The sequence below is a fragment of the Theobroma cacao genome, chromosome 6 (genome assembly GCF_000208745.1).
Source record: "Theobroma cacao cultivar B97-61/B2 chromosome 6, Criollo_cocoa_genome_V2, whole genome shotgun sequence".
NCBI classification, from domain to species: domain Eukaryota; kingdom Viridiplantae; phylum Streptophyta; class Magnoliopsida; order Malvales; family Malvaceae; genus Theobroma; species Theobroma cacao.
This window is the reverse complement of record NC_030855.1, coordinates 1966094-2038182: the sequence shown is the minus strand read 5'-3', so window position 1 is coordinate 2038182 and position 72089 is coordinate 1966094. Positions and strand designations below refer to the sequence as shown.

Here is a 72089-nt window from a genome sequence, read left to right as displayed (position 1 = left end):
ATATAAAAAATTAGTTTTATTTTTTGGATGGATTGGTTTAAAAATTTTAAAACCGAATCCAATCAAAAAATCATTTGAACTAAATATTTTGGATCAATTAACCCAATGGACCAATTAAATCGAACCGTTTTACGAAAATCCCATTTAATTTGAATAAGTAATCCCATTTAAAAAATATTAAAAATTGATGGACGGTGGTCGACCACTACCTTCTCTCCACCACTAGTTGAATTCTACCATAATAATGTCATAAAATTTGACCTTCAACATTAGATATTTAATAATAAATTTTAATTAATGATTTAAATTTAAATTTGTGACTTACAAACATAAATAGTAGGTAAGATCAGTCTTATTGTAGCCGTTCCCATAACTAAATGATTTATATAGTGAAATTTCACATACTTTTGACTTGCCAATGATGTTAATTAACGAGTTGCAGTTGTATCACACTAAGATAAAGATATAACAGTTAAATAGACGGACATAAATACAACAGTTAAGAAACGTTTAACTAGTAAGTTTTGTACATAATTAACTTATTTAAGTACGATCAATTTGTTTATAAGTGACATGAATAATCTATTTAAATTTAAATAATAAATTATTTTATATATTTTAAATGCTATAATAATTAAAGTTAAATGAGTCTGATATGTTGAATTATACGAATTAATCTATTAATAAGATTAATTAAATATTTAGTACTCATTGAAAAGAAAAAGGGTTTGGTTTGAAAGGTCCTTGGGTAGTTGTAACCAACAATCAAGTCAAGACAAAATGATTACCTCAACACCTTAAAGCCCAGAAATACCAACGCCCAAGTTTAAAAGGGCCCAACCCCAAGCCAAGCCTCTCCATGTGTAACTCCAAAGTTTCATCTTCTCCCTCGTCTGGCTGCCAAAACTCAAAATTGCAAGGCGGGGCAGACCAAAGGTGGTGGTGGTAGAAGGTAGTGGCCACCATCTCTCAGTGATTAATATTTACTATGAATCGAATTATTAACTTAATTTATGATTTTATATAATTACTTGTTTATTACCTTTTATACAAAATTTTAAATCCGCGTTTAACTATTTGTTTTACTGAAAACTTATGCTCAACATTAGGCTAGATTCCCCATAGCATCAGATTCTAGCTTTTAATGAAGGATTGTATGAGTGATTGGTAAATTCCAATCTTCATGCTTATCCTTTCTTTTTCTTCTTAATTTATAATATTTTTTCGTCATTAACGAGATAATACCATCGACAACTATTTCGTGACCGTTACATTTTTTTACCAAAATCCAACCAAAGAAATTCAAATTGTCAAGAAATGTACATCGAAATTCTAACAAAAAGAAACCATTCTTTTCCTCTTGCGTATTGATTTTGTGTATATCTATATATATATATATATATATATTATATTTGCTTGTGCTTGTACGTTCGCCTCAATTCCGTACCACTAGTACTACAACATCAGGAGTGTTCATCGTAATAAGTCACATTTTGGGTGCTGAGATCAATGATTTTAAGCCCCAAACATCCGAATCCATCACTATCATATTTAGATATTTCAAAACCAAAGACTTTAATGGTTAGCGCAAGTCTGAGTAAGTCGCAGCTCATAACCACCCTGCTTGAGCCTTCTGGAGGTATTTAGACTCAGTCAAGTTTAAGTTTAAGTTCGATCTACTCTCTCTCTAACAAACGTCCAGATCTTTTTCATCATCTTGATGTAAACCTTACCTCCTTTATTTAAAGTGTTTGTCGTAACGTTTATCTTTTGATAAACGACGTCACTTAATTACGAGAATCGTAATTAATATGTTTCCTTTGTTTATCCTCAAATACGAATGCTTGAAATTAAAATAAAATTCCTTTTTTGTTTTTTTTCATCTAAACGTCATGCTGACGGCATGACTTCATTCGTACACAAATGGTTTCAATCAATCCTCTCCAAGATTAATCTCACACAACATATAAATTATAGCTTAAAGCTTAAACAAATGGTCTAAACATGTGTTTTTGCATTGCTTTTGGATAAAAACACTTTAATCATGAAATTATATTTAAGAGAAACACAGTGGGGGTTCACATTTATGTTTCGTGGTCATTAAGGTGGAAACGTAGATTTATGGTTTAAATGTGCTCACACTCCTTTAATATCTTAGTCATGTTTTCACTTGTCTGGGAAGAAAGTTTGGGAGTTGAATCGTCTCACAAAAGGACATTCCTACACCTTTCTTGGACCCTTCTCTAATAGCTACAGGTGGGAGGAGCAATTTACATATATATAAAAAAAAGAAATTTGAATTTTTTCTTTTTAAAAGAGATTATATACTATTTAATTAACCAAACATTCGAGTACAAGTGAAAGGAGTAGTTGTTTATGGAGCATAAACTCACCATTTAATTTTTTGTTTGTAAGATTATTTTTTTTAAGACCTTTCTAGAGCTTGAAGGTAACCATTTTTTGTCGTAATCAACGTGCTTTCATAAGGAAATTTTCTCCACCTGATAACTACTTAACAATAACATGATGAATCTCTTTGAAAGTTGATGGCTATACAAGTGCCATGGGAATAATTAAATTTTTAAAAATGGAGATGATGGATTTGATTCCTGGTAGATAGATTTTGCTTTCCTTTGTAAGGTGAATGGGGAATTAAAAAAAAAGAAAATAATGATTGCTTGATGAGGTTAATGGAGTGATGTTTATCGATTCTTTAATTAAGTGATAGTATATAAATATTATGTCGATGCATTTAATATATAATATAAATGAGTCGTTATATAATTTAGTTTAATGGAATGAAGAAAGGGCAATAGCCGCCTCTAGTGACAGGTCACTAACAAAAGCTCAGATTGGTTGTTAGCTCTTGACTTTATGTAACTGGATTTTGAGTTCAGACTACTTTTTCCTGTAGAAAATATGTCCCAACAAAGCATATTGTTTCTCAAATCCAAGAAGAACCCCCGAAGCAAGGTTGGTGGCTGTGTCTTGCAGTGGCATGTTGGGATGGGTTGTTTTCAATTTTTACGTTTACACCCAAAGATCTTTGTGAACTTCAATGATCAAAGGATCAGATCAGCTAGTTCAGGAAATAAATAATAAGGATATGGCAGAGCTAGAAATGTTTCTAAATTTCACTGGTCCAAAAGCAAAAATTTTGATTAATAGGGGGTTATGGAGGAACGGGGATTGACTCTGATGACCAACCTGCCAATGGGTGATGTAACACTTTCACCTAACAAAAGGATGCAGATGCTAAGAAGCCCCATCTTCTGATCTTCCCTTCTTCTCCACTCTCAGAGTTCACAACCACATGCCAAATGAAAGAATTTTTCTATTTATTAAAAAATAATTGAGGCAAAAAGACATCCCAATAAGAATATAATAAGTTGACAGTCAATAAAGGAAGAGATTTTACTACCGGCTCTGTCCCCCCCTGCCATCTCACTCTTCTCATCTCTACCCCCCAATTTCATACGGGAAACAGAAAATATGCTTGTATAGTTTCCATGTTGGGTTTTGCTTTCCAACTTCAAATCTTCTATCTTTTTAAGTCTACAAGAAGAAACCCAAGCACCCAACTTTGCCATACCAGCTGTTCTCGGACTGATCCAAAAAAATGAGGTTGGTCGTCTGTTGTTCCTGTCCTGGCTCATCTTTCCTTTCCTCTTCATCAGGCATCAAAGACTATTTGAAAGCTTTTATGGATTTCTAACCCTGCTGGTAAGTTGTTAGTACAGTGAAAACCCATCATTGGATCACTTACTATGCTATTTCATCTCTTTTTATTCTCAGAATGCTAATATAGTTTTGCTTTTGCTATTTGCTTTGCTTACATCGTTAGAGTGTTTGAATATCCGTACGTTTGTTCTTCCTTTAGCTAGTGTTGTCTACTGAATCGAAAGTGTCACACATCAAGCTCTTTAGCTTTTTTTCTCTTAAAATTTGTTATCCGTTTTCAGAATTGTAGATGTAAAGGGTTCCTGCTTTAACTAGGCAGCAAGCCCATTTTCCCACTATTACACTTCCATCTTGTAGGATATATACCCAATCCCAGAAAATCTTTCTTTTTTCTTTTTTTTTTCTGTGTGTAGAGATCTTTTTAAGTTTTAACAATCTTCTGGTAGCTTGAGCAAAGTCTTCAAATATTTGTATTTACAGGAATTATGGGGTTGTTCAAAGCCAGAATCTTGTGCTTTTGTCTACTCCTTGCCTTCAAAGTCTGTATTGCTGTCGATCAACGTGTTGGCAAGATATATCCAGGATTCCGAGCATCTCAGATGCAATGGGTAGAACATGATGGCAGGTTCCTCTTATCCAAAAATAAAATATTTGGTTTTGGCTTCTATACCGGCCTGGATCCTCAAAGTTTTGTCCTGGTTATCATTCATCTTCAAACCTCCCAAGTTGTTTGGACTGCTAATAGAGGGGGCTTGTTGGTTGACAAATCTGATAAGTTTGTGTTTGATGATAATGGGAATGTTTATTTGGAAAGAAAAGATAAGGTTGCTTGGGCGACAAACACAACTGGGAAAAGGGCTACAGCGATGGAATTGCTGGACTCAGGTAACTTGGTACTTCATGGGGACAATGGAAGAACTCTTTGGCAGAGTTTTAGCTATCCCACCGATACCCTTTTATCTAACCAGGAGTTTGTGGAAGGAATGAGCCTTAAAAGTTTTCCCAGAAATTGTAAGAGTGACTATCTTGAATTTAAGTCTGGGGATTTGGTCTTGTACACGGGGTTTCAGACTCCACAAACCTATTGGTCCTTGTTAGACGAAATCCAGAAATTGAGTAAAAATTTCACTGGCAAGGTTCATTCTGCACGTTTAGTATTCAACTCATGGAATTTTTATGATCAAAATAAAGTCTTGCTATGGCAGTTTAACTTCTCTCAAAATTCTGATGTGAACGTGACATGGGCTGCCAAATTAGGAGCAGATGGAGCAATTGTGTTCTATAATCTTCGTCGGAGTAGAGTGATTGCTGAGGCAACAAAGATACCACAAAATCCCTGCGACATTCCTGATTATTGTCCCCCGTTGATGGTGTGCTATTTTGAAACTGTGTGTCAATGTCCTAAACATCTTCGTGTCCAAAACGACTGCAGACAACCAGTTGTCTCACACTGTGGTTCAGTAGATCTACTCTATGTTGGTCAGAGGCTCGATTATTCTGTGCTTCAGTTTGTCAAACCCTATTTGAATTCCGATATAGATGCTTGCAAGAAAGCTTGCCTTGGAAACTGCTCTTGTGCTGCACTGTTCTTTGAAAACAGTACTGGGAAGTGCTTTTTGTTTGACCACATAGCAGGTCTGAAGCGTGCTGAGCTGGGTTCTAGTGGTTTTGTTTCATATGTGAAGGTCTCAAAGAATGAAAATGGTGCCAATAATAGGCATGTTATAATTATTGTGATAATAGTAGTAGCAACAATCCTGGTTATTGCTGGTCTACTTTATGTGGGATTCTGTTATTACCGCAAACAGAAGCAATTGCTGGAATGTGCTCAAGAAAACTTGGAGGAGGATAATTTCCTGGACAGTTTTTCAGGGATGCCTGTTCGTTATTCTTATGGTGAACTTTGTAAGGCAACTAAAGACTTCTCTACAAAGGTTGGCCAAGGAGGATTTGGCTCAGTCTACCGAGGTGTCATGCCAGATGGCACTCCATTGGCTGTTAAAAAATTGGAGGGAATAGGACAAGGAAAAAAGGAGTTCAGAGCTGAAGTCAGAATCATTGGAAGTATCCATCATGTGCACCTGGTCAAGCTCAAAGGCTTCTGCTCTGAGGGTGTTCACCGGCTTCTTGTTTATGAGTTCATGGGCAAAGGATCTCTAGATAAATGGATATTCAAGAACAGTGAAGAAAGTAATATTTTGGATTGGGATACAAGATTCAATATTGCACTGGGTACAGCAAAGGGATTGGCTTATCTCCATGAGGAATGTGAATTGAAGATCGTGCACTGTGACATAAAACCTGAAAATGTTCTTCTTGATGATCATTTCAATGCCAAAGTTTCAGATTTTGGCTTGGCTAAGCTTATGAGCCGTGAAGAAAGCCTGGTATATACAACACTAAGAGGTACAAGGGGATACCTTGCACCAGAGTGGATCACCAACAACCCTATATCAGAGAAGAGTGATGTATACAGCTATGGTATGGTCTTGCTTGAGATCATCGGGGGTAGGAAGAGTTATGATCCTGGGGAAATTTCTGAGAAAGCTTATTTACCTGCTTTTGCCTTCAAGACGTTGGAAGAAGGAAATCTGAAAGAAATCCTTGATCCTAAGCTAGATGTTAATGGAAATGATGAAAGGTTTGTCACTGCGATAAAAGTTGCATTATGGTGTATACAAGAAGAAATGCGTTTAAGACCACCAATGACTAAAGTAGTTCAGATGCTTGAAGGTCTCTGTGATGTACCACAGCCCCCACTCTCCTCGCTTCCAGGTGTTCGGGCTTACTCAGGTTGTCTTAAGTGGAGCAGTGACGGGTGTTCTTCGTCAGGACAAACAGAGTACAATAGTGATGCATATTTGTCTGACGTTCGACTATCAGGTCCACGGTGAATGAAGCCATTATTGTAGTTGGAGATGTATCTACAAAGTACAACTCTTTAAAGTGTAAAAGATTCCAGTTTTGGCTCCAATTCATTGATTATTAGGCTTGAAATGCCCAGGTTCTTATGACTTTATAATTGTACATGTTCTCTTCAGTATGCATGTTAAGTCCAAGAGTTGCTCTGCTTTCTAAATAGTTTTCCTTCTTGTAAAGCTTTATACTTAAATGTCATGGCAATTTTTGTTTGGATTCTTCAAGATCCTGTGCATAATGGAACTAGAATTCATTGGATTGAATATATATATGAAGCTGGAGCATAGATCTGAGTTAAAATCTTTCAAGTTTTTGCATAGTGCTTATTCTGGACTTATATTTCCTTCTCTCCCAGCCCAGCATCAAGTTTAAATCATGTGATTTTCAAAAGTCTATACTTTACACTAAAGTTACTAGTAATGACTGACTTGATTTCTTAAATGTGTTTAATAAATCAAAGCGCATTCTCATCCAATCGAGACTTGCTTGGCCTTTAAGTAACGATCCTGACAAGGGCCTCGAACATTTAGCTTAGTGATTGATGCATAATCCTCTTGTTTAAAAAACAGAGATCAAACTTCCTTTCCTCTAAACAAAAAAAACAAGAGTATTGATCCTGGCAACTGATGGGATATTCTAAACAATGAGCTAATGTAATGTTAAACAATAATTCTCTGGGAAATCAGAGATTGGGGTTGTGAAAAGACTATAATTCTCTTCTGCTGTTAATGTTAAACAATGAATTCTATTGAAGATTGCAGGCAGAAATTGTGTACAAGCATGTTAAGGTGATGAAGGTGAAATGCAAGAATGAACTCCTTACTCTTTTGTGGAGTTAATAACAGCATGAGGTTTGGAGAACTCCTCATCCAATGCCAAAACTGATACTGCATCCTCAGCGAGGGTGACGAGTCATTGATCTTGAATTCATGTTCTTTATCAAGATTCTTTCTCCGATGTCCATTGTAGTTTTTCACCTATCTCTTGTATCAGACCTGATTATATAGGGTTTGGGTTTGGATATTTTTTTATTTGGATTTAGGATGAGTCCGGGTAAGAATTTTAGTACTTGTCACAAGTTCGGGTAAAGTACAAATATCAACCTTTGGATACAAAACACCTGAACTTGATTATATAAATATTTAGACAATATTAGGTACTCGATATCCTAAACCCTGATTTTATATATATTAATTTGTTAATTACTTTCAATAGTAATTAAATTATTAATAAATTGAATATTTTAGATATGAAATTTAATTTCTTTCTTCTTTGGGTTTGAGTTTGGATTACTTAATTGGATTTCTATGAACAAATTAAAAAAAAATTGACTTGTTTATTTAAGTAATTAACCAATGTGAGATTTAAGTGGTCGTATGAGTTGCATTTTCAAATTTTGTCTGAATAATTATAAAATTTGTATACACTATCATTTAATGGAGTTCGAGATTGTAGATGTCCAATTTTGGTTAATTATTATTTACAGTATTCTTGACAAGAAAATTATGTTTAAGGGTGTTTCAAGCGCAGAAACACCAAGAGCGTTCCAAGTGCAGAAGCGCCCAAAGGTGTTCCAAGCGCTGAAGCACGTGTTCCAAGCGTGGAAACGCCCAAGGAGAAGTGCCTAAGGAGTTCCAAGCGCGGAAGCACCTAGGGAGTTTTAAGCGTGGAAGCGCTCAAAGTTGTTTAAAACGTGGAAGCGCCCAAGGGCGTTTCAAGCCCAGAAAAGCCCAAAGGTGTTCCAAGCGTTGAAGCGCGTTTCAAGCGCAGAAGTGCCCAAAGAGCGCTACAAGCACAGAAGCACACAGGAAAAAGCATAAAATAGCTATTTGTACGGAGAAGTGAAAGTAACTCAGAATAAGTGACAGGGTTCATGAGTTACCTTAACGTTTGGGATGTTTTAGAAAATTTGGCTTGGTGACTCAGATATGAAGATAGTTAAGAGGATTTCCTCTTAACCTTTCCTTGAAGTACATGTGCTTTACCCTTTTCTCTTTCCTTACTCCTTAAAAATACATGTGACGCACTTTCAAATGTTACTGCTCCATTTACCCAAAACTTACGCCCACTACTTAATTACGTGATCATTCTTTTAATATCCTGTAAACTGTTCTTTAACTGTTTTTCCATGACAAACACGTCCTTGCATGATTGAACGTGCTCTCCTAAACAACTCTTAAGAGAGCGTTCCTACTCAATATAAATATAAGAACTTAAAAGGTAAATGGGATCTTTTGGGGGAGACCCAGCAGAGATTACTCTAAAAAGCTCTCTCCAGATTCCTTCAAGCATTCTTTCTTTTCAGCTTTTCTCATTCGCCATTATCCGCCACCTCTTCCATCTTTTCTCATCTTTCACCACCTGTCACCCAAAGCACTTCAAGGACTGCTCCAGTCTTCCTCTCTACTGCCTTTAGCGCATCCCTATTCACTCATTGCAGTACGTCCTCTTTCCCTAACCAAAAGAACCCTCTACAGAAACAAAGTATCTCAAAGTTGCTCACAATTATTTAAGCCAGTTACTTCATTCGGGTCCTGGCATTGTTAGAATAGGTAATAATTGCAATGTTTTCTGTCTCTTTTGATTAAGAGAGAGGCAATATTACATGAGAGATTCCTTTCAAGATGGAAATAAAAATGTTCTGTGTGACTATGATATCCAACCAACTCTTGTACTAATAATCCACTCAAAGACCTGTTCTTCCCTTGACAATTTTAGCCAATCGACCCTTCTTTTTTCCTGTTCAAGGTAAAAGTTTCTGGCCCTCCTGTTGGAAACCCTCTACAAACTTGGACTCACTCTGTACAAAGAAGAACAAATTGAACAATAAATGTTGGATAAGTTTCCAATGGGAAAGACTGTTGCTATGGTCATTTTGATACCCTAGGCCAGTTTAGTCCTGGTGGAGAGGTTTTATTTTCCCAATTTGACAGCAATATTTCACATTCAAGTGGGAGAGAAAATGGTTAATATACATAGTTGACAAGTTGGACTCTAGCTATACTTTTCTCCTGGCATGCAAGAGCAATAGTTCTTTCTTTTGGCCTGATCTGAAGCCAATAGCATATTAGATACATCTAAAAGAGCTGATAAACATCTGTAATACTGCAATATTAGATGGATCTTATTTAACATTTTTCTTGTTCTGGCCAATTCCCCTGGTACAATTCAATTGTTTCTTTGTTACAGAGAAGAAACCAATTTAACTTTCCCATGTGGAGATAAGGCATGATGATGGTCAGTCCCACCAATGGAGCCAATCTTGTAATCTGGAAAAACCAATTGCACAACAGATAAAAGGTAGTGTGATAAGATGGGTCCAAACTTTTAGATGATTCCAAGCATTGCAACAACCACTGTGAGGCACTGTTGAATCATGACATATTTGCCTCTGTTGCTCCATACTGAATAATAACTACAGACTGTGCCAAGGGACTAAAAGAAATATGATATATTAATGTATGTTATCAGCTTATCACTGCAATCTATGAAAGAGCTGGTCATCCATGTAAAGAGCAAAAGATAGAAAATAGATACCAGACATACAAGCCCCAAGCTAGGCAAGAATATCTCTCAAAAGGAGTTTTGATAGGAGCCCACTTACCTGACCTCCCCTGTTTTTTTCCTTTCTTCTTCTAGATATCATGCAGGATGATGTTAATCAAGATGCTAGGCATGTGCTATGTTATAATTTGGCTGAATGACTTGACATCTTGTGTATCCTAAGGTAGGTGGTACTGCCCAATCAATGGTCTTTGGGTCTCTTCCTCTAGTTTGAAAGTAATGAATTTCCCGGTATCCAGATTGAACCAGGAAACATGAGACGAGGAATCAAGGGTCTGAGAAGAACAACCCCAAATTGTGTAATTCATGTGGTAAGCTGAAACTTTTAGTATCAAACTAAAATACAGAAGGCAGAAACAAGTATATCATTCAAGATAAGCACTGTTTTTTGTGCTAAAGATGGCTGAAAAAAACTCTCTTAACCAAGTAAATCTTTGAGGTTACTACATAATGCTGAAAAGATTATTCATGAAAACACTTTAAGTGACATTCTTCTCTGGGCTGCAATTTAGCAATCGATGACTAAGAGTATGATCTATTCATAGTGAAATAAAAATTGACAACAAGCTAGTAGAGATACTTGTGCATAAAATATTTGTCATTCAGATCAACCATTACCCCTTTCCCCTATAGTTGGTTTGGAGGAAATCACCGTCTAATTTACACAAATTCTTCTTGTTTTGCATCCTTCTTGGTTTGAAATTAAATACCCAATCTGACCTTAAACTCAAACAGGAGTTACTCTGATCCATCATTTTCCCTTTCTCAACTAAACATATCCTTTTCAACTTTTTCTAAGTACAACATATGGGAAAGTAACACAAAAGACATCAAAAAGATCATTTCTTGTGCCTTGAGGAATACAGATACTCAACAAGCTCATAGCCTCATATTTCCAGAAAATATCCTCTTTTCACTAATACAAAAGTATACTTTTATTGTTTTTTTAGGCAGAACTATTCTTGCAAGATACAGTCGGGAAAAGAACAAAGATATCCGCATCTACTTCATTCTCTAGCTAACCTACTAAGTCAAAGCTTTTGTACATACATAAGTTAGGAAGCTGCAGTTATGGGAGGGTTGTGAGGAGGTCGAAGGAAGAAATCTGGATGAGATATACTGCTGTGCTCAGTTTCTTGTCTGCTCTGGTCATGCTCTTCTTCTTCCTCTTCTAGTTCTTCAGCATCCCAAAGAAATTTTGCATATGAAGCCAGGACAAAACTGCAGACAAAATTGAGGATCACACATTAAGTTTCAGCTGTATATAAGTGATTCTGAGTTCTAACAAATGAAATTAGAGCTGGTACAGATTAACTATAAAGACTTCTTTGTTGCGAAACATGGTTGATTTTACAAAATCCAGGAAAATTTATGACTAAGTTATAGATTCAAGGAATCCATCAAGGTAAACTTAGTAAAATTTCAGGCAACACATCAGTTTGATAAAAACAATTGGTTGTTTGATACAGAACAAAACTAGATACAACAAATGTAGCCATAAAAGTTAAACCTTTATTTGAACGCAAAGAATGTTGATAAGTTAGCACTTGGTATTTTACCAGTCATCCGGGGCAGTTTTAACAGCTCGATCAAAGTAACTTTTGGCTCTATGAGCATCCTTTTGGTTTTGCCAAATTAGATCAGCATAGAGAGACAAAACATTCCCATCATCTGGATTCATCAGAATTGCTCTTCCGCAGTACTCCTCTGCTTTCGCAAAATCTCCTCTAATCTGTGAACAAACAAAAGATCAATCAGTTATGTTCTAACTAAATCAAAAGAGAAAATAAATTGATCAGATTAGTCCTCTTCAGAGTAGTTTTCCATGCCTACCAGGAACTAGAAAAATCGATGCAAAAATATAATGTAACAGGTGAAATTTTACCAGATAAAGGAAAGGTCAAAAGGTTTCCTTATGTAAGGAAGCAATATAAAATAGTTACATTAGGTTAAATTGAGTGGCAAACATTAAACGTTGTGAAACATTAGACTTTTCACTGCCTCAGCAATGACAGAATTATCATCTCTTTCCCTTCCTCCAGTACTTCTACACCAATAGAGAATTGCAAAAAGTAGCTAACAGTTCTAAAAATAGCAAGCTAACTATCTTGTCTTAAGAGTTTATTACTCACCTCTTTTAAAAACTTGGCATAATTCCCAAGCAAAAGCGGATTGCCAGGATTTGCTTCAATCATCTTCTGATAGTAGACATCAGTGCTATCACTCCCATGATTATTGCTCTCAAAGCACCCTGAGACACCGCCATCATCTCCAGCGTCTGACCCTCCTCCTCTTCCACCACCACCACAGATTTTACCACCATCATTTCCTGCTCCACCACCCATCACTGGTGTCTGCATCACAATACTGTCTTCGCCATCTTCATCCACTATTTTTTCTCCCAACCCAGAACTTGAAAACAGTCTTCGGATTGAGCAAGAGTTGGGTTTTGACTCTTTGACTTGATCACTTTCTTGCTTTGCATGTTTGTCAACAGAGTGAGATGTTGGTATTATGGCTTTGTCCTTCTTTTTTCTTGGTTTCGGTGTACCATTTTGGATACTGATATCAGCCAAGGTTTGTGTTAGTTTTTGCTTGTGGTCATCTAAGGGAGAAGGAGAGTAGACTGATCTGTTTCTTTGGAGATTTGGAAAGTCTGGCTCTGGTGATGAACAGTCTTTCGAGTGAGGTAACCACGAGTTTAAGATTGGTGTTGATGAGCTTCTCAGCAGCATTTTCATATGTTTTTTAGAATCACAAGTCCAACTAACCAAAAGAACAGAACAGAAGTAAAGAAAATCTGTGCAGAAAGTAAAGAAGGTAAGAGTTTTGTAGCAGATTGAAAAATTATACTTGTAGAAGTATCGGTTTCAAAAAGAGAACCTTTTGACAGGGAGGTCAGAGGACGAAGAAACTCCCCCACTAGAAGCAGTAATGAGCTAAATGGGGATTTAAAGAAGAGCAAAGAAAACTTCCAATGAATGAATCTGGCCCGTCGGATAAGCTTAATTCATAAACGACAAAGATCCCAACAAGGGCATACATAGTTTTGGGTGTGTTGGATTCACCACAAAAGTCCACGGATGCAATTGGCATCGGCACTTGTAAGCTTAAAGGCCTCTAAGGCAGAGACACATGGACGGTCCTGGATCCATTGTGGCACCGATAGCAATGGCATCAGCAGCAGCAGCAGACGCATTGTCATCTTAGCCTTTGCCTACGTTTTCCACCAAACCAACATTGACGCGTGCTTTGCTTTGGAGAGAGAACGAGACACAGAGAGAGTGGTGACACCATTTTTTTAACTTGTTTCGAGGGGACTGTCACTCACCGCTGAACATTAATGCAGCCAAAATGCCAAGATTAAGAAGGGAAATGAAATAAAGGAGATGTGCATTGATGCAACCTTCCAATCAATGGCATCGTTATTATTATTATAATTAATACAAAGTGATATCCTCACCGTCTACCTTCATTCTTTTGTTGAGTTCACTTTCTCACGATAGACAGGTGAAGGCAAGTGTACCCTCCTCTTTCGTCTTCTGATCCAACTTAAATCAATTCATCACGGAAAAGACGTAGTTATATTATAAGATCAAGATACCCATTTAATAAATTAGAGATATTTTTAATAATTAAATATTTTTTTAGATCCTACAATAATATTATGTTGGATATTAAAACAATTATCCAATATCAAACCAAATTGATTATAAACAAAGGGAGACTCTGATTCAATTATTCGTGCAGATACCTAAGACGTTAAAAATTTTTTTATCACCATTGTAATATCAACCATTCATTAATAGATAGACTGAAAAAAAAAATCAAAGTCTTAAAACTTTATAATATGGCATTTGATCAAGTTGTAGCGTTAATCAAAATGGTTTTTATATTAGTATACTTAACTTTCTAAGTGTTCAAATATACACCACTTTCTTGATTGCATTTTGATCTTCTAATCTATTCAACAAAATTTCGATCCTTGTCTGTTTCCTCATATTCTTAAAGGGTGGATGTCAATGGAAGAGTCGAAATTTACCATGTCAACCACTGTTTTTAACCAAACCTTATAGTTTTGGTACTGAAAGCCATTTTCCCCACAATACTTGTTATATTTTGTCACTAAAGCTATTTCACCATAACTTCAATGCTAAACTACCCAAATCTACAGCATTCTCTTTATCTTTTACCTTTTTTTTCTGGGTGCTATTACAAGCAAAACACAAACCGACAATAGATATTTTTGCTGGTTCTCTTCAAGGGTTTTCTGCAAACTTCAATAAGGCCAAAAATGTCCCAGATTAAATTTTAATTAAGTCAATTCAATGTCTTGTTCAGTAGAACAGGGTTGAAGCCTTACTGCCTATACCTTCAAGGCAAATTGAAGCCACAAATTAATTTTGGACATCATACTGGCTCTTCACTGTCATTTTCTTCACAATATTATTTTTGGACATCAGGCTGTTTTGACAACAAAAGAAAAATCTAAACATCTCATGGTCTCCACACTCCTTGCTCTTCCAAAAGCAAGGAGAAAAGGAAGTGAAATTCAAGCCTGTTTTTCGATATAGCTATAGTCTACTACAGAAAGTCGTTTATAAGCTTTCTATGGAAAAGTTCAGTTTTCAGATTCTTAAGTCAGTCCAAAGTCCAAACACCATTGATCTATAGACCAGATTCTTTGGTCAGCTAAAGTATCTGAATTGGCGACGTAACTTTGCAGAACCTAGTTTCACGCCTCTAGTTTTGAGGAAATGAAACAAATTCAAGTGATCTTACCTCTTTGAACCAAAAGGTGGAGATGAGAAAGAAGTCTCAGCCAAAGTTGATTTTTTTTCTCAATATCTGACTGGAGCAAAAGATTTGCTTTTTTTTTTTTTTCAAACCAAAGCTGAAAATCGTCTATTACTCCAGGACCACCTAATAATCACAATTCAACGAACTGACACCACCCCAACAATTCTCTGATTGAACATGAAACAAACATCAATTCTCTGAAATTGACGACGGCCCACCTCCTACCAATAATTGAATCTAATTAATTGTATGAGTATCTCGTCCGATGTACAAAAATGTTGCATAAATAAAATTTTCTTATCCAAAAGTACAAAACTTATTTGGCCCGATTAAAACTACACTAAATGCACATTTGGTACAGGGAATAGTTGTCTATTCCCATGTGTTTGCTTTACCTCTGTTTGGTAAGCAATGTCACAGGGAATAGTTATTATCTAGTAATAAATATTCTTTATGACAAGAGAAAAACTCAGGCTTAACTACATCCAAGCTTCTTCATGGATTTTGCTATTCCATGACTGAAAGGATATTCTTAAAATATGATAAAACTAAAATGCTCCTCATAACTTAAAAATATTACAATCCTAGACTTATAAATATTTTTTTTTTCATTTTCCCTTATTCTTTCTCTCTTCTCACGTTCTTTCCTCTCTCATTCTCTCCCTAACTTGCATTCATCACCGGAGATAATGTTGGCGGCAGCGACGACGATGGTTTCACGATCGCATATGGTTGAAAAGCGTCAATCTAGTCCTTTTCGACAAGATTCAACCGAGATCTAGCCAGATCTGACCACGAAAAGCACCTGATCTAGTGCTTCTCGACCAGATCCCGTGACTGGATCTGGCACTCCACGACCAAATCCAGTCGCGGGAAGCATCGATCTGGCACTCTAGTGGCTAGATCCGATCATATGGTGTACCAGATCGACGTTTCATTAGACCAATCACCTTTCCGGTGGCTGGCCCATGGAGAAAAAGAAAGGAAAAAATAAAAAAAATTATTTATAAATTTTAAAATATTAATATTTATATATTTTTTAAATATTATTAATATTAATATGATTAAAATATTATAATATAAATATTTTAAAATATTAATGTTTTACTTATTAAATTATTAATATATTAAAATTTTAATGATATTAAATAAAAAATAAAAAATTATTAATATTTTAATTAAATTATAAATTATTAATATTTAAAAATAAAATAAAAATAAATAATTATATATATAATAAAAAATATTTTTATCTTTTTATTTCTTTTTTATTTCAAAGTTATTGTTACCAACCAAACACTGCAATAAGTCATAATAATTATTTATACTCTATTCCATTCGTCATACCAAATTATATAATATATATTCTATTCTATTCTCATCTCATTCTATTTTTACGTAATAATTATTCTATTCTATTCTTATTTATTCCGTGAATCAAACATGCTATAAAAATATGTTGAAATACAGATTTTTGAAAAGTATTGTTAGAATTAATACTATTTGCAAAATGAAGAAATTTTTTTGTTCATTTAAAATTTTATTACAGAAGCCTATCAACTTCTTGTCGTCGTTCTTTTCAACTTTAATTTGGAGTTCCAAATATTAGCCTCCAGAAACTTTCTCCATCTTCACAGAAACTAAAATGGAAAAACTATTCTTCCAAACTCGAGGTAGCCCATACCTAGTTTTCTAGAATAGAGAAGCTACTCAAGAAGTTGGGCCATAAGAACTTATTAGCAACCATACTCCAATATTATGCAAGAAAGACAACAAAGTATATCAATTCAAAAACTGGGTTAGATATATACTACATTTTCCTATTATACTAATGGGCATTAATCAATACTAGATATTGTCGTAACATGCGGATCCGAGAACCCAATCACTAGATGTGAAAAAAATTAAGAGTTGCCACAATCTTTTTCTAAGTGTGATTGGTCACCTATTGACTTAATTATAATAAACGAGATCTTAAATTAATTTTAAGTTTGTCGAGAGAACATTAAACTGGTTTATGATTTTTAGGATTAGGTTCGAGAGTACAGTTACGTCCGGAGAAGAATTAGCACCCCATGACATCCATTCCACGAATGATATCATTTAATTATAGATTATCCTATCGAAGCCCTAATTCTTAAATTTATTATGTTTCTTTAGTTATTATTCATTTGTTTTATTTTTTATTTTATTAAAATATTTTATTTGACCTTACGAGTGTGAGGTGTACATGATGCATTCGTGAAATGTATGGCATAAAATTCAAATAATGTCAGACGAAAAACTTTTTATTGAGGATATTTCCTAGATTCGCCCATCATACTAGTGAGATCCGAAATATTCTCTCACCTAGAGAATTATCCAGGAAACTTATCTTTGCAAATTTGATGAATAAATCCCATCCTCGGAGTTATCGTATGTGTTTTAGCAAAAATAATATTTTCGTGAATGCAGACCTATTACGAGCAAAAGCCTTTTTATTAAAGATATTCTCTGAGTCTTCCCGTCGTACTGGTGGGACTTAGAGATATCTTTTCACCTAGGAAACTTTTCGAAGAAAACTCGCCTTGGCAAGATCCTTCGGAAACTCCCATCATCGGGACTTATACTCGTTTATATAAATATCTACATGCCATGACATTTACAATGCAATAGTGATGTGTGATATGCTCATGAAATTTTTTTTTTTTCTAAGTCCTCTTATATCTTCTTTGTTATTTCTTTAAAATTTTCCTTTTTTATCGTTTCTTGTTATAAATATGTATATTATGAATTATATATTTTTCTATGTTATTTAGATGTATATCTATTTTACTATATAAATTTTCTTTTTACTCAAACTCTATAGTCTTTAAGCAAGATATCCTATTTCATAATTGTATATATTTTGATTCGACTTTTTCCTCTTTTTACTATCTATCCTATTCTGTTTTTATAACACTTATAAATTTATTATTATATATATTTTATATAACTAAATATTTAACTTTTATACTTTAAATGTATTAATCATTATGAATTTCCCATCATTGAGTATTTATTTATTTATATATTGTCATGAGTATTATATTTTTTTCAAAAGTTTATATTTATATTTTGACACCTTAAATGAATATATGACATTTGTTCTTTTATATTTATTATATTTATATTTATATATTGACTAATTTATTATATAATAATTTTTATTTATTAAAAATTAAGAATATCGAAATTTTAAAATTAAAACCCTCTTACCGTACTGGTGGAGTTTTAAAGTTCTAAGTCATGTCGAAGTACCAGTCATAGATTTCTTTGACCAAGTGACACGGAATATCAACCCAGCTCCCTTTATCTTAGTCGAGACCTTCAAATCGTTAAATTATTGTCGACGCAAAGGTGAAAGACGTCCTATCGAGTGTGCTCAGCTTCTCATTATATAGATCAAAAGTCACTTTGAGTGTAAAGTGAGTAAATTTTGAAAGCCTTTTTTATCTACAAGTTGTCCAACCTTTGAATTCTATGAGAGTGAATGGTCAGTTTGCAAGAGAAAGGAAGAGTGGATTGTCAAGCTTAGAAACTTGATTAAGTGTCGAGGTGACTTAGAGAGTCCCTTGGATGCCCAAAATGCAAGTAATGTATAAATACGGAGATAAGCCATGGGTACCACTAATGGGATCTTGGGGGTAATTAGTTACGTCCCGATAATGATACGAAGGCAATTTGGGTCCGAGCAATTTGTGCCCATGACTCACTGACTCAATCAATTAGAATTCGCATACGGGGAGCCAAGAACTTTGAAGAAAATCTAAGAAATTGTACAAGATTGGAAAAAGACAAGTAGAGTAGATCAAAGAAGATTGACCGATGAGATTACCACGAGATATCTAGCATGGCATGCTCAGAGGGTGAAGGATGTTATATATCCTCTAGAAAATGCATAGAAACTCCCAGTAAATCTAGAACTCAAAAATGTCCTCTTAGAGAGTGAATTGGTTAGGAAGAAACTCGAGAAAGAAATGGCAAAAATGAAACGAAAATATGAAGATGAGTTAGAGGAGGTGAAGAAAGAAACAAGAAGAAAATTACGAAGGACCATGGAAGAGCGAGATGAATGGAAAAACAAGTTCGAGGGATCCAATGCAACAAATTCTTCCTTGATGGCCAAAATTCAAGAGATTCAAAACATTAATGGTACTCTGCAAAACCAAATACAAAGGCAAAAGCAAACTATACAAAGGCTGAAGAATGACTATAATTTAATGGAGACCGCCATGGAAGGTTATAAAGGACAATATGAAGCTGTTAGGCGGGAATATTTTCAAATAAGAGAAAAAAGTAACTTGTGTGAACAAAATCTTCAAAGAAAGAAAGCTGAAATGAAAGGTATAATAAGGCAAATGAGAGAAACAACTTTCAAGGCAAGAGAAATGACGAACAAGACAGAAAAGCTTTGCCAAGAGATCTTTCCGAATGACGAGTTGAGTGAGCTACTGATCAATCATCTTAAGATGGTGCGAGATCAGTATGATAACGTTGGTTTTTCCTTTTGAAACGCAATGATGTCAATGTTTTGAACATGGATGTAATCAGATATTCAGTTTTATAGATACGGATTTCTTATGGTAATTGTTGTTGGATGGCCAATATTTTTCTTATTTTTCTTTTCAATACTTTTCACTTGTAGTACAATCACATGATTCATTTAATAAAGGCATATAATAATAATAATAATAATATGTATTTGTCAATATTTATTTAATCAAATAAAATTCTAACTTATGTAAATGAATGATTATAAAGAACAAAATTTTAAAAAATCAAATCCTTCACTGATACAACACGAGAGCCCACTCAAAGGTCATGGGAAACGAATACTCAGAAAGGATGGACAAAATTGAAAAGAAGTAAGAGGAAATCATGGGTCAATTAGCTAAGATTTTGAAATTAATATCAACTGATAAAGAAAAAAGAGTGATGGGGAGTTTCAGTACGCCAAAAGAGGTACAACCTTCAGAGGCCAATGCAAAGCCTACACATCCGTCAAGGTTTACTCCACCACCAGCAAGAAATGCTTCAGTCCCTATGTCACAAGTGAGTCCATATCCATTCTTCGGAATATCTTTACCTACGAGACCACCTCCGACCTATGTTCAACCAAGGTCGATTAGAGGGACGAGTCCTTCAGATCCTATCTTTGTGCCTGATTTGGATGATCCAAAAGAAGAAGAAAAACTTAAATTTGGTTTCGTTGAATCAAAAGATAACCCTGATACCCATCAGAAGTTCGACCTGTTGGAAGAAAGGTTACGTATGGTAGAAGGGATGAGTACGTACTGTTCCATGGACGCAATAGAACTTTGTCTTGTACTAGATGTGGTCATCCCTCCCAAATTCAAAATTCTAGATTTTGAAAAATATGATGATACCAAATGTCCGATCACGCATATCACTGTGTCGTAACGTGCAGGTCCGAGAACCCGACCACTAGACGCAAGTGAAAACTCTAAAAATTAGGAGTCACCACCAATTTTTTTTACTAGGTGCGATTGGCCACCTATTGACTCGATTCTAATCGATGAAGCTTTAAATTAATTTTAAGCCCACCGAAAAGAATCCTAAACTGGTCTACGTTTATCTAAATCTAAGTTCGGGAGTACAGTTACGCTCGGGAAAGGATTAGCACCCTTGAGACGCCCGTTCCATGAATGGTACCATTTTTAAATTATCCTATTAGGCTTTAATTTTTAATTTCACTATATTTTCTTAATTATTATTCTCTTATTTTACCTTCTATTTAACCTAAAATGGAATGCAAATGTGAGGCAAGATGAAATGCATGGCGTGAGATGAAAATATGTCGAACGAATAACCTTTTATCGAGGACATTCTCCCAAATTCGCCCATCATACTGGTGAGATCTGGGGTGTTCTCTCACCTAAGGAATTATTCGAGAAATTCGCCTTAGCAAATTCGACGAATATATCCCGTCATCGGGGTCACCGTACGTTTTTCTTTAAAAATAACGTTTTCGTGCATAATGAACCTAATTCGGGTAAAAGCTTTTTATTAAAGATATTTCTCGAGCCCTCCCATCATACTGGTGGGACCCGATGACATCTTTTCAACTAGAAAACTTTTCAAGGAATACCCGCCTTCTCAAGACCCTCGGAAGATCCCATCATTAAGGCTTAAACTCGAAAACAGAAATATTTATATGCAATGATATGCATGATGCAACATATATATATGTTATGCTAATGCAATTATCTATTTTTTCTCATTTATTATTATTTAATTATTATTTTTTATTATCATATTTTCTATTCTTATTCCTTATTATTATTTTTTCATACTTTACATTTTTTATTCTAAGTTCTTATATTTTCCTTTTATAATTAGATAAATTGTTTATAATTCCATGTTATTTTAGTGAACAAAATTTTATTTTTCTTTTACATAACATTTTATTAATCTATAGTTTATACCATTAGATATTTAATACTCAATTTTAAATTACTTATTGTTTTGGATTTTTTATTTATTTGTCTATTTATTTAATGTCATGTATATTGTATTTTTACAAATTTATTATTTTATTATATATTTGAATTATTTTTATTTATTATTTTTATCCCTTTTTTATCTATTGTTNGAATCATTTTTTTATTTTTTTATATTTATTTTTTTATTTATTTAAAATTAAAATCTCGAAACTCCAAAATCGAGGCCCTCCCATCATATTGGTGGAGCCTTGATTAGAATTCCGAACCTAGGGAATATGGCTCGGGATTGTGACTTCTCGCATCTCAACCAATCATCCCATCATCGGTATTAAATTAATCAATTATTTTATTAATAATTATTTATCTTATCATATTTTCATTCCCTCTCTCTTTGTGCCCATTCTCATTCTTTTTCATTTATGAAGCTATCTTTTTAAATACTTTGACAATTGCACATTTTATTCTACTATATTTTCTATTTTTATCATTTTATTATTTTTTTCAAGTTCTTTTCCATTCATGATTTCCCCATATAGACTCTCTTAGTTAAGTGTATTATTATTATGTCTCACATTTCAACTCTTCCTACATTTTATATTTTCTCTTACCCATATTCTTAATCTAGTCATATATTTCCTTTTTTATGTGTATATTAAATAAATCCATTCATATCACTAAATGCTTACTTTTCCATGTACAATGTCCCGCTAAACCTATTTACTATATTATTAATTTTTAATTAAATGTTCATTTATTTTCCTACATATTTTTATTCTTGGATCTATTTTTATAACTAAATAATCTTTCTACCTAATTATGCTATTATTTATTTTCATATAATTGCACATATATTTTATATATTTTCTTATCTATTCCAATCTCTCTCTTTTTCTTCACATTTTTACATTTTTAAACATCTCTATTATTATTATTTTTTATTTACATATTTTTGTATTTTTTTATTTTTTATTATATTTTTTCCTAATATGTTTTAAAATTCATTCTACAACATTAATATACTTTATTTATATTATTTTACTACCCTTAACATAAAGCTACATAAAAAAAATTCTAACTTAAACAATCAACACAAATACTACAATCATAACCCAATAAATCAACGATCCAAAACTTACCCCAAAGCTTTAGCGTAACCCGGCTCAAGGTGAATCGGGCTGACCCGAAAAGCTTGTAAGCCTGCTTCAAGAATTCAGCTCCCTGGTGTCCAAAACGGTACCATTTCACATGCCCCAACTCTTAGCTATTTAAACTTAATTTTCTTCCTTTTTTCCCATTTTCTCCTTTTTGTCTCTCTCTCTCTCTCTCTAGGACCCAAATCCTCTCCCTTTTCTCTACCAAACTGCCAGCCAACCCCAAATCGGGCTCTCCCTCTACCGATCTCTTCCCACCTCCAGCCAATAGCCCACGCCGGACCTCCCTCTGCCGATCGCCTAGATCTGCTCTCCCTTTGCCCAAATCGAGCTCTCCCTCCACCGATCTCTTCCTTTGCCCAAATCGGGCTCTCCCTCTACCGATCTCTTCCTATCGCCGGCCACTAGCCCACGCCAGACCTCCCTCTGCCGACTGCTTAGATTTGCTCTCCCTTTGCCCAAATCGGGCTCTCCCTCCACCGATCTCTTCCTTTGCCCAAATCGAGCTCTCCCTCTACCGATCTCTTTCTATCGCTGACCTCTAGCCCACGTCAGACCTCCCTCTGTCAATTGCCTATTTTTTTATTTTTGGTATTTTTTGGTATTGTGGATAATTGTGGTTGCTAGAAAACTAGGAATCCTTTGATTTTGGTTGCTTAGGGATTTTTCTAGGGTTTTTTGGTTTGCAGGTTGTGGCCCCCTTGATTTTCTTGGCTCCGACTCTTTTATACTGGGTTGAAGGGAGCACGCTCCCACTACCCTGCCAGACGCGAATTTCTCGCGTCTAGTAAGGTGAGAGAGGTGCCTGGCAGGGTGCGTCCGCACCCTGCCAATCGTTCCCCACTCCCATTTTTCCTCTTTTTTTTTTCCTTTTTTTGTTTATTTTTCATTTATTTTTAATTAATATAATTTTATTATGATTTTTTTCTTTTTTTATAGTGTCTACACTATGTATTGCATGAGAATGGCTCCGTACGCACATGATGATAAGCCTTTGATACATTGCTTCCGAGACAGGCTCACGGATGCTATAGTAAAATGGTATGTCCGATTGGACCGAAACCGAATTCACACATGGAAAGACCTTGCACAGGCATTTGTAGCCTAATATAACCGAATTTGCCCCCTCCCAAAGTACCAAAGGAAGTTAGAGGTTTTTTGGGAAGATTAAATTACATAGCTCAGTTCATATCACAACTCACTTTCAAATGCGACCTAATTTTCAAGCTTCTTCGCAAGCATGATCCAAGAGAATGGAATGAGGAATGCCATATTGTTTTTGACAAGGTTAAGGAATATCTTCTAAATCCACCAATACTGATACCACTAGCAATTGGAAGACCTCTCATTCTATATCTGACAGTAAATGAAATATCCATGAGATATGTGTTGGGACAACACTATAAAACGGGCAAGAAAGAAATGGTTGTTTATTACTTGAGCAAAAAGTTCACCGATTATGAGTCCAAATATTCCCCGTTCAAAAAGATGTGTTGTCTATTAGCTTGGACAGCGCATCAACTCTAACAATACATGTTGTATCATACCACTTAGCTCATAGCAAAATTGGATCCTATTAAATACATTTTTGAAAAACCATCCTTATCAAGGAAAGTGGCAAGATGGCAAGTTTTGTTATCTGAATATGATATTGTATATGTGTCTCAAAAAGCTATCAAAAGAACTGCGATTGTTAATTTTTTAGCAGAAAGGGTAAAAGATGATTATGAGCCAATGAGGTTTGAGTTTCCGGATGAGGACCTGATGTCAATATGCCAAACAAGTGAAGAGGAATCTATGGAGAATGACAATTGGAAGATGTTTCTCGATGGGGCTTCAAATGGTTTAGGATATGGCATAAGGGCAGTATTGGTATCAGTAGAAGGAGATCATTATCCGATCATAGCCAAACTCAACTTTCACTGCACTAATAATGTGGCTGAATATGAAGCTTGTATCATGGCTCTTCAAGCAGCAATTGAGAGGAAGATTCGCAACTTAGGAGTGTACGAGGATTCTGCCTTGGTCATATACCAATAGCGAGGAGAATGGAAAACACGATATTCAAAGTTATTTCGGTACCAAAAATTTGTTACAAAGCTGATTGAAAATTTTGATGAGATCTACTTCACCCACTTACCTCGAGAAGAAAACCAAATAGCTAATGCACTAGCCACGTTGGCAGCAATGTTCAAAGTAGGTACTTATGTCAAGATTCAGCCCATCATGATAAACGGTGCCGTTTATTTAAGGAAGATGTTTTGGTTGGGTTAAGAAGGGTTTAAACGATGTCGTTTCAGATATCTGTCATTATGACAGTTAGTTAACCTGATACATTGGCATCTCTAAAGAGCTACCTAATGTGAATATGCAAAATCCCTCAAAAATTTACACTAACATACAATCCCACTTTGCTACACAAGGGAACAGGATTCTCATTTACCCTATCATAAAAGGCTCAAATGTCACAGTTCATGACCTTGATTGTCAATAATTTATCAAGCTAACATGTTCAGACAAACCGTGGGAATTAAAAACAAAATACAATTTGTTAAGGATTACACATCTTCAAAATAAAAAATCACTGTAGAAACATAGATTATTCCTCTTTGTTATCATAAAGAGGACCCCCAACATTGTCATGAAATGCCCTTATGTCATAATTCATGATCTCAATGGCCAATTATACAATAAATAGAAGAAACATAATCTCAATCATAATCTAATTGGTTAGCATATACACCACACACTCAAGGGCACAACAAGCATTATAAACATGCAATTTATGCATTCAATATGTGGCAGTAACAAGAAAATATCATATTTCTGAAAAAGGGCAATGTCTTATAACTAAAAGTTTAAGCATGTAACAAATTGCTCTTATGCTATCTAATTAGGTATAGCTACATAAGAGTAACTATCACTGGGAAATGTTTTACTCAGTAGACTACACCCACATCAACAAACCTTGGCTCTTTTCTGCCCCACAACCACAAAGAGAGAAAAAAAAAAAGAACAATTTTTGAAGCTCTTAATGACACATCACTTATTGTATGTTAATTCACAAAAAAAAACAGTTAGCAAGTCATGCTTACCCTATCCTTTATCTATTTTAATCCAACTATGTGGCATCTCACCTTTATTTTCTTCTTATAAGGTGAAAGAAATCATTGATTCACCAAGATGTTACACAAAAGTGTTTTTCTAACATAACTAAACCAATTGGAAATGAAAGAAAATAAAGTACATGCTCGATATCTATATTTGAGTTTCCTTCATGTATTTCTAGTACTACTCTATCTAAGTCTCATATATATATATATATATACAGAATCAAATTCTTACTAGGTTATCTTCTAAATCGAGATCCTTTGTCTGGTCTACCAGAATTATTCCGATCCCATGCAGAGGCCCAGAAGAACAGAGACATCCAGAAAAGAACAGCAAGGAAGATCTGTGCGCGATCTTGAAATCTAGATAACTTTCCAGCAAACCCTGTTAAAGGAAAAAGATTATAAGACACCAGAATGATCTTGAAATCTAAATAACTTTCCTGCAAACCCCGTTCAAGGAAAAAGATTATAAGACACCAGAACAAGCCGCATCCAAAGCAATTTCAAATGGAATTTTGACTTCAAATGAAAGGAGCAAACAAGAAAAAAGTTAAATCCCACTTTTGTTGTGTAATAACTTTTAACACACTTCTATTGTATCACCGCGTAGCAACAGAAATTTCTTATCAGTTGTTCTTATGCTCTGCAATTTACAGATGATGCCTAAAATTATGTACTAATACATAATTTTTTCAATAATTGCACTACTTGTTCAGTTTGGTGTTCATGTTTGAATAATAATAATAATATTCCACTTTTGAAGAAGCCAAATGTTACTCATAAATTGAATGTTACTCTGTTCTTTTTTTAATTATTTAACCCTAAAGAAAAGGACTACTCACTGATTACTATCTTAGATAAGATTCCCACTTTGCCTATGTTTCTCCCAATTTAGGAAATTTCACTCTCTTTGTCCTAAACTAAGCTCTAAATTTACATGATATATTTTCAATTTTCAAATTAAATTCAAAACAAAGACAAGCAACTTCAAATTTACAGAATTATTCATAAAAACAAATTAATCTAATTCAAAACGCATAAACATGATCACCAAAGAAGGAAACAAAAAGCAGATGAAAAGATGGTAGAAACCTGGGGGGCGAGGAGGGTCGGAGTCAGGCGAGGAAGCTGGGCCGGGGCCGGCGGAGTGGCAACGTGGCTGGCTCGTATTAGAACTGGAACGGAGGCGTACGGGGAGACACGGACGGTTGGGATGAAACGGGGAAACGATCAACGGTCGAAGTGAATCCGGATTGAAGCTTTTGGAGTTGAAATAAGTAAAAGAACTGCGGTGGGAGAACGCAGCGGCCATTTCCATTTCTGGCAGCTATTCCACCAAATCACAGAAAGGCAGAGACCTATATGATTTATATAGTGGTGGCCTTGGACCTTGGACTGTACGGCCCAATTTGGGTTTTGGATTCTATTTTCTTCTCTTTTTACAAAGTAGTATTGAATTTTAGTGATCATTAGATTTGATAATTCACGTTGTTGTCGTTTTCTAATTGTATCGTATTTAAGTAGTGTTAATAATCATATAGATAAATATAAATTTAATTAAATAAATTAGTATTTTAAATGTACATATAGATATGTTTAATATTATTAAAATATTTATTATATAAATCAAATTAAATTTTATATAATACGATACGAATATAACGTAATTAATTTGTTTAAACACATATCATAAACGTGTTAAACGAATTATGTTATATGAATCAACATAATAATGCTGTTAATTAAACAGATAAAACCTGTTTTACGCAAATTAAACAAGCTTAACTCATTTAAATTTTGAAAAATGATACTTCTTAAAAGAAAAAAAATACAAAACATGATAATCCTAAATTCAAATCCGTTTAATTCCATATCATTCTCATATTATGTATTATGTTAACAAGTTATATCTAAAATCATCAGGTCTTGGCATTTATTCAGAAAATGTGAAATTCGTCAATAACTTACCCACAAAGGTATTCGGTTAGTAATGGGTCCAATCCGTCAGTCGATTTCTAATCGATAATGGAAGAAATCCGTCAATATTTTCCATTGGTAATTCTCAAATTAAAATTTAGATTAATAATATAAATTTTAGTTTTAATATTAAAAAATTGGTTTACAAAAGTCAAAGTTATAACTTTTTACTGTGACCAGAGAGATTATAGCAATTTCAACTTTAAGTCCAAAAACTCTATTTTTTTTAAATAATTCAAAAAATGCTATTGATTATATAAAATTGACGAGTCATCTTTTTCAATTAAAAAATAATTGTAAAACTAGTTGTTAAAATATAATTACCGACAGAATTTTCGTTGATAACTTTTAAACTTTTTAAAAAATATTACTGATTGAATTTTTATCAACAATTTCGTCAACAATTGAACAAAATTACCAACCAAACATTTAGTCATAAATATAGTCAATAAAATCCATCAACGATGACATTGCTAACGAAAATATCCTGTCGATAAATTTCACGTCATATTTCTACATTATACATTTTTGTTTTACTTATGGAATACCGATTCATTCCATCAATATTTTCTGTAGATAATTATCATCATTTATTTTCATCAATATTCCTTGGATAGTTACCAATTTGTAGTGACTATTTCCTTACCGATGTTGACTTAATGCTCACCAACGGGTTAACTTGTCTAGAAGATATAAATTTACCAAAACCCATGTTTTACCGGTTGGATAATACCAAGCTAGCTCATGGTAGACAAGACAGACGGTAGTATAGGTTCTTGCTTGTCTTATCCCTGCAACGTGCAGTGTTACTGTTACCTATGAAGAAACATGGACTGATGGGGAACAAATAGTTGTTTCCATTAACTAGCTTCTGATCAAGAAAAGCTTTCCATCTTTAGTTTGAACCCATGAAAATCTGACCGATTGACGGAGATCAGTCTTTTCATGTTTGAGATTTGCATGAAACTGGAATTGGAACACGCAAAGTACATTATAATTTAGTATTTATGGATGTTAGAGGGAGACACTGTTCACATCTAAAAATTTGCATATGGATAGAAACTGATGCCATTTCATCTCGCTGGAAGGGAATGGTAGGTTATTCATGGTCACATGATCAAGGCTGAAAGAGCTTATCCCCACATTTGCATTTCCATGAGAGGAGATAATAGCTTTCATCTTCATCACCATGATATGTTGCTCTGAAATGCTTCCATTGGTGGGAAGGAATGACTAGAGTAGCCATGCAAGGGCTACAATTCAAGCATTTGTTCACACAACTAGGAGGCTTTGACCCCAAGACCATTTTACTCTGCTGCACCATGCTCTCACTATGACCTGAATTCAGAATCCCAACTGCAAAAGCCGCATATATAATAATACGCTGAACCCTTGATACTAAAAAGAAAAACAAAAAGAAATTGTTGAAACAGAACTCAAATAGTTTTCGGATTGAATCACCTGATGTGTACAGAAATGTAATAAAGAAAATGGAAGTTACAGTGATTGCAACTTTCAGCCGGTTTGAGCAGATTCTTGATGTAGCCATCACTATTTGAAGACTTCTGATTTGTGAAAAAGTTGATTTGCTGTGAGGGAGGGATGTTGAGAGAGATGGAGGATACAGGAGGAGTATTGATGAGCATATATTTATATACTGTGTTTGAATAATTTCAAGGGCTGTTGCCTGTAGAAAAGGAGACATGTCTCTGGTGCAAATGGTTTGTTCACCAATCAAAAGCTTCTTTCTTTGTTGAAAAAAAAAAAAAGAAAAAACTCTCTGGGTCCTTTTGGGAACTGGTGCACTCGACTTTAAACACTAGAATGACTTAGATCATTGTTCTTGGTGATCCTCGTTACTTATAGTTGACTTGACCGATACCCTTTGTCTTAACCAACAGAAGAAAGGAGAACAAGCCCCGAGAAGCCCAATTCAACACAATTTTGGTTAATTTTTATGGAATACTAAATAACAGTATGAAGCTTTAGTCAACCAAAATATCAGGGTTCTCATCCTGAATTTCCATACCAAATATGAACTTTTCTGCTTTTACCTTTTGAAAGCAACCCAACAGGGAGTTGCTTTAATCTGGGAACTGGCCTTTTAATGTATTGTTATAGTGATATAGCAATGTCGAAGTCCCTGAGGTCTTCAGATATCTCCTGTTTTGTACTAGAAATCAGCATCATCTTATCTTCTGAAAACTGTGTTTGATCTCTGAAACTCTTTTCCATTTTTTGTTTCACCTTTGCTTCTTTTCCTCAGGTGAATTGTCCCCCCACGCTCTAAAACACTGTACTTATAGAAGTCTCTCAAAGAGAAAAAGAGATCAGATATCTGATGGCAAATACCTGAAATCATTAAGATAAGACAGATGATACTTTTCTGCTTAGCTCAGTTTCCCTCATTGCAGGAAAAGAGATTGAGTAAAATTAGCTTTACAATGATAAACTGATATGTTTGGGGGAAACTGCATGAGTTCCTCTCTAGCTAGGGAGGAGCAGACAGTGAACTTTCAACACCAAGCTTCTCAGGATAATTGACTGCAAGAAATATGTGGCCTGGTAAGGTACAAAGGGCTGGCTATATATGTTACCCTTCTCAGTGTTCTTTTTTGGGACTTCCAAGTTGTGATAATTCTGTTCCAGAAGAAGGAAAAATCGACCTGTTTCCTTGGTAGCAGCACCGGTTTCTTCTTCCTTTTTCTAACATAAAACTGAACACTTTAATACAAAAATTATGACAGTCGGATGGCTCAGTCTCACGCCATGAGAGAGAGCTGAGAGAGTGAGTTGTTTCATAAATAAACTGTTGAAATCATAGGAGCGACGTCACTCTCTATCTGCCATTTTTCCAGTCTACCAGTGGTTACTTCCAAGTGGTAATAACTTTTCATTGCATGAGCCTACCTATTGGCTAGCTATTAGGCTCCCACTTTTTGATGAGCAGATTAAGCTAAGTTTTTTAAAGTTAATTAAAATACTTTTTATGTTTTTTTTTTGTTTTAAACATAGAAACTGATAATTAATGTTATGAATTTCATGTATTATAATAAGATATTATTTAATTCGACAATATAAAAGAATTATCGGTAAAAATAATGGTTTTACACAAGAAATTAATTATAAGAGGAGAGAAATATATCTCTTATTAATAAAGTAGAAAGGTAGACATAAAGATGTCAATGGGTAATTGTAATTGAATAGGCTGCACTACTCGATTTCATTATAAATAATAATTTTAAATTTTAAATTTTAATTATATATTATTTTTTGTTTATAAATTTTTTATAATTAATTTAATGCTTATTAAAATTTCAACAATTGTTTTAAATATTATTTTAATTGTTAATATATTTTATAAATTAATTTTAATTAATAAATATATATTTATTTTAATCGAATACATTAAACAACTAGAAATAATTAATGGATAGTGAATACATTTCATCAAACCCATTCGTACATATTTGGTCCAAACTCCAAAGGATTACTTAATAAAGGAGAAAGGGTTTTTTATTTCCCATTTCAATTCACACAGTCACCCATGATAACACACAAACACAAACAAATAGAAAAGCATGATAAACTTATCAACTTCATGCATGCCTCCATCAATGTATCTGAACTTCCTTCACATCCTTTTTGGGTTGTTCAGTTCTTGGGATGATAATACAAAGCACCCCATCCTTCAACTCAGCCTTAATCTCATCTACTTTGGCATCCTCAGGCAGCACAAGGCTTGTGTTATAGTAGCCATAGCTCCTGGCAGACCAGTGCTCATCATCGTCCGAACCTCCTTCTTCTTCTTCCTTATGCTCTCCCTTTATAGTCAGGACCCCGTCCTCGATGGTGATCTGAACATCTTCTTTGGTTAGCCCTGGCATGTCGTACCGCAGTTTGTAGCAGCCATCTTGCTCTTTGACTCGTCCCATGAGCTGTGAAGGTGTCAAGTTGAGGTTATCGAATAGCCTGTTTATGTTTTCAGTTGCTTGCAAGAGTGCATTCCCAAGGCCTGAAGGGAAGAATTCTCAGAAGAGAAAAAGAAAAAAAAGAGTCAATCGATTCTTAATTTGTGAAAAGAACCAGGGAAGGGAAGGGAAGGGAAGGGACTAAAGAGATGATATACCATAAAGGGTAGGAGCATAGTCACTTCGCTTATTCCTCCAATTCCAGAGACTCCTGTTTTTCCTCCTTGGGAAAAGCCTGGACTTCTTGTCACCCTCCAAAACAGTTGCTTCTTTGCCTTGTTTTTCCTCATCAAACACCTTACCAGTAGCCGTTACCATAAACCTCTTCAAAATCTCATCATTCCACCTTTGCCTTTGTACCCCACCAACAATACTCCTCTGATCTCCCATGTTGTGACCCAAAAAAGAAGAAGAAGAGGACACCCTTTGTTGCAAATTTCTCAAAGCCAAACGAGCCAGTGCCATTGCTGTTAGAAAAAGTTCAAATGCAGACCAACAGTTGTTTACTTTTGTTTGTTGTTTACTGTTCTAATGTTGATGTTGAGTGAGGAAATATAAAGGAGTGCTTGTCCCTGTTGGGTTTGGATTTTGTGGACGATTTGTAGGGTGTTCTGCGAGGTTCTAGGCTTCTGGGAGCTGGTTGAAACGCTTTCCAGAAAGGGACCTATATCAGCATATTGAAACAGTTGAGAGGATAGTTCTTGGGCCTTCTCAAACATTTACAAACTGTAACTGTTGAGGAGTGTTCCAGAGGGCAAAGCATCTGATGCCACGTCTTTTCTCAATGCGTAAGAGATCATTTACTTTTTATTAGGATAATTATCCTTCTGCGTAATTAATAAAGAAACCATCAAATATCAATGCCTTGCTCAAAAAGGGGAAGAAATCTCTGGCAAGTATCTTCTATGCTTGTATGTTATCCAACCAGACAAAGGCAAAAGTTAAGCCAACAGCTCCATTTAGCAATGGTAGAATTGGTCTACAGGGCCATAACCTCCCCTTTATTTCATTACAACTAATTAGTCCTTGACAGCTTATATAATTTTCCCCAAATGGTATTCAGACAGTCACAGGAAGGTGATGTCACATTTGGCATAGACATGAACCCCTTGAGGTGATGGAATCCCAGGCTGGTCTATAAGAATCTGTAAAGTTAAAAAGAGCTAACTCAAAAGTACCCTTAAGTGTCACGATCCCATTTGGGATCCATGAATCCATCATCGAACTGTATAATAAAATGAGACTGGATAATTAAGTATTCACTACCTGTAGACCGTGACACTTAGCTTGTGAAAAAGAAGACCATAAGCTATGAATGAACCACTATAAAACTACCTGGAATAATTGCTGAAACTTGAAAGAATCCCAATCATGTTTTTCTTTTTCTCTCTGCCTCGAGAAGCCGTATTCTACCCAAGAAAAAATTCCTATGGGACATACTAAACACCTTGGGACATTTTATCATCACTTCTTTTCTGTCAGTACATGTTCAAATTAATGAAAGCAAACTAAAAATTGCCAATGGGATGCATGGCTACCAGTGACCTATGCAAGAAATTTTGCAAAAAAAAAAAAATTGCTGCCTTGACAGTTGAGGCAGCCAGTATTTTTTTTTTGGATTAGTTTCAATGCAATACAATGGCTTGTCTAAAAGGCCCATTGAGTTGGGGAGGAAAAAGAAATAATCGAAAAAAGGAAGCAGCAGGCAGGTAAGACCCTGAAATTGTGACAGTTGATATACACGCCAGGCTATGCTCTGATGCCTTTTTCCTATTGAAGTAATTAAAATGTTACAACAAGTAAGATGGATATTAATATCTAACCATCTTTCAAATGCACTTGTTATACTGTTGCTCAGTCGTACAGTCCTTCCTGCTCCCAGATGTCCACAAGAAAATCTATCATTTCCTGCCAATTTTCATGACCACAGAAATCAGGTAAACATGTTTATGATTATAATCATATGAGCTTGCTGGAGCTGAGACTTACAGCAAGAGGAATAGGCTGAGGGAATGGCTTGTTGCTCCCAAGCAAACTTTCATAAGTAGCATTCCAACTGCAAAGCCAGAATTGTTTAACCATGCAGAGACAATGAGTGCTGACAAGATAAAGGAAAAAGAAGTTCATAAATGATCAACAGGGTTATATCCCAGAATTGTTTTTCCCTCAGTACATACAAGATGCCATTTCGTACTTTACAAACCTAAGATACAGGTTCTACAATGGCAAGCATCTGGATTTAGTTAAAATCAGGATGCTTGACACAACTCTTAAGACATGAAAAATGATGCAAGAACTATGCATTATTGCAGATATCACTTGTGCTAGAGGAAATATAAACATTAACCTTATCGTTTTCTCTCCTTTTTGGTTTTCAAATCTTCAGGCAATAAATGTTGGGAAACTAAATTTTAACATACACAGGGAATAAAGCAGGGAACAAAGATGTGACTTAATGGGGGAAGCCATTGTAAAGGGTGGAGACAAAGACCAATCATAGATAGTAAAAATAAAAAGGAAGCTCACTTTTAGAGAGCTAATAGAGGATATGGTCGTAAATTAAGCACAGTCACATGATACAATTCACCTAGCCAACCCCACATACATAAAGTTGTTGTAAATATTGTATTTATTCTTTCAAAAAAATTTAAGGTTTGGTAGCACAAATCATCTTTGAAGGTCAAAGCCTGCCAAAACGTGAGAACAATTAAATTTGCTCCCTTCTCCACAAGATTTGAAACTGAAAATCCATTTTGAAGAAATAAGGATTTCTTCCCTTTTTCGTGTGCTTTTGCATGGCCTCAATAAAAAAAATGAACCATGATGATTAACGAAGGTCACCAATTAGACTTAGTAAAGTGGAAAATGATGCATATCAAGTAATTCCAAACAAAATGCTGACTTAAATGCCTTCTAGAATGGAAACAATACGTAGAAAAAGTTGGAATTGATTAACAGCCACTAGCTCATTTTCTTAACAGCAAATATACATATCTGGTCATAGATCATTTTGCAAGTGGATGAGAGTTGATAAGAAGAATTGTACTAGAAGATTTTAAAAATATACTAATTTAATATATTCTGAGAAGAACTCACTTTAGTTTGGGTTCTCGACCCTGTCGTGGCCGGTTTTTGAACTTCTTGTTTCCTACCCAACGCTGCCTCGACTGATTCCAAAGAAGAAGGCCTGCACCTAAGAGCAGTTATAAGATGGTGCAAATACATCCTAATCTTGCTGTAGTGCCCAAAGGGGTCGAAACAGGACTACCCAGATAGGAAGGTAATCCTTATGAAGTTTAACTGTTCATAGAGCTGTCAGGTACATATGTTAATTCAACCAAAGTAACTTAAGAACTAAGAACTTGCCATGGTTTACAAATTCAGAGGGGGCATTAGCACTTGCAGCACTGTCATGGGGATCAAGTGTCTGGTTGCTTGTGCTGATTGATGAGATGCTTCCCTGTGACTGCACTGCACTGTTATCCATATCACAAGTGCTAGTGGTCCAGAAATCTTCTGATATACTGGCTTTCCTCACTGTCTGATCTTGAACGTTTAATCCTTTTGATGACTCATTCACCAAAGGATTGAAAGTGGGCCTCTTATAGCATCCTAGGCAACCACTGCTCTGTTACAAATCACACATAATCATATAAATGATTAGCACCAGCCACCAAAAACTCTAAAGCTGAACCTAATACCCAGATAATAAGTTCATAAGTAGGACATAAGACGATAATTACATGAATTTGAGAGGCCACATGAAAGCATACTTTACATTGTATGTAAAGTATAATAAACAGCATGAGAAGACATCTGTTTCAAAATAACATAACTTGCTAATGACCACCTTAAACAAGAACATCGAACAATAACAACAACAAAGCCTTTTTTATCCACTAAATGGGGTCAGCTAAATTTCACCATTTTATACAGTATAGAACCATATCCTAATTACAATCAAGTTCCTTTCTGATAACTTCCTCCCATGTCTTATTTGGTCTCTGCCTCCCCCTTCTAATATATTCATTCTCCATTAAATCACATAATCTAATAAAAAGCATTCATAAGCCTTCTCCTCACAAGTCCAAAGCAGTTAAAGATGTCTTTCTCATTTTATCCTCAATTGGCACAAGCCCATGTTCTTGAATCCAATCATCTTATAGTCCTAACATTTTGCATCGATGGAGCATCCTCATCTCAGCCACGCTAACTTTTTGTATATGTTGATAGTTAAGAACCCAACATTAGCTATCATAAAAGCAAAGCTGGTTTTCTAGCTGTCTTGTAGAACTTTCCCATGAGCTTAAGAGGTATTTTGCACACACAATTTCCAAAGCACTTCTCCATTTTGGCCACTCTCCTTGTGGATCCTGTTGATACCATCTCCATCAATGCCACCATCATTTTATATGATTGAGTCAAAGTACCGAATCTGTTCAATTTGCAACATGGTTTTTTCTCCAGTTTATTAGTTGCTCCCATTAACATTCCTTTTTTCCTGAACTCGCATGCCATGTACTCTATCTTAGTCCTACTTTATAAAAAACCTTTTGTTCTAATGTTACCCCCCAGAACTCAAGCCTGTTTTAACCCTTATTTTAGTCTCATTTAGTAGAACCATACTATCAACAAAAGCATACATCAAAATATGGTACTTCTGATATACGTGTTAGGTTCATCAATTAGCAAGACAAAGAGATTATGATTCAAAGCAGATCCATGGTACAACAAACTTATTACTAAGCAGAACTGTTCCTGACAATGCAACATTTTAAAACTCGAATCCAAAGCTTGAACTAGTTGGAACAAAGCTAATTAGGTGTAAAACCTACAACAAAGGAGGCCTTAAAGAACTAAGCTTCCTTCCAAGGGAGTATGCTGGCAGTTTTATCTGAAAACTCAACCAACCAAATCTATGACTGAAACCATACATTGACCTTGAAGAATAATGCCCAGCATTGTAATCATATCATTATTACTTGGAAGCAGAGAAAGCTTAAATCCATCAACTACTAAATCAACTTTTGTTTTTCTTTTCCAAACACAACCATAGTGGTCGCAAAGACTAACAATCAACATAGAAAATCCTACACCATTACATTATTTACAGAACCAAGCTGAGCATGTCAATTCCTTAATAATATAGAAAGGGACAGGATGAAAACAATATTCAAATTGGGTTTCATTTCTTTTCACCAAAATGTTTCAAAGTGAATGGCAGAAAACTCAAGACTTAAAACTTCATTCAATCAAACCCACATTAAACAAACAAAGGTAGTTCCAATAAACACAAATATCCAATCAAAAAAAATAAAATAATGAAAACCCAAAGTTTTCAATAAAAGCCCCATAAAATAACAAAAGCATAAGAGAGAAAAAAAAAAGGACCAGAAAATTACCCCATATATACAAAACAAGAACTACCAGGAACTGAGACAGATCTGTCAATAAATGGGAATCTGATTTCCTGAAATGAAAGATCAAAAGAACCCTTAGAGGAACCAGAAAAGGTAATGAAATTTATAGAAATGAAACCAAATATATAATAGAGACATAGCAACAAAAGATATTTTATATTTTGATTAATTTTTTCCTTGGGAAAAGAAAACAAATTTACCTGATAAACAGTGTCGAATTGGGTTTTTCTTGTTTTATTTGGTGTCTCTATCTTTTCCTTTCCTGAAATTAAATCCTGAAAAAAAAAAACCAAATTGGCCTTCTTTCTCCTGATTATGCTTCTCAGATGTGGCTTTGGAGCCTTTTATTTTTTATTATTATTATTTTATATATATTCTTCTTCTTCTTCCTCTCAATCTTCTTTTCTAGTAATTTGGGAAAATTGAAAGAAGAAGAAAAAAAAATTGAGAAAGGTGAGAAAATAGTATTGCAGAGGTCACATAGATGAGAGAGTACAGTTTAAGCTTTCCTGAGGTGTTGCTTTTAACCTTCTTCTTTTTGTTTATCCAGCACCAAACTCATGCCATGGCCCAGTAAATTAATAAAAATAAAAATAAAAATTAGTATTATTATTTTGTTTTCAGTGGACCTTTTTTAAATTATAAATATTATATCAAATAAAAAATTACATGTAAATTAAATTAACTTCTAACAACTAATAATTGAACTCTTGACTGGAGTGAAGATGGGGAAATTTTATATTACTTCTATATGCTATAATATTTCCTAATTAATGTTATCATCAATTATTTTATTCTTATGTCAATGGATAGATTATCCGAATTTGAATCTTACTATTTGATTAGATACTCGAACTTTATAAATATTTTATTCAATTTTTTTAATTGTTATCCAAATTCGTTACATATATCTAGACATTATCTGATAAAAATAATTTGAATCATCAATATTTATCTAATCATAATTAATAAATTAAAATTAAATCATAAAAAATAAATTAAATTTTAAAATCATTAATGAATTTCAATAAGTATTAAATTTAATATAAAAATTTATAAATAAAAATTAATATATACATATATATAACTAAAACATAAGAGTAGCCTTATATCACTTCGCAAACCTTACTCGAACTCATGACAAATAATAGTTTTACTGTTTGAATTCTATCCAAACTTGATTATAAGGTATCTTAATCTTATATAACCAAGTACGGTAATATAGGGTATCCATGTACAAGGTACCCATTAATATCCTTAAATATAAATCAATTTTAAAATTTTAAACAAAATGACATTCAATTATTTAAAACACATGTATTCTATTTTTTAAAAGAAAGTACACCTATTGGCTATTGCAATAATTTAAAGGCAGATGAAATGCATTTTAAATATTTATTAGGACATAATTTCCACAAAAGAGTGTAGAGAATTTTTCAACATTGGCATGCCTACCCTACATTATTATTATGTGGATGCTTGCCAATGTATATTTATAAACAATATTTTCTTTATTTTTATTTTTTTTTACTTAAAGCCTCAATAGGTAATATGGTAAATAAAATTACATAATATGTAGAAGATAGGAGAAGATTAACATAAGTTTGAATTTTTTTTTATTTAAATATATTTATCTTTAAATTAAATATTTCGATTCGGATCCAAATCGAAAAGATATTTAATAAAATACATTTCATGTGGAAATAACCTAAGATATTGACATTATGAGTCTTAAATTTGTCATATTGTTGGAAGAATTAAGGCATTGGACTTAGACCAAGCTTGTTTAAGTCCACCCCAAGTCCCAGCTTGAGAGGCCCATATTATTTTTTTTTTGTTTCATTTTTGCTTTTATACTCTTTCAAAGAAAAGAATTTAGAGCTATTAAAAATTAAAAAGACAAGAAAAAAATAATTTAGAATACAGCTTTGTAAAAAAAAAAAAGAGATTATTGCTCATATTAAATTGCAAAAAACAAAACATAAAGAAGTGGAATGCATAATTGGCACCGACTAGCAAATATAATAATTATATAAGAAAAAAATTAAATATAGTCACAGCAAAAGACAAAATACCTAATACTAATAATATTTGGGTGGTTATCAATTTAATGTTGATATACTTATATAAAGTATGTATCTATTTATCAATATAAATTTATAATTAAAATAAAAACAGCAATTAGTTCAATTTTTTTGATAATTAAATAGGTCCATCTAAATATTTTTTTTTTTAAAAATAAAAAATAAATAAATAGATGCAATAAATTGCCATAATGTTTGACTGCATTCTAACTAACCACCTATCCTCAACTTAATTAAACCGCCCATCTTGAATTAATTAAACTCCATAAATTAATAATTAATATGGACCACAAAAGGAAAGGAAAATTCAAAGGGTAGTGTTTGGTCAAGTTGGTCAAAATAGTTGGGCTTGTTTGATTTCTTCTCTTTTACAACTTCCATTCTCAATAATTGAAAGGGCTCGAAGAATTGGTCACAAACAAAGGTTTTTTGTTTCCCTTTTGATATTTTTTTTCATAATTTTATATTAAGTGCTTAATTTTATAATATTAATTTTAAATTTTAAATTCAAAATTATATATCAACACGTGATATAAAATTATAAAAAATTCAAACAAACGGTAGATTTGAATAAAAAATTTTCTGTTCGTAACAATTGACAATCAAACTTACATAAAAATTATAGTAAATAGCTGTGTAATGTGGTCCATTATTTTTGTTTGGTCCACAATGTACTAACTAAAAATACCCACCATGTCAATAATTGACAAAATCACTAAATCTTATTGGTTGAATTGAATTGAATGAGTCATGTAAGCAACTTATGTACCAGACAAAGAATTGCCATGGCAATTTGCAATTGGATTGTGAATTTGTAATTAAGTAATTTCCATTTTACCTTTTTGGATGCCTTCTTCTTTTTTTTTTTATCTTTTGACTCAAAGTTACCTGGTGAATAAGGTAATTTTCATTGGGGATTTTCAAAAGCAGAAAAAAGGAGGAAAAAGAAGAAAAGAATCACGGGAATATGATTGAAAAGTAAGATTAAGCCCTAAGGTACCAGATTCTTCTGCACTTAGATAAAATATTATTGCATTAAAGACAAAATGGGTTGTTTCAATATTTGCTACTACACAGATAATTGGGAGTTGGGACTGTTTCAAATCATTTTTTCCCCTTTTTTTTTTTTATATTTTATCTGTTTAAATTGATCAATTTTCTTTTGCCTTGTTGAGTAACAAGCTGCAGGATGAACTTTGAGATTTGTTAATGTTGGACCAATTGTATCAAAAGTAGGGATTAAGTAGCCAAAAATGAATTAAGAAGTGTTAATGGCCATATTCTTGTAGACTGCCTGTTTCCCTGCCCAGAATTTCCTTGGGAGAACAAGGAAAGCAGAGGAGGAGTTAAGAACCAAAGCAATGTACTGATAAAACTCAAAACAGATTGAAATTTACAACCGTTGCCCAACATTCTCATTAACAACCCATAATTTGGATAAAGTTTCTGTCATTTACAATCCTACAGGAAGTGATAGAAGGGGAAAAAAAAGGTCTACAGAATCTGTGTCTACAAAGAGGATAAGAGGGAATCAGGCTTAGACATGACAACATAGAAAAGTTTAAGAACAGCTTCACAGTTATCAATATGAACACTCCATTCTATGCACACGGTCCCTGAGAATTCCATTGTACAAAGCAATCCTGTTTTCCGGCATTTCATTTCTGCAGAATCTATCAACTTTCCTTGATCTTCCTGCTGTTGCTGCAATTAACTTCTTGTTTTGCTCTTTCCTGTACTCTTCTCCATTGCCGCTTGTATCCTTCACATTCTCAGCAAACTGCACTTTCTTCTTCTTTCTACCCCTTCTCTTTCCCTCTTGAAAAAAAAAAATGAAGAAGAAATCCCACCAACAATCAATAAAACATTCCATAAAAGAGAAGACATAATCTTTTAAGGGAAAAAAAAATGGAAGAACCCCATGGCTACATACCTGAAGACAAGCAAGAACGAAGAGTTTGTTTGGAGGGAGGCAAAGTTTTTTGCCTGGAAAAAGTAAGGAAAATAACAGTGCTGGAAACTACCATAGCTGTAGCTAAAACCAAACCCTGTGAGCATATTCCTGAAGACATAGTGGCACGACCTGATAGGAAACCGTGTTAGACCACCGAAGAAAGATAGATGCAGTTAGTAAACTACCTCGTTGTCTTTGCTTATAGACACAAAAGAGGGTGTCAAAGTGGGGTAAATTAGGTGTGTGTATATAGAGACACAGAATATGGTTAAAAAACCTAAAGTGAAATTGAGGAATACTAGAGAAATAGCCGTGAGAATCTGGAGTTCTCTGGTTTGGTTTGCTTTTGTGTATGGGGTATGGTTTGGCATTTTTATAAATCAAGTGCACCACACGGCCAAGGTAAAGTGATAGGAAAGGACAGATGGGGAGGAACTTTTGGAAGAGGAAATGGGTCAACAGAGTCCTGATATGGACTTCTAGAACAAAGTAAAGGGTCAAATGGTTTTTTTTTGTTAAAAAAAAGGATGAGAATGTGCATTAGGTACTGAAGATTTATGGTGTGTGGAGCCAGTTTTAAGCATATTCAAAGCTATGGAGGTCTTTGTTTTAATGGTAGGACATGAGGCAAAAAAATTCCAAGGTCTTAACTGATTTTAGGTTTAAGTCTATATCATGCATGAATTTGCCTTTATTTAACTTTATATATCTTGGTTTTATTTCACCTCTGTTATGCTTTCTCACCTTGAAATTTGGTTGGGCACTGATTATTTATATATAATTTGATGATTTTATATTTATGATTTATGCATTTTAATATGCATTAAGCATTCATAAAAAAGAGAAAAAAAAATTGATTAAGATTTAAGATTCGAATATGCTTTGTATGTGAAAAAAGAAAAAGAACACAGCTTTGTCCATCAGTAAATCTTTTGTAATCTTTGGCTTCTCCAATCTTTGGGAGAAGATTTTTGATCCTAAGAAATACAAATCGAAATCTCTTGTCCTCGTTTTTTTTATGATTTTATGTCATATATTTAATATATTTTTTATATTAGGGTTTCAAGTATTGAATTTAATTTTTAAAAATTAAATTTTTTTATTAATAGTATAAAATTAAATATTTGACGTAAAATTATAAAAATAAACTTCAAGTTGCATAAAATTATATAAGTGATCTGCGAGAGACGTTAAGGATTTTTATTCTAAAAAATATTAGTATATTTTGGTATTGACTTCTAGTGGTTATAGTTAACTTATATATATCTATATTATGTTTTGTTCACAATAATCTATTGCTTTTTTTTTTCTTTTTGTGGTATGTTGCTTTCTTTGACTATATAAGGTTTTTTTTATTTTTTTAATTTACTAGGAATATCATATGTATAGTATTTTATTAGTATTGAATAATATTAATAAATTCTACTTCCACATTTTATATATATTTATATGTTGTGATAACAACACATAAAGTTTTAGATAGGTTTTACTTTTTTTAGTCAAATATTATTTCTTCATGGTTAACTCATATGAAGCTTCGTTTACTTTGATTTTTTCAAACTGATCAGACGACAAATTCGACTCAAGTTCATATTTTTTTGGATGATGACAAATTTCATGACAAAAACGACCTTATTACAAAGACAACATAATCATGAAACTTACAATTATAAGTGATGAATCTCTACGTAAACTTTTGTTTCAGTTGAATAATTACAGGATTAATGTAGTAATTGATAGAATTAATGTAAGTGAAATGCTACCGCAAGATAACTCTTCATCCTTTTATATGATCTACCATAGTTTGAGGAAGGTTGATTTGATCACAATTTTATGTACTACTATTAATAACTTTCCTCTTAAAAAATTAGTAACTTTTAAAAATATAAAGGAGGTTAAAAATAATATTGATAGTGATTACCATTTAAGTCCATCCTATAAATATATTAAAGCAATTAAATATATGAATCAAGTTAATGATAAGCATATGAATTTCGTATTTAATTGTGTTTCTGTGTAAATATTTTCACAAATCTTTTTTTATGAAAAATTGTTTTTTAAATTTAAAAGTGAATAGGTCACAAGATTATTACTCTCTCTTTAGAAAGTTAACATAATGAGGTAAGTAACGTCCGTAGTCATGAATTTCTTACGATTTTTTTAGCTGCTCGATGTGAGATCGAAATACCATACTTATCGTGATTAATGAATCAATTAAAATTGTGGAATTAAAAATATAAAAGCATAATATTCAAAAAAGTTCTTAAATTATTAAAAAAATTTAAATAAACCCTTATATTTTTATTATGTTTAATTAAATCTTTATATTTTTATTTTGAACCAAATAAACTTTTGTACTTTTTATTTTGAGTCAAATAATCCATTATAACTAATGATTGACTTAATCAAAATATTATTTATCATTTTATATCTCATAACGTTGACGTGACATATTAGTATATTATAATTAATAATGACATGATATACTGATTTAACATGATAATATGATTATGTGACTTTTTTACTTTTTACATCAATATTGTATTAATATCATATGAATATAAATGATAAATGATATTTTAATTAATAATAATTAATTAATTATTAATTATAAAATTTTACTTATTTATAAAATAAAAAAATATAAAAACTTAATTAAATATAATAAAAAATTTATTTAAAAATTTTAAAATAATTTAAGTATTTATTTGAGCATTTAATTGATAAGTATTTTAGTTGACTAGCCAAACTTGGCAAAATCAATCATAGTGGTCCTAGCGGATAAAATCAAAGAATGCCAATAAACGAGCTTGTTACAAGTGGAGGCAAAGGATATGGGAGAACCTCACAATTGGGCATGACAGCTGAGCGACACCTGTCCAATCAACCATGTGAAACCATGACTTCATTTTGTGCATTACTTTTGACACGCTTACACGTGGTCCTCATGTAATTCCTTTCTATAACCTTGGTTTGTACGTACCCCAATCTTGCCATGTGTCTTGCCTTTTGTTTTGATTTTCTCTCTTTCTTAGACTTTCCATCTACTTTCCGGGAAAAGAAACAAAAATCTAAATCCTGGTTGTTCTTTTTTTTTTATATATAATTTTATAAATTTTATTTTGTACCTTTTAAAATTCAAATTCATAATCTTCCTAAAATATATAAACCCCGTATTGATAAGCTTTTCAAAAAATTTTTTACTTATTCAATATGGAATTAAAACGTTCAACTTACTTCTTAAAGTATTTAATATGACATTTTCTTTCTTTAAATTAAATTAAAAAATAAAATCTTGTTTCTTTCAAACTTGTATTTATTTTTTCTCTCTTATTTCCACTATCTATTATGTTACTTTAAGAATATCGAATTCTTAATTCGTTATGTTGATTTTTAGGTTAAGTTGAACCGATTTAAGGTGAATTTTCAAAATTCAAAATTGTAATAAATTGAATTAAAATCTCAACATTTGACCGTCGGTATAATTTGTAGTAAATGTTTTTTTTTTTATTTCTGTACAATTGTATCTAATTAAATCTAAATTTCTTTCTTTCTTTCTTTTTGTTATCTTAAATTTCAATTTTTTTTCTATCCACCTAAACAAATATGAACATTTATATCTTTCTAATTGTTTTTATAAATTTTAATACATCAAAATTGAAATTATAAATAAAAATATTTCCATCCACATTCTTGAAATAAAATATTTGAATTTTCATGATTATTTTTTTTTGGAATTGAATTTGTTCAAGTCCATGTGTTGCATGCTTGTCTAGATAAATCCAATTTCAATTTGGATTTTGTTTTCATGTAAATAAAAAAGACAAGAAACAATCGAAACCCTACATTTGATCATTTTCAAAGGGTACTTGTGATATTTGCCAGATGCTTAAATAATTAACACACACGTATAATCATCATCATCATCATAAATTCATAATGCATTTTAATTAACTTACTCAATTTATGTCCTTTTCAGTTTTCAATTGGTCCTTGGCGCTTTTAATGATGTGAAAATGCCATACCTTAATAGTACAAAAATGATTTTCTTTTAGAATATCACATTTTAATTATTTGAAAAACATATACTCACATTTTTAAGATGGAAAGTGATTTCCATCTTTTTTTTTCTTTTTAATTATATTTTTCTCATTGTTATGATGAATTTTGATTTTATTATTATACAGAGTTTTTTTGGTAAAAAAAGAGTTAATGTTACAATTAATAAAACGAGATGTATTAAAGACGACCAAAAAAAAAGATTGAAGCAGTGTTTGAAATGATAAGTGCTTGTTGCAGGAGGCGAGAGATACAAGTTAGTAAAAAGTAAGAAAAGTATAGCATGGAGCAATATGGAGAATAGGATAGAAAGAGTTGAATAAAAGAGAGTTTTGGAAAGGGTTTAGGGAGGGTTTTGAAAAGGGAGTCTATTGATTTTCTAGTGTATCCTTGATGAATTGTCAAAATTTTTAAGATAAAATATTCTCACTATCTAACTTTTAATCATAGTTTATACGAGTTCATTAATTTTCGAAATAGACATTCTACCTCAAAAGTGTAAACACCGTTAACAGAAAATATGAAAAGATTAAAATGTTATTTTTTTCTCAAACAATGTGATCGACCGACGATGCTCCCATTCATCAGTCAACCACCCCACAACATGTGCTCTCCAAGAAAAGGGAGCATTGATCGGTGCTCTCCACAGAGGTGCTCCTTTACCTTAGGAATTTTTTTTAAAAAAAGTATAATAATAATTTTTAAAATTAATAAAAAGTAAAATTATCTTTTTAATATTATCACGTCATCAAACTAACGGAAATACAAACAATTTGACTAACTGCTGGACTATATCTAATGGAAAATATTTTTTTGAGATAAAGTATCTATTACGAAAACTAATAGATCCATTTGAAATTATGATTAAAAGTGATGAGAAAATTTTACTCAAATTCTTATATATACAAAGTAGAACGCTATTGATTAGAAAGTGTTTATTGGATGTAATGATCAGATCCAAAGAGAAAACACAAAACAAAAACTGTTTTGGATTTCAATTATCAACTTGAGTTAGTTGATTAGATTGGATAATTGATAATGATTAGAACCAATAATTTCAATTGACAAGGGATAAGAACAATCATTTTCCATTGTAAAATGATTTAGAACAATAAATTCAATAATAAAAGATGTCCATTTCTATTATTGTGGATGCTGTGTGGCAATCCTTCATTGTGGGGTTTTTTTCTTCTTCTTTTGTCCTCTTTAATCTTGATTATCATTGTTTCATGATGGGTACATTTTCTGATTCTATTCACTGATCACAATATGAACCAAAAATTGAAGTTGCAGGTCAAGAATTTATTGTGGTTATTACATCCTGGAATTGGATATATTTCTTTCTGATTGTCATGAATAAAGATCAAAAGGACTTCGATATTTTTGAATATCACATGAATTATATGTTAGTCAACTTTAGAAAGTTGTGGATGAAATCCCAGAATTGGTAAGGATGAGGTCTCAGTTGCAAACAGTAACTGTTGACTACCCTAAACCCTGTTTATGATCATCTATACCTCACAGTGAGTGAGGTGATTAAGCTCCATTTCAATAATCTTTCAGCAGATCATGAAAGTCAATACGAGAAGCATTCATGAGAATTTCGCCGAACTACTACAGAATTGATTCCTCACAAAGTAGTAACAACTGATAGTAATTAAGATAACCACAGGAAACATACAAGAATCAGATAAACACAGGCTATAAGTTTTATGCCAGTCAGCATCAGAATCACACCATAGCATCACAGCTATTTAGTTTCAGATATGAACACCCTGACAGAAAAATAATGGCAACTCTGCTGCTCTGCCGGCTATGACACAATCACAAAACATGATTTATTGCTACTAACAGAGCCAGTGCCACAGAACTAGAGAAGGTAAGAAATTATCACTTAAGAAAAAGGTTGAGATCCCCTAAGTAGTGAGGATAGGGGGGAGGTAATCAGATTTGGCACCAAGAACACGAGCCTTTGTGTCAGGGAAGAACTCAAAGCCTGGCAGTTCAGTTACGGTTCCCTCACTAGAAATACCAATGGGGTATCGAAGGAGGTGACCAGGCAAGTCTCGCTCAAGTGACTCACTTGAATACAGATCCCAATATTTGTCAGCAATCTGGTTCACCTTCCTGACACACTCCTCACTTTCTGGAAAGAGGAAGGTATCATCAAGCATGCCAAGGTGCTCATACCACAGTGCCATACGGAAACCATGGACCTGACCTCGTGCCGGTTGCCTAACTGATAGATGATATGGTTGATAGGCTCCCATGGCTATCTCAGAGTCTCTAGCACCATCCATTGATCGTTGGTTAATGTTGGCTGATCCAATTATTATGTATTCATCATCAACTGCAGAAAGCAAAGAAACGTTAAATGAAATATAAGAATCAACAAGAAACATAATAAACAATGAAAGGACCTTCGTGCTCAAATGAGATTCAAATGAAATGGCCTTTCTCTATTTTTTGCAGCACCATGCTCTATAAGTTACACAATCATAGCTCCTTATGCCACCTAATTCAAAGGAAATTTTCCTCATGACACAAACCATAGTGGATATGTTCTGCAAAGGCTTGCATTGATTCATAAAGAAATTTTAACATTAGTGCTTCATCACACTAGTGGTTTGAACAGTTGAAGACAGCTTACCACATTATCAATTATCCAGAAAAAAAAAATTTTTCCCCAAAATCAGAGCTAAAATTTAATAAACAGTAGTATGTGAGGTGTGTGTGCATCAAGTTACTTAGAGGTTTTCATCACCTACCAATCATCATTTTGGCATGAACATAGATCATGAAACGACGGGCCTCCTGGGCTCTGGCATAATCTGTATCAGGCTCTGGCTTTTCTGAAGGTTCATATTCTCCACCATTCTTCACCTCCCGGTTCCCAAGGCAGAAGAATGTTAAATAGTTTCGGGGATCCTCCTCACTACCCTTATCTCTGAGAGCATTAATGATATCACTATACATCATGTCCATTGTCCTTTTCTGCCAATCTAATATTGCCTGAACTGATGCACTCTCTGGGATTCCTTCTGGCCACATAGGGACAACAACATAAACTGTAAACCTCTCTCCTGCCTGAATCTTGCTAACAATCTTAAGTGAAAGCTCTTTTGGAATCAGATGCAAAGCATTGATATCCTCAGGCTTAATGCCATCAGCACTCCAGCCAAAGGAGCTTCCAAGGAAATACTGATTTTCAATATAGATGTAATTCTTTGCTCGTCTGATAGCATTAATATAGGCATCCTGAATACTTCGGTCAATAATATTGTCCTTTCCACTGACAAGCCCAGCCCTGGCAGCATCTTCTGGTGTCTCAGGGAATCCAAAAGCAGCCCCACCATCAATGGATCTAAATAATTGCACATTCCAAGTCTCATGGTCATCAAGGAACGTAACTGGAGATGGGGGGATGATGATACCTTCAAGCTCCCTCAGCTTAACAAGCACATCTTTACCACCTTGTTTTTTCCATCTTTGCTCAAAATTGAACAAGACATCCCAAGCAATTGGCCCTTCAAGTCGGGAGTGGATGTCGTGCCAAGGTTCCCTTGGACCACCTTTGGTGATTGCAGCACCAGTAAAGTTTGGCTGATGGAAATCATCATGGTGAGCCGTGTCCAAGGTCCTGAAAAGGGAATGGAAAGGGGTGTCATATCTGCCATCACAAAGATCAATACCTCCGACAAAACTCACAATTCTCCTCGTCTCTGTATCTCCATTAGGCATTGCAGCATCCACCACAACAATTTTCTGGTGATGAGTGAACATGGTAGAAATCTGTAAATCCTGGACAAAACTTCCACCATCGTCTGGATTACGAGGGCATAAGACACAGTTGACATCAGTATCCTTGAAGAAGTTTTCAGTTTCCTCATCATGGGTTGCCATCAGTCCATCCTTCTTCAGCAAACCAACAGATGTTCTGTCATCCCAAACAAGCATATTAACCCTGACACCTTCACTTGCTTTCTTTTTAAGCAGATCACCAAGAGTGATGTCTCCCCCAGGCTTTGGCCTTCTTGAGTCTCTCACCAAAGTGATCTCAGTATAAACAGACCAGCCAGTAATGCAGATCAAGTGTTTAGCATTGGTGATAGCATCAAAAACATCTTCCCAACATCTATGTGGCTCAAAATATTTGCCTCCAGCAAGAGGAATTTTAGGAACAAATCCATCTGGGATATGAGCATCCTGGTATAGAGAAACCTTACATCCTTGTCTCTGTGAGTAAAATGTAAATGGAACTCCAGGAAATTTCCGACTTATGATGCCGCGATTCCAGTTGCGGTCCCTCGTCACATCAAAATATTGAAGCTTCACATGGATTTTACCACCACTTTCTATAGGATTCTTGTCTTCATCCAGGATCTCAACCCACCTATCCACTTCTTCTCCACTTAAGAGTTCATCAACAGATACATATGCTCTTCCAATCAGAGTGGCTCCAATAGGATTGTCATCCTTGACAGTGAATACTACATTGGAAGCTCGATGGGCACAGTAAATGTGAAAAGACTCGTACCACCTTGGGTTGGAAATTTCTTTTTCTATTATTCTGGTTCTTCCAACTCTAGCCCTTTCAAGATCAATAGTTGCGTAAATCTTTGGAATTCCTTTGCCAATACCAATTGTCTCCTCAACATTAGCCATAAGCTGCAAGAAGAATATCATCCATAAAATACTCGAAGAATAGAAAAGAGGTGATATACGTTAACAGTTTAAAGAATGAGATGACAAGTTAACACAGACAAAGTCATTATTATGATGCCATCTTAAGTCAGGAAGGCCAAGATTTCAGCTCTGAAACCCTAAATTGTGGAACAGGCTTATATTTCAGAACAAGGAAAATAAACAAGACATAGACCTCATTGACAGAGTTGCTAAAAGAAATGGAGAAAATCTGTTCCAACAGTGTGAAAGAACTGAACACAAAACAATCTGATAAAGAAAATTAAATCTTGCCTTAACCTTCAAGAAATATAGCCAACTATGGCACACCTAAGAAGAGTAAAAAACCTGGTATTGAAGTTCATATTAAAATGGTATAAATCAGTAAAAGGTATTGCCAGTGTCAATACAGCTATAGGAAAACAATGTTGAAGACAAAGGTAAAATGTCATTGGTAAATAGGCAGAAATCTGTCCTGCTGTTTCCCAATCCAAAAAAGACAGGAAAGCAATGTCTATTTACCAGGTTAAGGTTCAACAGCTATTTAAGACATGTTTGCAACACAGTAAAAAGCAACCCAAATAGGTATTGACTATTGAACACATTTTCACAGGCAAAAGTGCATTTATTTCATAAGCCCTGACATACGTAATCCAAGAACTGAATCAGATATATTTCAAAGTCAAGAAAATGAATTTATATAATTTGATCATGAGAGTATTCAAATAGAATTGACATTCAACTTATACACACATGTGTGCACACGCATAGACAAACACACACAACACAATCAATACCCGCACCTTCCTTTGCCACTAACACTAACCATGGCCCTTCAAATATAGATGCTAGATGCATACATTATTACCCCACACATGACTATCCATACCTCATGGATGCAATCCTAGTACAACAACCCAGCCAAAAAAAATTACCGAAAAACTAAATAGTCTTGCAAAAGTATGCTTGCTACGACTATGAACATCTTAAAGCATTTTCTCTTTTTAGAATCATCCAAACTGTTTCCTCTGAAAAGGTCTGTTGTGTGACTATGCATCAGTGAAACCATCTCCATACACACTCTAACTAGGACTGGAATTACCGAATGGAATATCCTCAGAGCATTTAGTCGGCCCCATTAGTGGATCTCAGAATGGAAGGTCTAATCTTATCCAATACTCCCCACTTCTGGAAAGATACATATATCTAATATCTAATATATACAAAAGTGATGTAATCATTCGGAATTTTAACAATAAAAATTAAAAAAGAAAGAAAACTCAATTACTGTTTTCAAGATCTTGACTTTCGAAAACTAGTAAGATCAAAACCACCCCCATCACCCATTTTCTCAGATTTATTCCAAGATACCACAAAACGGGTAACTCTCCAAAAACCAAAAGAACTGATTAGTAAACTAAGAAAGTCCAAAAACTTGAATACCCAGAACAAGAAAATCAAAGAAGAAGTAAACAATGATCCTGATCCAGTATAAACAATTCATACCTTCCGGAAGAAGTGACCACCTCCACCACCACTATGAAGCTTATCAGCTTCATAGATCGTAACATGTAAAGTCCCATGAAGCAATATATCCTCCATTTCTCACCTAAAAAAAGAACAAACAAAAAGAAAAAAGAAAATTAAGTTAACCCCAGATAAACATATCTTACATAATCACCTTATCAACACTCCTTAAAAAAAACCAATCAAAAAACAGTGGAAAACGGAGATGATCAGTGCCACAAATGAAGACTTGGAAAACAGAGTGATCAATGGGGAAAAGAGAAAAGGGTATATTAAAAAAATACCAACTTTGGTCCAACAAGAAAGAGATCAGAGGATTTGAAGCAGCACAGTGTAAAGATTTTTGTTCTCCTTTTGTGGGTGGGATCTGATCTGATGCTCACTGGGTTTGCATTTATCATGCAAAATAGCGCGTATTAGGAGTGTAATGGTTATGAAGTCATGTGGGAATGTGAAGGAGAGAGTAAAGAGGAAATTAAAAACACAAAAAAAAAAAACAAAAGAAAAGAAAAGAGGGAGAGATCCTGGAAACCAGCCCGTAAAAAGCTTCCCCGTGGAGGGAAGGAAAGGAAGCGAGAGAGTGTGAAAGGATTTGTTTGTAATTATTAGAAATGGGTTTGATGTTTCCTAGAATTTAACTATGGCAATGAATAAGAAGAAAAGTTTTGCTTTTGTGTCCTTTTTTTCTTTTTTGATATTGATGGCCATTTTTTGAATGAAGGAGAATAGGAGCGCATTCCCACCCTTTTGGGTAAACACCAACAAAATTAAGGATAAGGGTAAATTAATTCAAGGATGTTTGAGTTTGAGGAGTATTAAACAAGCTATGAATAAGGATATTAATAGGTACCTCATAATGGAGTACTTTGTACTATCTACTCCGATTAAATAAAATTATGATACCCTATAATAGAGTTTAGATAGTAAAATTGTCACTCATCACAAGTTCAAGTAAGCTTAGGGTAGTGTTTATAGGGTACTATTACACGAACTCGATTATATATAAATATGTTTAATATTTAATATTAATTATATATATATATTACTTTTTAATTATAAAATTTTTAGAATTAATATAATATTTACTAAAATTCATTAATTGTTCAAAAACCCAAAATATGATTTTAAACTTTAATTATTTTTTATGAACTGATTTTAATTTATTAATTTAATTTTTATTAATAATATACATAAAAAATTAGTTTAAATTTATTTTAATTGAATATTTAACAAATACAAGTATTTAATGAGTAATGTTTGGAATATTAGGATAAGGGTTTGAGTAGCAACTTAGAAATTTAATTGGATATTTACAAGGTTCAAGTATCTTATAAAATAATAAAATTTAGTCTAAGATACTTAAAAAGTAACGAGATACTCTACCAGTTAACATCTTATAAAAAAATATTAAATATTTTTTTTGTAACTCAAACTTTGGATCATCCAATGATTTGAACAAATTTTTAGTGGTGTACAAAATTTTAAGTTCAAATCATAAGATAAATATAATGAAAATTATAAAACAAAAAGAGAATTATCTCTTATAGTATAAAAAGAAAAATTGTTGAAACTGTTCAATTTATAAAATCACAACGCAAAAAATGATATTTATAAATTTTGAAGGGGGTAAAAGAAAAATATGCAAAAGATCTGGGGGTATTTGGTAACAAAATAGTTGTATTATTTATGGAGATATCATTATAAATTAGACGCACGATTTTTAAGGCAAAATATTGCAGATCCCGGAACATTCTGCAGGCCAAAATTAAAATCAGGTGCACCGACCAGGCAATACTAAAATCGTGCACCGCATTTTCCCATGGTTTAGCTCATAATCAGCGGCGGTGGAAGCTCAAGCGCACCTGGATATACTGTTCCAAATCTCACTGGAAATAATTCTTTTTACCACATGCTCTGTCGGATTTTGACAAGGAATGAGGAATATTTTACAATTTTGCAATAATAAACAAATGAAAAATCATTGTGAGTGTGTAAAATCTATTCATTTACAGTGTATCGATCGGACATAAATCTTAAAATGATGATATTTTAAAAAAATTATAAATTATTTAAAAAAATCTTAATATTTTTTTATTTTTTATTATATTCAGTCAAAATTTTGTATTTTTATTTTATAACTAAATAATAATTGATTAATAATTTATAATTAAAATATTATCTATTATTTTATATTATATGATGTTAACGTGATATTGACATTTTATAATAAATAATTATATGATATGTTAATATAATATAATAATCTAATTATGTGATATTTTTTATTTTTAATGTGAACATCATGTTAATACCACATGGGTATAAAATAATAAATATTATTTTGATTAATGATGATTCAATAATAATTAATTATAAAAATTTATTTAATTTTATATTAAAATATATAAATTTGATTAAACGAAAAGATAAAATATAAAATTTTAAATATTTCATCAATTTTAAAATTATAAAATGGTAAAAAGGAGTCCTTGTCTTGCAAATGACAATAAAGTAATGGACATGTGGACAACATCTTTAATGGGTGGAAGAGGTTGATTACGGGTTGGTTGGTGAACCGATTAAGGTGCCTTTTGTTCTTTGTCTCTTAAATTATCTTTGCCCTTTCTTAACTTATTATTTTAATATTTTTAAATACTATTTAATAACTTGTTTGTTTGCTCATATATAATAAACGCAATAAAATAGACCTTAATAAACGAAAATGTATAATATCTAAAAGACTCTTAAATTATTTAAAAAAATTTAAAATTTTTTTATATTTTTATTTTAAATTAAATAAATTTTGATTATTAACCAATGGTTAACTGTTATTAATTGAAATTTCATTAGTTACTTTACATATAATGAGTCCTATGCTAATATATCATAACAGATAATGATGTGGCATGTTAATATAATATGATGGCATGATCATGTAACATTTTTATTCTTTATGTTAATGTCATATTAGTATCATATGAACATAAAATAACAAATGATATTTTGATTAATAGTAATTAGTCGACTATTAATTATAAGACCTTATTTAGTTTAAAATAAAAATATAAAAATTTAATTAAATACAATTGAAAAATAAAAATTTATTTAAAATTTTTTAATTGTTAGAGACTTTTAAAGCATCATACTTAAAAAAAAAAACTCTAGTATGAATGTAGAGAAAGATTATTTGAAATGTTGAACTTGTGTTGATTGACTGTAAAAGACATTTATTGAATTAATAATTTTTTTTTTCATTTTACTACATAAAGAATTGTGTACTTTTTAATAATTTTTTTATCAATATATATATATATATATAAAGATTTAAGCTCCTTATATTCAATTATGAGACAAATTCGGATAATATTTTTAATATTTAACTTAGATTTAGATAATTTTTGAGTATCATTTTTAAAATACTTTAAACTTTAACTCGATTATACATATATATTAATATTATATATAATATTTTAAAAAATTTTAATTTATAATTAATCTCTTGAGAAATAACTAAAAAATAAGTATTAAAACTAGAAAAAAAAGAGAAAAGAAATCAGAGACTAGAAAGGCATTGAAGGGTTGATATTTGGTTAACAGGCGGCTGACATTTGCGCACGTGTCAACGTCATTGCCCGGTTGGTAACATGATTAGATATGGAGACTAATAAAGTTGATTAGAAAGGTCCTACTTTATCTATTTCTTGACTATTACCTGTTGCCTTCGCATTCAAAAACCCATAAAACACTGAAAATTATCCGCACTTTCTCATTATCCACGTGGCTTTCTTTAATGCAATTGGTTGGGGACATAAGAAAAAAAGGAGTCCTTTTAAGTTCGAAGAGTAAAGGAGGAAATTAGAATTTAGAGATTCTACATGTTTGAAAAATTTGCAATTAGAAATTAAAGCAAACACAATACTTAAAAAAATATTAATTATTCAAAAAAATTTTAAAAAATTTTATTTTTTTATGCTAAGTGATATTAATTTGAGATATTGATATATTATAACAGATATTGATATGATATGATGATATTGTTATATGATGTTTTTATTGTTCAAATCAGTACCATATTAGTGTCATGTCTATATTAGTAATAAATGTCATTTTAAATAATAACAATAAATTAGCTGTTAATTATAAAATTTTATTTGATTTAAAATAAAAATATAAAAATTAAATTAAACGCAATAAAAGATAAAGATTTATTTGAGTTTTTTTTCAATAGTTTAAGAATTTTGAAAGTGTATCGCTAAAACGTCAATTACTAAAGGATGTGTGATGTTAATTTTCCTTTCTACTTATGCCAATGTCTAATGAAAGAATGGGATTCGAATTTTAATTTATAAGAATTGTTATCATTAATTTCTCATAAACACTTGGCCTTCTTTTTTTTTTTTTACACATTCAAAAAAAATTGAATCTTTGAAATTTCATTTGAAATTAGAAACTATAGAGTCAATTGTTAAATAAATCTAAATTTTTCATTGATGTAAGAATATGAGAATAATTAAATTTTATTTGATTGATTTTTTATTTACTTTTTATTTTTTAAAGAAATGTTATATATAAAGTAAAATCATGCACGCTTTTATATTTTATATATTTATTTTTTGTATAAAAAGACCTTTTTGTCGGTTCAATTGAGAACTCATTCTTGGGATTTTTCACCTGCAATAGTCAACAGCCTTTTTATGCATATACGACCTGTTGTTATATATACGTCAAATTAGCAATCAATAATATGTCTAATCTATTATATTCCATAGTTCAGTAGACCCACCACCACTCATAAATGGTATTGATGTAGTAGATACAATTTAAAAGTATTAATTTATTTTGTTGTGATTTGGCTAAAAAAGAGGTGTATTTCATTGAGGTAAGTGGTTAATTTTATTAAAGTGGTAATTAAAAAATATAAAATATTTTAATTTTTTTAACTTTTGATCATAATTTTATGTTCATTTATTAATATTTGAAATGAATAGTCCATTCTAAACGTGTAAACAATGTTAATGGACAAACATGAAATATCTAAATGTTACGTGATAATTCGTGATCTCCATACGTGAGATAGGGTATTAAATGGAGATAAAAAAATCTCACATTTGTTAAATGAAAGATATTTTATATATTAGGTATAATATCTTTAAAATTTTAAATAAACCTTTATACTTTTGTTGCATGCAATTAAGTCTTTATAGTTTTATTTTAAACCAAATAAGCTCTTATACTTTTATTTTGACTCAAATAAACTCTTATAATTAGTGATTAACTTGGTCAAAATATCATTTATCATTCTATACTGTATAAAGCTGATGTATCACGTTAATATATTATAATTGATAATGATGTAACATACTGACATATTAAAATTAGTGAAACTTAATATGCTAATTTAATATGATAACATTATCATATGATGTTTTTCACCCTCTATATCAAGAATATGTCAATACTATATAGATATAAAATGATAAATAGTATTTTGATTAATAATAATTAATCAATCATTAATTATAAGAGCTTATGTGACTCAAACTAAAAATATAATAATTTGATTAAATATAGTAAAATAATAAAAACTTATTTAATTTTTTTTTAAAAATATTATGCTTTAAATATATAAATAAAATAACCAACTTTCCGTTTATTATCGACTAATTTTAAACGTAATTTCCGTTTTAAAAATTGATCATATTCAATGAAATGGACGTTTTAAGAGAGAGAAAGGAACACAATTCATTGAAAAGTTCGTGCACGAAAGGAAACGAAAAGGCCGAACCATTTGGACTAAAAAACAAAAATGATTGCCGACAAGAGTTTTGAGATCCAACGGTTGCCAAGAGAACAGCAGTCCCATCATTGCCGTTGAATAGGAAATTAAGGCGAAAATAAAGGATAGGGTGACACCAAGTGCCAGCTTGACCAATTGTTAAATGCCACGAGTGTCTCAATCTTTTAATCAGGTGCTGCTCTCCTTGTCTTTGATTGGATCAATTAATTGAAGCTTAATTATTATCTGTATTCGTGGCATCAGCAGCACCAGACACTATAATGAAATTAACTTATTAACGCAAGGGTGGAATAGGGAAAGAAAGGTGGTGATATTGAGTAAAAGATGGACAAAAGAGGGCTTAGGAACGAAAGCTTTAGGGCAGCAAGAAAAGGTGTGGCACTTGAACATGATAACGACAATATTATGGGAAAAAGCAGCTTTAAATTAGGTTAAATAGTAAAAAAGTTTTTGCACTATGATCATATCTTATATTATGGTTTTTTTTTTAAATTTGATTTGTATCTAATCAAACCCTTAATCGTATCAAAATAAGATCTTAACTCTAATAAAAATTGATCATCAATAGATCTAGTCTCAAATGATATTTTCTATCCATATAGATTAATCACATAATCATTGATGCAGTGTTTCTCTTTTTCTTTTTCTCTCTCTCACATTTTTTTAAAAGAATGTAGTTTTGAAAAAGCTAATATATGTCATGGGCTACTTTTCTTAAAAGGATGTAGTTTTGAAGAAGCTAATATATGTCAACGGTCACGTTTTTGATTTAAAAGACATAACTAATAGGTAATGGAAAGTTTATGTTTATATATAAAAGATAAAGGGCAAAGCTAGTCAACTTTTGATGAGAGGTCAAAACGAAAAGCAATAATGTATAAAATATAAATAGTTAAATACAATATATATAATTAATAATTTTTTTATATAATCAAGATTATTTAAAAGTTAAATATTCAAAAATAATTTCTTTTTAATTAAATATAAAAGGTAAAGTGCATAAAAAAATCTTATATAATCAGAATGAATAAAAAAATAATATATTAGTGAAATTTTAAGTAACAATCAATCATGTACGGTTACAACTCGTATTTAAGAATTATATAATAATTTTTTATTTTTAAAGACTAAAATCATTAAAATAAAATTCACATAACAGAAAAAAAAAATATGGTAAGTAAAAGATAGAACCACATAACAAAAAAGTAAAAAGAATAATATAGTTCATAGTTCGTAGAAATTTGAAGGAGAAAATCTATAGATACTTAAAACATATGACAACATATAATAGAATTGAAATAAATAAATAAATAACAATAATAATAATAATAATATAAATTGAAAAAAGAAGATAAAAAATTTTACTTTTTTGTTAAAAGACTTGAGAAAAATTTAAAAATTAAGGTAAAGTTGAATGAGTTTGTGGGATCATTTTATTATTTTTTTATATTAATTATTTAATAAAAAGGTGTTTTAAAAACCATTAAAAATATATATAATATATAAAAAATTTTAAAATTTTTGGGAGATCGTGATAATAGAATGCTCTGCCCTTGCCAAAAACTTACCCTATCTTTTACTGATGTGAGATTCATAACATTCTATCCCTACCTAATTATGCAACACCCTCGTTGTATTGGCTCTTTACTTATAAAGGAGAGGTACTTTTACACTAGTTTGGATCTATCTCGATCATTGTGTCTCTCATGATGGCTTTACATTAGTGAAAATTCGGATCTATTCTAATATCAACTGTTACCAGCCTACGTTTCCAATCTAAAAGATATATCTGATAGATGGTGGAATGTCCATATTTATATACCCAAGATCTATTTTATCTCTTACTGATATGGAATTAGTGATATATAAGCTTTCCCAATTTCTTATTCTTATTGTTCTTCTCTCTATCCTCACCTTCCCTATCCTTTTCTCGTTTTCTAAAATCTATTAAGAGTTCAATTATAGTTGTCGATGTCATCCACCATCAATCAAAGATTGTTGCTCAACAATAGCGTACAAAAGACAGACATCCACCATCAATCAAAGATTGTTGCTCAACAATAGCTTACAAAAGACAGAGGAACAATTATAGACGATCAACAATTAGCAATTGTGGTTCATTGATTTTGGGTTTTGGGTTTTGTCACATATGTCAACTGAGCACAAAATGTCAATTGATATTAGGTCCAATGTTGGTTAAATTTTTGTTAGAATTAAAGGCTTATTTAGGTACAAATAAAATTTAAAGACTTGTCTAAGTAATAAAAAATAAAGGATTTAGTTGACGAAATTACTATAGTTAAGATTTTTTTATTTTATTTTTACTATTGAGCCTTTAAAATTAATACTACATATCTTCATTTTATGTTTTTTCAATACATAAGAAAAAATCTAGGGAGTGAAGGAAATTGAAAATTTAGACAAACCATCTTATTAAAAAAGGAGTAATTATTGTTTAGCTCAAGTCTTGATTGTTAAATTCGTTCATATTTTACGTTTCTAAGAATTCTTCTAGTTCAAAAAAAAAAATTCCAGAAAACAATCTAATTGTGAAATTTATAAAAATGGGTTGAACTTATACAACAATCTAATTGTTGTAAACTTATTCATGTACATAATATATTTTAGGAGTATACATAGGACTTGATTTTTAAATACCTCAAGCCTAATTTGTAGCTTATATTAACACAAGTAAATCAATTGGATGACCTTAGGGAATTTTTGTGGGTCAATTGCTTGATTTTTGGCCTTTTTTGGGTGACAAGTGGCATTGGAGAAGAAGAAAATTGGAGTGGATATGGGTTTTTTAGTTTGTGGACTTGGGTATTTATGAGTTTTGGATTCTTTAACTTGGGCTTCACTTAATTACCTATTTTTTTTGGGTTTATTTGTATGGTTTATGTTGGATTTTGGCCTTAATAATTCATTGGTTTGATAAGGACTATTAATTTCAAGTCTTAATTATATTATATTACTTTAAATTGATACCAAAACTATGCCACTAAATTTAGATTGCTAGGATTTGAATGATTGGATTTGTTTCGGTATATAAAGATTCTAAATTAAATACTAAATCAAAGTAATTTTTTCTAATTCCATAAATTCATTTTATTTTTTTTAAATTCGAAACCAAAATTTCTAAAATGAATCTCCTATTTTAATAATAAGGTATCCCCTTGAAATAATTCGGTTGATTAGATTAGATGTACTTAGGTCCAATCCACATGAGTTTGAATTCCCACACTATTGAAAAAAAATATATAATTTTATTATTTTTTTTCTTCTTGCAGCAATCCCAGGCATATGCATATTTAAGGAAGAGTGTCATGGGATTGTTACTTTTTTTTTTATAAGATTAACCTAATAGAGTGTGTAGTGTCTATGCTTATAAACTTTTAAAGATTTTCCTATCTGTTCGATATGAGATTAAAGCACCTTATGTACTTTTGAAGTGCTTGGCATGATACTCACCCTCACATAATTTGGCAATGCCTTTGTCGCTATTGACCACCTTACTTGCCTCCCATCTAGAGGTACTTGGGATGGGTTGGATTTAGGTTGAGTTCATTTTAATATCAATTTGTCATGGGCTATGTTATCTATCTAATTTAATATATCATAGTTTGTCAAGTTGCTCAAGGTTTTGATATATTACAAGGAACCCTAACCCACCAAGAAACTAGAAATTTCTCGATTTAATAGTGAAAGCTATTGTTTTGAATAAAATAGTGCAAGTAATCAATAAGATTAAAACCTTATCCTATTGTAGTGCAAATACTTAAAACCTATACACATTCAAACATTTAATTTAGGTTGTAAAAAATGAGTAACCTATCACTTTCTTTCCCAAAACCTAACTTGATAGGGTGTGTAGTGTCCATATTAATAAGTTTTTTAGATCCCTCAGTAACGGATCTAAGATTTTCATGAAGGGTGGTTAAAAGATAATCATACAAAATAATGAATTTATATATATCAAATTATATATATAATAATAAAAAAAAATAAAGACTGAGTGGTGGCTACCACTTTTACCCCTACCTTCGATTTGCCCCTGGATCACATTACCTATTCGAAAAGGGATTGAAACACTCTATCTATTTCTTTGAAAGTGCTTGGGGTGACAAAATCGCTCACCTAACTAGCTAGTTACCTTTCCCAAAAGAAAATCCAATTGAGGCATCATGCTAAACTTGGCTTTTCAAAATTTGGGAACCAAGCAATATCTCACTCCAAATTTCTGCCTAACTTAACTTCCCTAAAAGTGGAGCATATCAAAAACAAGAGATTAGAGGCACAGACATTCTGAATTAGTACAAGATAATGTTAGCTACAAACTTACTTTTCCTCATCTGGTAAGTAGGCATGGTTTATAAGTGCAAATCTCCTATAATGTGTCATCTTTAACCGAACCCTGCACAATTATATGCCAACCTCTACAATTAATTTCCCATTGCTTAGATCTCACTCTAAATCTTATTGTTATTATTACTCATCATGTGCAATGCCATCATTTGCTTTACAACTTGACTGGTATATGTACACATATATAGCTCCAAGCATAGCTTACTTGCTCAGTTTTTCTATTGTCATTGCTTAAATGCAATTACATACCTAGGCCTATCGGGATGGTCCTGTTCCTCCTCCTCCTACCTCTATTATAGTCTGTGTATGTTACTTCCACTTATGCTACTTAGTGTCACATGATAACTAGTACTTCAATTAAATTCATACCTTGTATGGGAAACAACTAAGATTTGGCATTATTACATAGCTAATATACAAATGTATACCTCAGTTTTCCCTATTTTCTAAAAACGAAAAAAAAAATCTTGTTGAGACAATGGAGTCTTGTAGTAAAGGTTAGGTAGCTCCACTCTGAATATTATGATGTAACAAATTCACTATCAACATAGGAACAATATTTCTGTTCTAATATTTACTCAATATATAGTTTTTTTATGAGAGTATGCTCTAATACTTTTTCGGCACACTTTGCATTTTCGACCATTTTACCACCAAATCAGTTTCATTGGAAACACATTGGAAATAAGGAAAAATAGATTCCGTTAAAGGATTTTTTCCAATGGAATTAATTTATTTGAAAAAGCCCTTTAACTTTGTAATGGTATCACTTGAGTATTTGACTTAATGGTAAATGTATATATCTTCTTATTTAAAGAACCAAAATCGAATTCAATAAAAAATTAATTAAACAAGTTTTTCCATATATAATAAAGTAAAATAATAAATCAATTATATATATATGTATTAAAATTAATAAAACTTAAATTCAGCTATATTTAAATCTAAAACCTTTTATTTTATTGAATCATGAAAACGTTAAAAATAATTATGAGATTTTCGTAGTTGGTTCTTGATTTATAGATGATCTCCATTTCAATCAAGTATGGTTGCTTAAATTGAAGAGCTTTCTTTTAAGGATAATCATCATGCAATCAACAAGGCTTTGGCCTTTCTTGCCTAAAATTATCCCTTTCGAGCATTTCATCCATTTTGGGAAAATTTTGAATTCATCATGCGCACGATGGAACAATCAGTAAAAAAAAAACAGGGGAAAAGAGATGAGAAAAGAAAAAAAAAGTGAAATTTTAAGGTGAAAACCAAAAGGGCGATTTAGAGCAAAAATGAAAACATTGAGATCCACCTAAGCATCTCAAGCATGATTTTGCCAGAGAGAATTACCAAAAACATTAGAGGGAGACCATTTTGAAGCCATCAATGAGCATTGAAGATCATTAAGGGATTCAAGAACTCAAGATCTCTTAAAAAATCAATTCTGAAATTTGAACCTTTTTTTCTTCCAATAATCTTTCAAACTCGTCACCTTGTAATAGTTGGTCTTGACATGCATCAAAATATCACACAAGAGACCATGGGAGTGCAAAAATTGATTGTGCTTTAGGATGAATCTTTGCATAAAATGTTTGATGAAAATTGATGTTTCATAATGAGCTTAGATAAATATATTAATTTTCTTTTTCCCTATAGAGTAAGAGAACCTCAAAGATCTTGATGTGTTGAGTCAGTCAATCCATTTGAAAAGGACAAAATTGTCAATTGCCTCATTCAGAAACATTTCAAATAGAGATCAACACCTTTTCAGAAATTCAAATTTCACAATTTTTGGCAAAAATTAGGTATTTTAGAATTGATGCATTGTTTTTTTCCATGATAAACAGTTGTGTAGAGTAATTTTTGTTAGTCATGATGAGCTTTGCATGAAAGTGCAAAAAACAAGAAAAGAAAATTGTGTTTCAAAAACCAAAAATGGAGATCATTTTCCAAAGAAATGAAAAAGAAAACTATTTTGTGAGAGTTCTTATGATCAAAAGTCATGGAACCATTGAAAATCCAAACTTGAATTGATACTTATATGAACTTTAATTCTCTTTTGGTGTTTATTGCATGTGGACGAGGAAAAAAGGATTTCAAGAATCTAGATCAATAGGGCAAGGTTGACACCAAGATTTTCTGAGGCAAGGAAGATGTCAAATGCATGAGGCTATTTCTAAATAATGCATACAAGTTTTCACCAACAAGACTTTGATAACTCTATTATATAGAGTTATCTTACCATATTTGGAGTGATAAAATGGCTAAGTCTTTGAGTTTAGAAAAAGTTTTAAATAGTTTTCTTCATTTTTCTCTAATTAGTTAACTCATGATTGAGCTAGTTTACTTCAAGTTATTTTCGCTCATTTGTATGGTAAAATGCCTATTTTTAGCTATGGTTAATTTAGCTCCTATGTTTTTAAGGTCTTCAAGAGAAAAGGTGTCAAGTGACAAGGAATTAAACAAGTTGGTCAGGTGCAGATTTCACTAAATATGCTGCGATATTTCAGACATAACCCAAGCTACAGAAGTCTAATCAATATGATTATTGAACCATTGGAATGATAAGAGGAAGGGTTACAACTTTCATGTTTATTACTTTACTAGTTCTAATAAGAACATGGTCAAAATTATATTAAAAGTAGCCTGACTGTACCAGTTTTACACTAGGCAGCTTAAAAGAACAAAGCATGGAAACAGAAGCTACAACGTTGCAATGCTATCCCAATCAACCAGCAAGCTCCCAAGGCAGCAGCTTGGGAGCTGCAGCATCGTGCTTCCAAAGCTGCACTACTGATATGCAAGCTGACAAAATTTTTTACACCCTTCGGTCTCTTAAATTAGAAGGCTACATGGAGTGGTGAAAAAAAGGGCTTTTTAGGGTTGAAAAGAAGGACTTTTTAAAGGGTTTTTTAGAGAGGCAGAAAATAGAGGAAACTTTATACCAAAAAAGGGGAAGAGAGGATTAAAGGATATTTTGGGGGAGCTTCAATCATCTACATCAGCTCATTTTTTCTTTCACTAGTTCCATTTCTCTCTCTCTCTACCTTTTATTATAGAAATGAATATTTTTCTGAAAATATTAGATTTTGTATTAAATATGCTGAACTAAATTTCTATTCCTAGGATTGTGGTTAATCTCTACTTGTAGTTTAGATATTTTAACTTTCTTTTACTTAAAATTAATGAGTATTGTGTTGTTTATTTCAAAACGATGCTTATTATATCTAATTGCTTGATCAATAATTAGATTGAGTTGGGTCTCTAAATGCAACTTGATGAAGGGAATTTAGAATAGACTAAAGATTTGAATAGCTTGTGTTCACTTCACTTAGAGCATATGTGATTTGATTAGTATTTAGGATAGAAATATATCTAAATATCATGTGTAGCCAAGATTAGGGTATAAGCTTAATGAACCTACCTTAATTAATTTACATAGACATATGAAAAATTAGTTAAGATAGATATGTTTACAATATCTTGACAGAGAATTGTACAAAAATTTGGACTTTGGGCTAGTAATCAACCCATTGATATAAGTATCAGGAGCAAAATTAAATCTAAATGAAAAGTCAAGTAATTCCACTATTTTAGGCTTTATTTTATTGGACTTTTAGAAATTTCTTAGCATTAATTTATTAGTTTAGCTTTGTTACTTTAATATCAGTTTTAATTAATATTCAAAATTAGATTACTTGGATACGATTAGAGTGCAGAATTTTAGTAATTAGTAAAAAAAAAAAAAGATACAATTCCCTGTGGAGACGATAACTCACTCACGCACTACTATATTACTTGTTGACCATGTGCATGTGCATGATGTCTTGCTAAAATTGATAAAAATCTTAAAGTAATTTACCTTGATAAATTAGCAACCAACAGACTATGTGAATGTTGACCAAATGAGCACCATAAAGAGTCAAATACAATGAGCAAAGTGAAGAAAGACCAATGAGTATCATTCTCATTCCATCATTCAATCATGCATACATATTTATTTATGTATAAGATCATGCAATATCATAATGGAAGATTTTCATGCAAAGTTGATTTTCGGACTTTAGGAGTAGAAGTCCATCAAGCTTAGAATTTCTCAAAGTTATCACATTGAGAAACATTTTCATCAAGATTATTGATTTCCAAATCCCCTGGTACCATTTTCAAAACCTCTGACTAACTATCCTCAAAACCTTTGGGTAACAATCTTTGAAACCTTTGAGTAACAATCTTCAAAACCTCTGAGAAACCTTCTTCGAAGCCTTTAGGTAACTATCTTTAAACCCTTAAGTTAACAATTTTTGAAACTTTTAAGTAATAATCGTTAAAATCTCCAAGTAACAATCTTTGAAACCTCAGGGTAACTATTTTCAAAACCTTTGGGAAACAATCTTTGAAACCTTTCGGTAACAATATTCAAAACCTCTAAGTAACAATGTTTGAAACCTTGGGTAAAAATCCTTAAAACCTTTGGAAAACTATTCTCAAACCCTTCAAGTAACCATTCTAAAATCCTCCTGGATAAAATATTCAAATATAATTTTTTTTTTAAAGTTACGTAATCTTGTTTAAAGATGAAGAGTTTTTTTATTACATAGCTAATATCCAAATGTATATCTCAGTTTTTCCTATTTTCTAAAAAAGAAAAAAAATCTTGTTTAGACAATGAAGTCTCATAATGGAGCTATAGGTAGCTCCATTATGAATTTTACGATATACCAAATTAATTATCAACATAGGAATACTATTTCTACTATAATATTTGCTTAATAGTTTTTTTAACTATGAGAGTATGCTCTAATACTTTCTCGGTGCACTTTAAACTTTCGATTGTTTTACCACCAAATTAGTTTCAATGGAAACACAACGGAAATAGCAGAAAATGGATCCTATCAAAATATCTCGACGAATTTTTTTTGACTAAAATTTCGTTGAAAAGCCTTTTAATTTTGTAATGGTGTCACCTAAGTATTTAGCTCAATGGTATGTATATATCTTCTTATTTAAAGAATCAAATTTGAATTCAATAAAAAATTAATTAAACAAGTTTTTCCATGTATAATTGACTAAACTAATAAATCAACTATATATATATATATATTAAAATTCAAGTAAATCATTCTCAATAAAACTTAAAGTTAGTTATATCCAAATCATATAATCTTGGCATAATGCTCAAATAAGCTCCTAAACTATTCAAGAATATTCAAATAAACCTTTAGTCCTTTATTACAATCAGTCAAGCCCTTATATTTTTATTTTGAGTCAAATAAGCCTTTATTACTAATGATTGACTAATTGTTATTAGTAAAAATGCCACTTGTCATTTTATGTCTATATGACACTGACATGGCATTGATGTAGAGGATGAAAAGTATCATATGGTCATATGTTCATGCAAAATTAGCATGTCATGTTATCATCAATTATGGTATACCAATATGCCACATCATCAACAATTATCATATTTTAGTATGCCACGTCAGCGTTATGTGGTATAGAATAACAAATGATAATTTGATTAAGTCAAATCATTAGTCATAAACGCTTATTTGATTCAAAATAAAAGTTTAAGGGTTTATTTGGCTTAAAATAAAAGTACAAAGACTTGATTGAATGTAATAAAAGTATAAAGACTTATTTGAATTTTTTTAAATAATTTAGGAATTTTTTTGTATATTATGCCTATAATCTTTCATTTTATTGAATCATTGAAAAGTTAAAATAATTATGAGATTTAGTACTTGGTGAATTTCGATAACTTTTACATTCAACTAAAAATATTTGATGGTTTGCAAATATATATATATATATATATATATATAAATGATTAATAGATGATCGCCCTTTTGATAAGGAATGGTTGCTTAAATTGAAAAGCTTTCTTTGAAGGATAATCATCATACAATCAACTAGGCTTTGGCCTCCTTTCTTTGCTAAAATTATCCCTTTGGAGTCTTTTATACATTTTGGAAAAATTTTGAATTCTTTAAGTGCATGATGGAACAATCTGTAAAAAAAAAAAAAAAGATAAGAAAAGAAAAAGGAAGAGTGGAACTCAAAAGGGCAATCTAGAGCAAAAATGAAAACATTAGGAACCACTAAATTGTTTCAAGCATGATTTTGCCAAGAGCATTACCAAAAGCAACACAAGGAGATCATTTTGAAGCCATTAATGAGCAGTGAAGATCGTTAAGAGGTTCAAGAACTCAAGATCTCTTAAAGAGTCAATTATGAAATTTGAACCTTTTTTTCTTTCAAATAATCTTCTAAACTCTTCACCTTGTAATAGCTGATCTTGACATATGTCAAAATATCACACAAGAGATTATGAGAGTGTGAAAATTGATTGTGCTTAGGATGAATCTTAGCATAAAATGTTTGATGAAAATTGATGTTTCATTGTGAGCTTAGATAAAGATATTAGTTCTTTTCTTCCTTATCTATTAGTACAATAAGTTCAATGTGAATATTTCTAAGAAGGAGGTCAATTGGAATATTTTGAAATTTGTTTACAAATTTAAGAGAATTAAAAATTTTCTTAAAATAAGTACAATGAAATGATTTATGGAGTTTCGCTAATTGAATTTTATATGGTTGGAAAGCTACATATGTATATTTTATAACGAATCAAATGGAAATGGATTCTAAGTTTCCTATGTAAAGACATGATTTTTTTTTTGTAAAGATAGCGCAAATTGCTTGGCAGCAACGCCAGGTGAAGTTTTGAAAAGTTTTTGCACTTTTCCTACAATAAACTAAGTGTTGAGATTTATATGCATAGAAAGCTTATTAAGTCTAGTTTCCAACTCATTAAACAAATCTCAATTTCAACTATCATAGCTTAAAAAATGGTCATTTTAGTGAATGGTATGCAAGCAGTCCAAATTTTTGATTTAGGAGAGTTTGGGTTATTTTATAGAGTTTCAGGTGATAAATAGAATTTAAAAAGTTAGACTATTTCTAATATGTTTAAATTATTGTTATTAGGTTTTTGATTATTTTTGGAAGAAGTGAGTTTGTTAGAACGAAGAAAGGTAAGTATATCTTCATACACCTTACTTGTTTCGAAACTATCATATATGTATATTTCTTAAAAGAATCAAACGTTTTATTCATTACTTTTAGTATAAGAAAATAAGGTCAAGCATATGATTGTTTTCTGTTTTGGGCTTAATAATATGATGACCAATGATTTATGAATGATTTGGTTTTCTTATGTGATGGAAAATGGATTTATGAATGATTTGAGTTATACATATAACGAAATTATTTTATAAATGTTTTGGTTGATTTATATAATGAACATCAATTTATGAATGAAATGAAATCTTTGATCATCTTTAAAGAATGGTTTAAGAGCCACCAAATAATCCTTGAGAAGTGAGATAATCGACACCAGAACTAATTCTATGACCCTGTTAATGGGATATGATAGTTAGCACATGGTCCTACTAACGGAATATAATAGTTAGTAACGATCATGAGAATGATTAATCGATACGATCTTGGTCAGGGGATATAATAGTGACCGTAACTAAGATGATGAAACGTTAACAATTTCAAATATTGAAACTATGATTTGCTTGAACGATATTTTAAGAATTATTTTTTATGATTAATGATTTATAAACTTATGAAATTCCTCATTTTGGTTATAATGATTTGTTTAACTATTTGAAAGTATGATTTAGTGAAATGCTCTTGAACTATATTGAAAATGATGCCTGATTCGGTTAGGTGTGTGTGGTTATTCTTGCTAAGTCGCAGTTTGCTCATTCCTTCACTTACAGTTTTGAAAATGACTAGAGATTGAGTGCTTTAGAGTTATGAGAGCTAAGAGAACAATTTAAGAAGTCTTCCTTAGTGTCAAGACATTGTTAGCTTTGTTGAAACTTCTATTATGTGTAATTGATATTTAGCTTTTAGTTGTTTAATTTATTTTGTTGGAGACTTTATTAGGATTGTAATAGTTACATAAACAACAATGTAAATATGGAATAATAAAAGATAGCAAGGCTTCATATTACTTTAGGGCTTAGTCTAAAGGTAATATGACCGTGCCATGTCTTGGTTTAGGGCCGTGACACTTCCAACCTCCATAAATATGGTAGAAGCTTGTATTTATAGTTGCTGAAGCTTCTTGAGGCGGTTGGCAGTGCATTTAATGTTGAAATATATAGTTGTTTAGCTTTTCAACCCAAGCTCCAAAAGTCATTTTGTATCGATACATTGCTACTTTTATTTTTGAAAACTTGTGGAAATCATTGATACATTTTGTGATGTATCGATAGATTTTAGACAGAATGTATTTTGTGAAAAATCTATCGATACATCACAAAAAGTATCGATATTTTGACTAGATTGCAAAGGTATGACCATTCTGGAAAGAAAATCTATCTATAGTTTTGAGGCAGTGAGCATTTTGTAAAATTTATATCTATATATTTTGAGAATATATCAATAGATTGAGTTTGACTTGATAAGATTTGACTTTTTTGAAAAACTTGTTTCTATAGATTTTGATTTCTATCGATACTTTGCCAAATATATTGGTACATGATGAACATGTATTGATACTTTAGGATCAGAAAGTATTTTTCAAAGTCCTTTTCAATTGTTTATCACTTCAAACTCTTTTGAAAACATTAAGGGACATCCAAACTTTATTTTTTCAATACTTGGAGAAAATTTTGATCATTTTTCTTTGTCATTTCAAAACATGAGATCAATTTGAAAGCTATAGAGCTAACACTATTAAGTAAGAGAACCTCAAAGACCTTGATGTGTCGAGCCAGTCAATCCATTTGAAAAAGACAAAATTGTCAATTGCCTCATTCAAAAACATTTCAAATAATGATCACCACTTTTCAAGACATTCAAATTTCATCATTTTTGGCAAAAATTATGTATTTTAGAATTGATACATTATTTTTTTTCCATGATTCAATTGTCATTATCATGATAAACAGTTGTGTAAGGCAATTTTTGTTAGTCACGATGAGCCTTGCATGAAAGTGCAAAAACAAGAAAAGAAAATTATGTTTCAAAAACAAAAAATGGAGATCATTTTCCAAAGAAATGAAAAAGAAAATTGTTATGTGAGAGTAGTTACTGCGATCAAAAGTTATGGAACTATTTACAATCCATATTTGAATTGATACTTATATGAACTCTAAGGCTCTTCTTGATGTTTATTGCATGTGAATGAGGAAGAAGGGATGTTAAGAATCCAGATCAATAGGGCGAGGATGACACCAAGATTTTCTGGGGAAGGAAGATGTCAAATACAAGAGGCCATTTCCAAATAATGCATACAAGTTTTCGCCAACAAGACTAAGCGAATGTTGACCAAATGAACACCATAAAGAGCCAAATGCAATGAGCAAAGCAAAAGTAGACCAATGAGTATCATTTTCTTTCCATAATTCAATCATGCATATATATTTATTCATGTATATGATCATGCACTATCGTAATGGAAAATTTTCATGCAAAGTCGATTTTCAAACTTTAGAAGTCCATTCAGCTTAAAATTTTTCTAAGTTATCAAGTTGAGAAACATTTTCATCAAGACTAATGATTTTCAAATCCCTCGGTACTGTTTTCAAAATCTCTAGGTAACAATTCTTAAAACTTTTGGGTAATAACTTTTGAAACCTCTAGGTAACAATCTTCAAAACCTCCGAGAAACCATCTTTAAATCCTCCGGATACCATTTTTAAAACTTCAGGGTAACAATTTTGAAACCTTTTGGTAATAATTTTTAAAATCTACGAGTAACAAATTTTGAAACCTTTGGGTAACAAGTTTCAAAACCTCTAAGAAACATCTTTGAAAATTCTGGGTAACAATCTTCAAAACCTCAAAGTAACCATTTTTGAAACCCAAGGGAAAGAATTCTCAAAACCTTTGGGAAACTATTCTTTAACCCTTTGAGTAACCATTTCCAAACCCTCTAGGTAAAAATATCCAAGATCTCAATATTTTTAAAGTTATGTTGTCATGACCCGAAACTCCCATCGGGTCCGTGACAACCGCCGAGACGTCCCGATAGGCACTAATTACCCCAAATGTCGATCGAAACCCCGCAAGGCTTAGCATCAGCTTTCGCATATCCCTGGTGAGCGACAGTTATTAAATCTTGCATTTCAAGAAATCATAAGTCGTTTTCAAATCAAAACAATAAAATATTATTTTCTGGCTCACAGGGGCATTTTAGTCATTTTTTTTCGATAATACCGAAACTCGTCAAAATAATGGTGTAAAAGCTAAATATGTTCATACATATTTTAAATCAGATAACTAAAGTATAAAATTACTTTTATAATGACACATGGGCTCTCAACTAACCAATAAGATGCAAGTTTGTGAACCTATAATTTTGTCAATGCAAGGCTAACTGAAGTCCTTGATGCAATCGGCTATCTACCGGCTATCCCGAACATGAAATGTGGGGAATTAAGGGTGGTGAGATTATAAAATCCCAGTGAGTAAATAGACACCATCTAAACTATCTAAAGGCGAGTAAATGGAGACAATTAAAAA

The 72089-nt window shown here is 32.2% G+C and overlaps 7 protein-coding genes across 13 annotated transcripts; 1 reads left to right on the top strand and 6 right to left on the bottom strand.

Annotated features, from left to right (window-relative positions):
* Positions 3112-6908, top strand: LOC18595254 (G-type lectin S-receptor-like serine/threonine-protein kinase SD2-5). The gene is made up of 2 exons (XM_007023122.2): positions 3112-3723; positions 4162-6908. Exon 2 carries the CDS (start codon positions 4167-4169, stop codon positions 6573-6575), a length of 2409 nt encoding a protein of 802 aa, XP_007023184.2. The 5' UTR covers positions 3112-3723; positions 4162-4166; the 3' UTR covers positions 6576-6908.
* LOC18595252 lies at positions 10997-13102 on the bottom strand. Of its 2 annotated transcripts, none has more exons than XM_018123735.1 (3): positions 12297-13101; positions 11724-11896; positions 10997-11385 (listed from the first exon to the last, which is right to left on the bottom strand). In XM_018123735.1, exons 1-3 carry the CDS (start codon positions 12903-12905, stop codon positions 11220-11222), a joined length of 948 nt encoding a protein of 315 aa, XP_017979224.1. In that variant the 5' UTR covers positions 12906-13101; the 3' UTR covers positions 10997-11219. The 2 variants fall into 2 exon arrangements, with proteins under 2 accessions (XP_017979224.1, XP_017979225.1); XM_018123736.1 differs by having other exon boundaries at positions 11296-11385; positions 11675-11896; positions 12297-13102.
* LOC18595251 lies at positions 25727-27075 on the bottom strand. The gene is made up of 2 exons (XM_018123737.1): positions 26806-27075; positions 25727-26095 (listed from the first exon to the last, which is right to left on the bottom strand). Exons 1-2 carry the CDS (start codon positions 27029-27031, stop codon positions 25950-25952), a joined length of 372 nt encoding a protein of 123 aa, XP_017979226.1. The 5' UTR covers positions 27032-27075; the 3' UTR covers positions 25727-25949.
* On the bottom strand, positions 31114-33002 carry LOC18595249 (26.5 kDa heat shock protein, mitochondrial). 2 transcript variants are annotated; one of them, XM_018123705.1, is made up of 2 exons: positions 31820-32189; positions 31114-31720 (listed from the first exon to the last, which is right to left on the bottom strand). In XM_018123705.1, exons 1-2 carry the CDS (start codon positions 32124-32126, stop codon positions 31305-31307), a joined length of 723 nt encoding a protein of 240 aa, XP_017979194.1. In that variant the 5' UTR covers positions 32127-32189; the 3' UTR covers positions 31114-31304. The 2 variants fall into 2 exon arrangements, with proteins under 2 accessions (XP_017979194.1, XP_007023179.1); XM_007023117.2 differs by having other exon boundaries at positions 31181-31705; positions 31820-33002.
* Positions 33230-37606, bottom strand: LOC18595248. 4 transcript variants are annotated; one of them, XM_018123706.1, is made up of 6 exons: positions 37282-37606; positions 37064-37131; positions 35028-35284; positions 34758-34854; positions 33651-33759; positions 33230-33569 (listed from the first exon to the last, which is right to left on the bottom strand). In XM_018123706.1, exons 2-6 carry the CDS (start codon positions 37066-37068, stop codon positions 33516-33518), a joined length of 522 nt encoding a protein of 173 aa, XP_017979195.1. In that variant the 5' UTR covers positions 37069-37131; positions 37282-37606; the 3' UTR covers positions 33230-33515. The 4 variants fall into 4 exon arrangements, with proteins under 4 accessions (XP_017979195.1, XP_017979196.1, XP_017979197.1 ...); XM_018123707.1 differs by having other exon boundaries at positions 34758-34848; positions 37282-37603; XM_018123708.1 differs by having other exon boundaries at positions 33651-33717; positions 37282-37601.
* On the bottom strand, positions 40533-41526 carry LOC18595247. Its single transcript, XM_018122624.1, has 2 exons — positions 41099-41526; positions 40533-40983 (listed from the first exon to the last, which is right to left on the bottom strand). Exons 1-2 carry the CDS (start codon positions 41235-41237, stop codon positions 40748-40750), a joined length of 375 nt encoding a protein of 124 aa, XP_017978113.1. The 5' UTR covers positions 41238-41526; the 3' UTR covers positions 40533-40747.
* On the bottom strand, positions 46780-51959 carry LOC18595246 (phospholipase D alpha 1). Of its 2 annotated transcripts, none has more exons than XM_018123460.1 (4): positions 51677-51959; positions 51368-51470; positions 47947-49846; positions 46780-47528 (listed from the first exon to the last, which is right to left on the bottom strand). In XM_018123460.1, the coding sequence occupies exons 2-4, from the start codon at positions 51461-51463 to the stop codon at positions 47095-47097; spliced, it is 2430 nt and encodes an 809-aa protein (XP_017978949.1). In that variant the 5' UTR covers positions 51464-51470; positions 51677-51959; the 3' UTR covers positions 46780-47094. The 2 variants fall into 2 exon arrangements, with proteins under 2 accessions (XP_017978949.1, XP_017978950.1); XM_018123461.1 differs by having other exon boundaries at positions 46814-47528; positions 51673-51959.

Coding starts and splice junctions, on each gene's coding strand:
- LOC18595251 (XM_018123737.1), bottom strand. CDS start 27,031: ATGGAAATGGCCGCTGCGTTCTCCCACCGCAGTTCTTTTACTTATTTC. Junction 26,096..26,805: donor CGACCCTCCTCGCCCCCCAG/GTTTCTACCATC, acceptor TTCCTTTAACAG/GGTTTGCTGGAAAGTTATCT.
- LOC18595249 (XM_018123705.1), bottom strand. CDS start 32,126: ATGGCACTGGCTCGTTTGGCTTTGAGAAATTTGCAACAAAGGGTGTCC. Junction 31,721..31,819: donor CTATGCTCCTACCCTTTATG/GTATATCATCTC, acceptor TTCTCTTCTGAG/AATTCTTCCCTTCAGGCCTT.
- LOC18595247 (XM_018122624.1), bottom strand. CDS start 41,237: ATGTCTTCAGGAATATGCTCACAGGGTTTGGTTTTAGCTACAGCTATG. Junction 40,984..41,098: donor TCGTTCTTGCTTGTCTTCAG/GTATGTAGCCAT, acceptor TTTTTTTTCAAG/AGGGAAAGAGAAGGGGTAGA.
- LOC18595254 (XM_007023122.2), top strand. CDS start 4,167: ATGGGGTTGTTCAAAGCCAGAATCTTGTGCTTTTGTCTACTCCTTGCC.
- LOC18595246 (XM_018123460.1), bottom strand. CDS start 51,463: ATGGAGGATATATTGCTTCATGGGACTTTACATGTTACGATCTATGAA. Junction 49,847..51,367: donor GTGGTCACTTCTTCCGGAAG/GTATGAATTGTT, acceptor TTCTTCTTGCAG/CTTATGGCTAATGTTGAGGA. Junction 47,529..47,946: donor TCATGCCAAAATGATGATTG/GTAGGTGATGAA, acceptor TGCTTTCTGCAG/TTGATGATGAATACATAATA.
- LOC18595248 (XM_018123706.1), bottom strand. Junction 33,760..34,757: donor GGTCGAGAACCCAAACTAAA/GTGAGTTCTTCT, acceptor TTATCTTGTCAG/CACTCATTGTCTCTGCATGG. Junction 33,570..33,650: donor CTCAGCCTATTCCTCTTGCT/GTAAGTCTCAGC, acceptor GAAAATTGGCAG/GAAATGATAGATTTTCTTGT.
- LOC18595252 (XM_018123735.1), bottom strand. CDS start 12,905: ATGAAAATGCTGCTGAGAAGCTCATCAACACCAATCTTAAACTCGTGG. Junction 11,897..12,296: donor ATGCCAAGTTTTTAAAAGAG/GTGAGTAATAAA, acceptor GTTTGTTCACAG/ATTAGAGGAGATTTTGCGAA. Junction 11,386..11,723: donor AAAACTGCCCCGGATGACTG/GTAAAATACCAA, acceptor TTTTGTCTGCAG/TTTTGTCCTGGCTTCATATG.